This window comes from Mytilus californianus, unplaced genomic scaffold (assembly GCF_021869535.1).
Source record: "Mytilus californianus isolate M0D057914Y unplaced genomic scaffold, xbMytCali1.0.p SCAF_44, whole genome shotgun sequence".
Taxonomy (NCBI): domain Eukaryota; kingdom Metazoa; phylum Mollusca; class Bivalvia; order Mytilida; family Mytilidae; genus Mytilus; species Mytilus californianus.
The window spans coordinates 541049-613137 of NW_026262695.1; the positions used below are offsets into that span (position 1 = coordinate 541049).

Genomic DNA, 72089 nt, shown 5'->3' on the forward strand with positions numbered 1-72089 from the left:
AAATAACTACTCAGGATATTTATACAGATGAATTACTCCAAATACTTTGCATTTTTCTACCATAAGAGAAGCCTTAGCCGTATTTGATACAACATTTTTTGTGCATATTTTCGCTCTTTAAATCTCTTCAATGTTTTATTTGATATGCATTTCAATTTTTGTTATTCACTGGTGTATTTGATGAGTTTATATATATTTTCACTTCGATCTCGATTACTTCTAATGTGGAAAACGTTATTTTTTCAAATTTCTCAGAACGTTACAGTTGTCTTGCCCGTGTAATTTGTTTTTATATTTATCATTTAATTTATTAAAATTGAATTTAAATACTTTGTTAGTATCTCAGAAACTGTTCTTCATATCATAACCAAAGTTGCCTGGAAATTAAGGGAAACCGCTTACCTCTCTGCAACCAATCAAACGATATAAGCAAACCGATGAGGAAATTGAACTTATGGAAGCTACTATTTCAACAAATTATGAATCTTTAGAGTGTTTAATTTGTTTACACCAACGTTACAGATTAAAACAGGCGACAAGTATTTAAATAGCTAGACAACGTAATTTCTGTTGAGTGATTTAACTATATCAATGATGTTTATTGACCTTACCTTAGGTAATAAATCTAATATAAACACACACGTGAATCACAAATTAATAAATTCGGTATACTTACTTCAATAATAATCCGGGCTTTACGATAACCTTCGATCCATGATTTGGTCGGAAATTGGTTGTAATGGTTTTGATTCAGTTAACTTAAATACTTATCAGAAAATAAAAAATAAAGTTAAAAATCTGGTATTTCAATTATCTCGAAAACTACAAGTACATGGACATACTACAGGTATAATGAAATCATTCTTCTTCGAAGTAGAATGAATTAACAATCACCTAAAAAATAAACATTTACAATGGTCTACACGAACTACACATTAATGTATTGTTATATACTTCATTTCATTTAAAAAAATATTTTACCCTTTTTATCCATTTAAAATGACAGGTAAATGCTCGTATTTAAAAAGCTATATCCTAACGTTTTTTTCAATACGTATCAATTTATTATACATTCAGAATTGTAAATATACATCATTTTTGATACAGAAACTAATGCAATTTTGAAAGTCAGCGGCTAACATCTTTTGTTGGAACAAAATAGATGACCTGCTTATTTCACGCTATTGTTGTAAATAGACGCACTGCATTCGTGCAATTGAAAATATCGAACTTTTCACAAAATAAAAGGAGAATTTTGGTTTACAAGATATTTAGCTCAAGACAAAATAACACAAAAGGATATTTCGAAGGAAACATAAAGCGTCAACAATAGAAAAGTATCAAAACAATAATTCATCTAGCAATCGAATCTCTCGATCGCACAGAGTCGATAATAGTTGTAAATATTTTAAAATGAACAACCAAAGATCTGTTAGCAGCACGGAATTATCCAAATAACAAATAATTGTTTTTACCGATTCACAAATTGAGGTCATATATAGTCTTCTTATAAAAGTAGATGAACTTTTAAATGCTCTTTAAAAAATGCATTGGCACTCATACCACATCTTCTTATATCTATGAATAAAAATTACATGTAGATGCATGTGCTTACTTCAATGAGAAAACAACCAAACAACATAACAAAGTGTTCACGTACACGAATTACATCTGACAAAGAAACTTGTAATTCAAATCCTGTTTCCTGTTATCTAAAGTCTGTTGTGTGTATGCAAATAGTTATTTATAAGTTTGTGTGAACATTCGTTTCCGTACAAAACTTCCTTGTTTGGTGACGAAAGATTTAGTGATATCTTTGATATAACACAATGTCAGACATGGACAAAGTTTGGATATTCGCATGTGTGATTGTGGTTGTCTTAAAAAGTAAGTAAAACTTTCAAATATGACTGTTAATTCATTTCAAATTTTTTTACTTGATTATTATTAAAACAAAATACATATATATATATGAGTACTTATATATAATGTTATTAAAAGTTTGTCAAATAAATGTCAGTATCTACAATGTACCAATTATGAGGATCTTTAAATGTATTCACTCAATCTTAACTCCCATGCTTCCAAAAAAAATAATTATAGATGATAAAATGTTCTTTTCAATATCGGCCCCGGTATTATCCCGAGACTGCCATATAAGCACAATGCGCTAGCCGAGGGCTCATATGGGTAAAGGGAAAATTCCAGGGCCCATATGGAAAACAAACACGTCGTTATCTATTTATCACATATTATACAAATGCCCAAAAGAGTAGAAAGAATATTGTTATTCCGACTGTCAAGATAATACACTTTTTGTCCTCCATTGAAATAACTTTTATATTACGAAGCTCCAAAGCCGTTCGAAACTGTAGTCCTTGAATATTATAATGTCAATGTTAGTTTTTTTTTTAAGTATTAGTGTACTTTATTTCTACAAAAAATTATGCTGTCATTTTAATCGACGTTCCCCGTCCGTCATTGTTATTAGGAACGCTTATGACGTCATAACAGGACAGAATAACCGGTTATTTGCCCCGGACTGGAATATGACAAGAGTAAATCTGCGGTTATTGCATATGTAAATCCCAATTTTTTCGTAACAAATATGTGATCAGTTAAATTATCTTAACAGCTAATTTCCTTTAAACACATAATTAAAATTAACAAAAATCATGTTAACACAACCACATACATATACTACAATGAAAATAGCTTTGTACAATTGTCTCCATGGTGTGATCGTTGATCAACAGGGTGATGACCAGGTCAACTAACATATACAACGTCAAATCGGTCCATGAATGTAACTTTTCCGGGAAATAAATTATGTAGTAATCTATCGTAGACATAGAATGTAAATCAGACAATTGATTATTATTTAGTGAACAATCTTCCTTTTTGTTCAGTAAAACCAACCTTACAGGGGCACACTGTCAAATGCTGTAGACATGGTATTTCTATAACAGCATATAGTGCAATAAACTTGATTTTAGAAAAAAAAAAAAAATAAAAATTACTTACAAAGAAGATGATGATGAAAAACGTAGTTTTGTTCATTAGAATTCGCTGATAATGGTTTTGATGAAATAAATATAGGCAATATTTTCCGAAAAAAAAAATCATGTCATAAATCACTACTGCAAAGATAAGACTAAACTACACATGTCATTTCATTTACATAAATTTACATTTACATAAATCAAACCTATTGCATCCAACATTTTCAACCACTAGAGGGTATGAGACCTTTACCCTCAGGGATGGAAAATTTTAATCTCTCGCTTGCTCATGTGCATCGCCCAATGCAAATATAGCCCGTTGGTCATGATATAACTGGAGACCTTGACATAGTAAATTGTGAACATTTTTAAGATGATAGTTTTTAACCAAAGACCCGAAATATCGAGTTCCCAAGCTCATTAACTGGAAGAGGAACTTCAAGTTACTAATTTATGCAGTTTAGGACAATGCCAGAAAACGGGTAAAACCGCTAGCTAAATGAACCAATACTGGACACTTTATCTGAATGGATAAATCTGTTCGGTTATTCATTCAGAAGTGCACTTGAAATCTACCCTATCAAGACGATCCCACATTTACTTCAACATCATTCACGAACAAATAGATTTCAGAAAATAACAAATTCGTCCTTTTCTCCTTTGGCATGAACGTCAAAAGCACTATGTAATCTCTCATCTTCATACTGGACACAAAACCTCATAACAAAGCTTATAAAAACGATATATAATTGGGTCGATAAGATGTTCTTACCATTATTCTTTCTACGATAAATGATGAAAGTGTGATGAGGTATGTCCAATGAACGGTGTCAGTCAGATGTGGATTCTAACAAAATTCTATTGATCTGTTCTCAATTGTCAATCTCTTTACAATTTTATAGTTAGTTCCAAATCTTTGACTTTTCTACGATTTACACTATTATTTCTTATGCTTATCTGAATTATCAAATACGTCGTATTAAATAAGAAATATTATTTTGTGAAGACCCTTACTGATTCCCACAACACTTCAGAGATTATAACATCTCATATATCACAGTTAGTTCGTTACGCTCGAGCATGTTTACACTATAAGGACGTATTAACTGCTACAACAGAATTATGTGTAAGAAAGACTGATATCGACACTACACAGGTTTTATTGTCACCATCACGAATTGGTTGGCCGATACGATTTGTTGGTGTCTCAATTCACAAGCTACATATTTTCGCGGTTTCAGATAAATAGATACAAGTAATGATCACTAATTCTATCGATTTTGTCCTATTCCCAATTCGGACAGTTTGACTGGAAATGGATTCGCATAGCGGATGATGTAAGCCCGCTCTGGCTCCTTTTGGAGTTTATGAGATACCCTCAGTGTGTTTGTTACCTTGATTTGGCTCTTCTTAATCTATTAGTCCCCAATGGTGACTGTTGCAATAGAAATATGGTCACTTTGGCCTTCTGTCGACAAGCAGTAAAACTCGTGCAAAAGCGGAACGTCCGTTTGGCTAGCTGTGCGGGATGTACAAGTAGGTTGCCACTTCCAGTAAGAAAGGGGATGTTAAATCCGATGTCTCAAGAAGAGAGAGAGACACGCTCTCTGCACGTTTTAATCCTTGCAACAACTCTTTGAGGGGTCCGTTGTTGGCCTGTTGTAAAGCAAAAATTTCTTTCCCTATCCCATAAACACTCATTTTCCAGTGGCAGTCCAAATTTTTCCTACTTTCATGCGAGACGATGCAGGACCTTCCTTTTTTATGTATTGTTACCTCAGTCTCGTCCTTAACATGCATGGAATATTTTCCACTGGATGTTATACAAACATCAACGAATCAATCAATCTTAATCTAATACGAGATTTGATTGTCGGTAAATTACTGTTGCCATCATTTACAGAAAACTCTCAATTTCTGATTAAAAGGTTTTAATACTCATTCTGCTGAGGTCTTGCAAATGAGAATAATTCTTGACAAAAAAAAAAAAAAAAATAAAAGAACAAACAAACAAACCCAACGCATTCACCAGTTACCTTTCAGTTATTCAAAATTGCTGTTTATACTTAGTATAATGATTTGACATGTTTAAAGTTTTGGAGTTGAGTAGTAATGCTCGTTCCATAAGTATACCTAACATGCTTTTTGTCGCCAGTTTTATATGCAAGTCACATGTCCGTTTAAGCAACTTAATTTTTAATCACAGATGAGGGTTTCTGCTATCAGACAAAACCTGACTGAGATTTCCTTATTAAAAATAATTACACTACGTCGACAATTTCTAAATATTTAGAAAAGTGTATGTTTGTTTACAGGTTGTTTACCTTATAAGTGTAATAAAACAATTTGGATACCATATCGCCTTAGAATAAAAACATATTTTTGAACTAAGTTTCCTTCAAATTGAATATTTTTTGTAATGAAACAATATCACAAACAATTGATAAAAATATATAATATTGATAAGTTTATTTCTTTTTTATTAATTGGAGAGAAGCCGTTAACAATCGTAATGTGTGTCTAATTTATGTCTTCTGTTTATCCATATATTTTAGCATACCATTCAACTGATGTTAGGCATGACGAATTATTGTCTTGGTCAAAAGCGTCAGAAAGATGTGATAATGGTGGCTTAGAATTCAATGAAAGCATTTTAAAAGGATTTAATGTTCTTCAAAATAAAACCTTTTGGATTGGGAAGGCTATTTACAGGAAGACGTTAGACTGGGTAGAAATACTGGGTAATTCCCACTAAGAATAAAAAATATAGCTTCAGATATGATTAAAATCAAAGACAATAAAAGAAAGACCCCCAAACAAGAAAAAAAGAAAACAACAACAACAAATATCCCCCCCCCTTTCCCCCCAAAAAAAGAAAATAAAACATGAACAGATTATGCAGAAATAAATATTTCTATTTCGACAAATTCATTATCGTTCGGACTTTTGCTTATCCAACATTACAAAAGTCATCAGTAATATATTTCACTTGCTAACTAATGCCAGCGTTTGAAAAATTTGGGATTTTTTTTTCTTCTCCAAGACTTTATAAATTGCTGAATTCAAATGATACTAAGATGAAAACAAATGATTAAAACAATACATACGTTATCTTCATGTCGTTGCACGACGTAATTACAATGTCGAGATAAAAGGGATAATATTGATATATCTCATCCATATGTCAAGCGTTGTTTGTTGGCCAGTAACCCTATCAGTTGATTTATTATTTAAATTTAGATGTTTTGATTTACATACATTTTCAATACGTTGACGATATTCCACGAAAAAAACCTATGTAAACGTAGATGTAATGTAGATGTAACCACATTACGAATTGAAGTATGCAGAATGGTTGCTGTAATACATGATTTATACACATAGTAGACACATGATATAAAATATATCAAATAAATACAATTGAGAATGGAAATGGGGAATGTGTCAAAGAGACAACAACCCGACCATAGAACAGACAACAGAAGGTCACCAACAGGTCTTCAATGCAGCGAGAAATTCCCGCACCCGGAGGCGTCCTTCAGCTGGCCCCTAAACAAATATATATACTAGTTCAGTGATAATGAACGCCATACTAAACTCCAAATTGTACACAAGAAACTAAAATTAAAAATAATACAAGACTGACAAAGGCTAGAGGCTCCTGACTTGGGACAGGCGCAAAAATGCGGCGGGGTTAAACATTTTTATGAGATCTAAACCCTCCCCCTATACCTCTAGCCAATGTAGAAAAGTAAACGCATAACAATACGCACATTAAAATTCAGTTCAAGAGAAGTCCGAGTCTGATGTCAGAAGATGTAACCAAAGAAAATAAACAAAATGAAAATAATACATAAATACATAAATAACAACAGACTACTAGCAGTTAACTGACATGCCAGCTCCAGACTTCAATTAAACTGATTGAAAGATTATGTCTTCATCATATGAATATCAGGCACAATCCTTCCCGTTAGGGGTTTAGTATCATACCATCATAACATATATGAGAAGAACATAACTCGTGTCATGCCAACAACTGGTTTTTAAATAAATGTGTTTAGTGCCGATGCAAAGACCCTGTAAGTGAATCAATATTAACGCCAAAATATGCAATCTTTAATGACCTGACAACAGTATCGTAACTATATCCCTTCTTAATAAGTCTATTTAAAGGTTTTGTTATCTTCAGAGGTGAATACTGACATTTTTGTGCTTTATAAAGAATATTTCCATAAAAATTGGATGTGAAATACCTGAACGTTTAAGAAGTCTGCATATGGAGCTATATTTACGAATGAAACCATACAAAAAAATCCAAATCTAGTTAAGACGATTTTAGGCGTGGTGGGGTATAAAAACCTTAATTATCAAAGATAAAACAAAAACCAAACAGAACAAAATAAGAAAAACAAAACAACAAACAAACACAATAATTCATACTAAAAATATAAAGTATAGGGGTTTCAACAAATGAAAATACTATTATTTATACACTGCATTACATATTTCAACTTTTTACGAGCGTCATTAGAAATGTGCAATAATCATGAAACCAATGCAGCGAATTGTATGGTAAGCAACGTAGTGTAGTATGTATGTTTTAAATATGGAATGAAAATAACACTTGATGAAGTTCGTGCGTCCGAAGCGCGTTTCTTGATTAAACTTTATCGGGAACGATTTGAAAGATTAAAGAAGAAAAAGATTTTAAACTGCAAGGCATATTTCTTATCAATGCATTCATATTTTGCTTTAACTATGCAATATGTATAAACTAGTTTTTAGTGAAAAGTATTCTCATTTTCCTTTAATCGTTATTTTATAACTAATAGGTTGTTATGAAGTTAATGACCCTATAAGAATGACAGAATTGAGAGAAACCTTATCCGTTGCAGAATGCCAAATAAAGTGTAAATCCGTCATACCTGAATCACCATTATATTTTGGATACAACGTAAGTATTTAAAAAAAAATTAATTTACTAATTATGTTCGAAGATAAATATAATAATGGTTAATTTGATTAAGGTCACGATTGAAGTAACTGAAATTTCAATCACGATATTCCTAAGATATCTGTTGAAACTGAAACCAAAACAATAAAGTATTTAAAAAAAAAATAATTTACTAATTATGTTCGAAGATAAATATAATAATGGTTAATTTGATTAAGGTCACGATTGAAGTAACTGAAATTTCAATCACGATATTCCTAAGATATCTGTTGAAACAGAAACCAAAACAATAAAGTATAACATTTATCATATTATTATATTTTACGTCTTGATATTTGTTACTAACATATGCATATAGCGTGTCCAAATTCTGGATTCAAATCATATCAAATACAGCATAAATGGAAAACTAGCCTTTGATTCAGACATCTATAGATACAAATATATGATTTTCTTTTGTTTCCGCAAGCTAAAATCAAGGCAGATCAAGACACATTATAAATACAAATATTTCAAATCCTGATTAAGATAATTCTTATAATTTCATGGATAATTTGTGTCATGTAATTCACCAATTTACTTTCTAAAATGAAAAACAACAACAGATAGTGTGTTAACAGATATAAATGTAGATTAACCAGCAAGTTATACAAATAGTAAGAGCGAGGGATATAAATCACAGGAATGATATTAATTCAAGACAACAAAACCATCCAGTAGTCACTTTGGATATAAATACCACTAAATGTCATAATTGATTGCTAGGGAAATTGTTAAGGAGTGTTTTGATCTTCTTAAGTAAACCAGGGTTTCTCATTGTATTATTAGAATCTATGCAAATTCTGTGCACGCTGGTTATAAAGATAGGTACACATCTCTTTTCATGTAAGAGTTAAGATATATTGAGGTTATTTTGAATTAATAGTAATAATATAAGGATTACTCATATCTAATAAGAATTATGGAATATCGGCAAACTGTGATTTTTAAGCGATTGCATTGACCTCGACGTAATGGAATTAACACATCAAATGATTACCCTATTATTTTCCTTGCTATTTTAAATCCAATTTCAAATCATTTCCAAAACACGACGTTTGACTTAAATGTTTTTGAGTTCGACTAAATTTGCATTTGAAATATTTCCTTTGACATATAAATTTTGTTATCTTAGATTTTCATAAAATTTCTGTAAATATTGAAGAAATGTGGTATGATTTTTAATGAGTAGCAACCATGGTTTCCATATGGATTTCAACAATGAGCAAATCGCAAACCGCATATCACGCTATAAAAAGTCGCGAAATAACAAATGTAAAACAATTCAAACTAATTTATGTACAAAACAATAAACGAGAAAACTAACGTCCTGTTTGTTTATTGTTGTTATTCATCGTATTCTTCTTTGTTGTCGAAATTTGTATCTATGGCATGATTTACATTGTTTGGAATGATAAATCAAATAGATGACAAATATGATTTTTTAGTTCTATTCCTAATATCGAAATATAAAGAAAGTTTTACACCTGTTGCAATCGTCCAATATTAGATCCCTCATACTATATTTTACAAACGGATATTTCAGTCTCTCATTTCCAACCATTTGCAATATCCTTACTTCAACATGTTCAATTACCAGTTGATAACATTCTGTCAATCAATATGAACATTCATTAAAAGGTTTGTCCTTAAGCCTTAAGCAAATCTTACTCATTACTATTTAAATATTCGGTTTTGAACAGTTAGGGTTAGAGTTAGGATTAGGGTTAGGGTAAGGGTTAAGGGTTAGGGTTAAGGTTAGGGTTACGGTTATGAAAATATCTTTGATTAATTAAAAACGAGTAACCAAATTGCGTTACCGTAATGTTTTTCTTACTTCTTCTGATATTCTCTTTACCACGGAGTGACGTCGGGTAATAAAGCAACATACAATAATGGATTGATAGATGGTGCTTGCTTAATCTAATGACGTCATTAAATTCCTCAAATGTTGATAAATGTAAATGGTATGGTAGATCTTACCAATCAACTTTAACAAAAAAGAAAGTCTGAAATACCAAACGTTATGACAATAGATAGAATAGACATAACCGGTTAAAACATCGAGATCTTAATTAAGGGAGCACAAAACACAACACTAAAAAGCCACACAAAACCATTTCATACTATACTACGATGATACTCCGTTGCTCCATAGGTGTAAAAAAATTATAATAACACTTTACAAACTGCATTCGTCCGAAGCGCTTGCCTGGAATTACGTTCATCAGGAATGCTCAAAGCCAATTATTTGAAAGCCAATGATGTATAGGAACCGAAATAGTTGAAGCAGTTGAAATTAAACTGTATTTCAAATGTAGTGAGGTACAACCAATTAGGGCGGAAACAGGGTGGAACAATACGGCGATTAGTCATAATCAGCGCAAGGAAGAGAGGATATGTTAGATGTTTTTCTCATGTCAGTATGATTTTAAATTATTCCAATTGTAGGAAGAAACAAAAGTGTGTAGATGTGCTCGAAATATACCGACAGACATAGCAGCAATTCAAGACTGTGCAAACAAGACATTTTCAAATGCGTATTTCTTCTATCAAGGTTTGTGACATTCAACTGAGACTTATTTACAACATGATTTTTCATCTTTCACATTTTGCTTATTATTACAATAAGTTGATATTAACGAGCCTAGGCATGTTGCATAAGTGTTTTGTTTTCAATAATGATAATAGTATTGTTACTATCATTTTCATCAGTGTTGTTATTAGGTCTTTCCACTTTTTCGTGGAAATAACTATTGACTTTATTCTGATAATTAGGTCTTTTAATTTTTCCGTGGAAAAACCGTTTGATTTTGTTTTGATTATTTGTTCGCCTATTTTTGTTTTCTTGCGTGGTATAGTTGTTTCAAAATAGATTTTTGGTATATAATATCGAACAGTCTATATGTACGCTTTTGAAACTGACCCTGCTTTACCAAACACTTTACTTTGTAAGATTTATCTCCCCGAACAATATTTTTCCTGTGTGCACTTCTTCTTCGCAACCCTATAAGATTACGACAAAATCCTTTTACCTAATTGCTTGCTATATCTTCAGGTTGCCGAGAATAATTTTGATCGAAGATATCTAAAGATTCCATATGAGAGTTATTTCCCTTTATGTTTTCGACAAAAGTGATGTAATAGTAACTCATAAGCCATAAGTAATACAGACATAGGGTCTTTTGCTTTGAGTTCCTTGGTCCACTAAAAAGAAAATGGGATCAAAGTCATAGATAAAGGTCATGTCTTTTTTTTTTGCTTTTACTTGTGCATGCTACCCCTAAAAAACTGTAATATATATGGACATTCTTTATATTGACTTTGGTATAACTTGATGCATGATAAAGCCATAGAGTCTTTTTCATTTGGTAGGAAAACACATGACCTTGAACAGTCAAACGGAAGTGACCTTTCGTGAACCGGAAGTAGCCACATTTTGCATAAGTTAAATATGAAAGTATCTAGAACCATATTTTGTTGGAATCAATTTGGATCGAAGCGATTCGATGAAATTTTATAGGAGTTATCTACCTTTACCAAATAAATTTGTTTTTTTAACTCATAAACCGTTAACCGTATAACCATGGAATCTTTTTATTTGAGGTCCTAACTTAGAAAATGAGGTCAAGGTCAAAGGTCAAGGTCAAGTTCTTTATTTTGACTTTTCCTTGTTTTTGCATTTTGTCCAACACTTTTAAAGATATATATGACAGAACAAGTGCAAATTGTTTGCTTTATTGTAATGAAGATATGTTACATTTGGTTTGAATCAATCTGATGGCATCTTATAGGAGTTAGTGCCCCTGAAATGTCTAATTATAAGGTTAATTGATTATTACTTCAACTTGGTTCATTATAAAGCCATATGACCTTTTACAAAAGGTTGGTAGACATATGACCTTGAAAAATGACAACCGAAAGTGACCTTCAGAAAACCGGAAGTATCCATTTTGCACTTTCTTCATGGAAAAGTACTCGTAATCCATACATTTTGTAATTTTAATTCATTAACTTATCACTGAAGACTAGAAATGACTTTCGATAAATCGGAAGTGGCCAATAATCTCCTGGTTTACAGACAAAAGTATATAGAAACTGTATTTTTGGAATCAGTGTGAAAGAAACTATCATATGAGACCGTAAGTGACATTTACTTCACCGGAAGTAGCCAATTATCTCCCTTATTTCACTCAGAAGTATATAGAAACCACTTATTTATCGCATCAGTATGAAGAAACTGATAAGATGCCAATTTTAACTTTGAGTAAACAAGAACTAGCTTCTTTTCAATGAATTTGAAATTTGCTGTGGAAAGACCTTCAATTGTTCTCTGAACAATTGGTTTTTAATTATAATTTTTTTTTCTTTCGACATTTTTTTTCTTGCGATGTATAGTGGTTGCGCAAGATGTCGCATAGATGTTTTGGATATTATATCGAAAAGTTATTGCGCTTTTAAAACCATATTTAACAGAAGACATTTTATTGTAAGAGTTATCTCCCCAAACACTGTTTTCCTCCATAATCAAAAAAGGTAGCGACACAATTCTTTTTATTAATTGTTCGTTACAACCTCAGGAATTTGTGGCTGATTTGGAACTAACGATCCAGTGACATCTTATAGGAATTATCTACCTTTACCAATTAAATTTATCATTATGTTTTGTAATTCATAAAACGTAAGCCGTATAAACCTAGATTCTTTTCACTTGAGGTCCTTTGCTCTTTACTAAGAAAATGAGATCAATGTCAAAGGTCAAGGTCATGTTCTTAGTTTTTACATTCACTACATATCGAGTTATAGATATCAACAACAAACATGTTACCAAAATGTAAGTCACGACAAGAAAATTTTGTCAAAATAGTACACGTTATTTTCTTGGGTGTTCAATGTCCCTGAAATGGTGGAATCAACAAATTGACTAATCATAACTTCAAACTTTGCAGCTATCATGATGAACATGTATCTTATCTCAATAAATCAACCAATGTCCACAATCACCGCCCGCACCTAATTTATTTATGAGAAATCTTAATTGTATGACATGAAAATCGCCTTCAGTTCCGTAGATTTTACTTTAAAAAGTACAATCCGCCTTATGTACAAACTTCTGAAATAGAAATCCATCCCTGCAAAATTCTGCTCCAAATTTCTAAACATGCATTAGAATACAAATATGCGCTCATGCAAACATGTGTACGAAAAAAAATGTGCATGATCAAACATCAATTAACTGTAAAAAACAAATCAATTGTTATCGTGCTTCTCTGTCAATACACATGCATGGTCTGTTTAACCATCACCCTCAAAAAGGCTAAAAATAACTATAATTGAGATAATCTTAATAAGCATCTTGACGTCACAACCACCCACCACCACAAGTGCGGGCCTAAATTTAGAATAAAACATTCCACATTCAAATATAGAAAATGAAACTACAATACAAAATGTAAGTCAGTTTTCCTACAAATTCAAACAAAATGCACACACAACAAATAAATAAAACATGAAGTCCGAGGTTCTGTAGGAAATAGAGGAAATTTCTAGAAGAAGATGCAAGGATTATTCTTATTATGGCGTGCATGCCGTCCGTTTGGTTGTGCGGGTTGTGAAAATACGCATCCACGTTCGGCCAGAATGAGGACGTTAAAATCGTTGTCTCGGGTAGAGAGTGCAATGTTAAATTTTAATCAATGAAAAGGTCATTCAACCAATCAATCAATCAATCAATCAATCATGTTTCGGTCCCATATGTTTAATAGGGGGTCCAAGATATAATTTTTTTCTTTTTTGCTTTTTCCAAGAGACCCGGTCCCATGTGTTTAATCAACCAAACAACCAACCAACCAATCAATTAATCAATTAATTAATCATTCAATCAATCAATCATGTTTCGAAGGAGAGAGAGACCGTTTATAATTGTTTAAAAATAGATTTATATTTATTATTGTAATTATTATTAAAATTATTGTTATTATTATCAAAAGGTATGTCATAATTCACATATCTTGCGGAAAATTCATATATCACACATAGCATAGATAAAACAACTAATTTATAGCTTTCTATATTAAATTCTGCTCATTTAAGCATTTGTTGCTATTTCTTCTTAAGTTCAAATAAGGTGAGCAACAGTTCATGTAAAAACTATACCTTATCTAATTTGTGCTGCGAGAGTTCAACATACCTTTAATTGTATAATTCCATACTAGAGCGCACTGGTTCCCAGAAGTATAGTAGTAAAAAAACATGTACTTGTGATCTGATCAACACGGCCCTCCTATTTTAATATAATATATTTTTTTGACTATTCAAAAGAAAGTTTCAAAAAAGGTTTCACTGCGATCCCAAGTCCTTTAGGGCATGCGATACAGTTTTGATCCCACGGTGATTTTTTTTACGAATGTTTGCAAAAAAATGTTTCACCTAGTTACTTCAAATATGTAACACAAAATATACCTGTATGTGCTACTTTTAGAGAACAAAAGAACCGGAAATTTAGACATTTGCTTCACGTTTCGGTTTCTTAGAAATTTCTATGCTTTTGACAAACATACCAAACTGTTTTGTTTCAATAGATTAACACAAGCAGATTTTTGTAAAAACATTCGGAATATCTTCTTTACATAAGAATATTTAAATTTATGTCACAATTCTTTGGAAATAATTCATGTCATTTAAATTTTCATGATTTTAGAAAAAAAACATGTTTACTGTATATGTCCCTACCTAAATTAAAAAAATCATCAGTGATTTGTTCATACAAACTTCTTCAAATAATCTTTATACGTAATAAAACCAAATGTCATCTTAAAATAGGAGTCCATGAACTCGTGTTCAAACTAATGAAAAATACATCTTTTCCAGTATCTCACAGGTTTACGTCACGAAAAGAAAATTTACGTTAGCGACTGCATTACCTCCCCTGTATCGTATGCCCTTCAACTTTCATTTGATACCAAAATTATCCACATATTTTACTTATTGACAAAGTTACAGTATGCGAATAAACTATTTTGTTTAATATATGTACTATCTCCTCTGCCCTAATTTTTGGTTAAATTTTAAAAACTATACCTCTGGTATTTTTTTTTAATGTTGCAAATCATAATAAGATGTCTGAAAATGCAAAATTGTACAAAATTAACCAATTTAAAGCACACAATGTTACTTTTTATATGTATTGCATTCCAAAGCCTTGATTATGAAACTTGCTATTAGGGAATCAATTTCTAACAGTCAAAACAACAATACATTTAATTTTAGCCAAAATGTAACATGAAACCTTGCTAAAAATAATAATGTGATATATTCGCATAAAAATACAAAGCATTCAATACTTTGGCTTATACATACAGCGCAATCCTTCGGTAGCAAGGGTTAAGCAAATAGAGTACAAATATAAGCTTTAAGTCAAATTGTCTATTTTTTGTTACTAAGGAAAATAAAAAATAAAATTGACATGTATTGTCATTCTAAAACACTTTATTTTCTCAGAAATTGATTTAGAACCCAATCTTTATAGATTTATGGTATGAATAGTTTTAAATTATGCTTTTCTGATCGTTCCAAGTATGCCATAACGTAGTAATATACAGTTAGGGAAAAAATAAAAAATTACCCTAATAAATTTTACCATCCCCTTTTCCTTGCTTTCTTACAAATTAAGCTTAATGTTTGTGTCATATATGTGCATATGTATGTAACCAGTATCTCTTCTGAAAATTTGATTTCCAGTAGTTAAAATGGTTAAAAAAAATTCTTTTAGGTGTATCAATGGCAACAATCTGCATTTAATTGCTATAAAAAATTGCAAAAAAGGGGGTAAAGATGTCACATATTTCCCAAAAATTTGGCCAAGAGTAGAATTGCAATACTTTGGAGTGATATCTTTTCTGAAACTGTTTACATATATCTATCAATAAAAATCATATGTCTTTCGTCTCATTTTTTTGTAAAATTGCGTCAAAACGTTCTTGTGAAAAAAAAGTGTTTGTAAATATTACAATAATTTCTGGACCTATGGCCGGTCTGGCTATGACAATAAGGAGAGTCAAACATAAAATAGCCCATAAAACATGTAAAAAATAATCTTGATGTTCTTATGAACCCACTTTGAAGGCTAAATTAGTCATTAGCTGTCTAAAAATGAATTTTATTGCACAATAACTTTCATATTTGAAAAATCCACCATGGCCAAAATGCGAAACTACACTCCTAACTGTGTATTGCTACCTTAACTGTATTAGAGCAAAAAGACCTATATAAAAAGGCTGAAATATTTTCCTGGCTGTTATTTGAAACCGATATAAAAATTTTTGTAAAATATTTGATGCAGCACGACTTCTAAAAACAAATGTGATCAATTGTAATTGTAATGGGTATACTTTATGAATTTCACACATACTTTTCAGTTGTGAAATAAACCCCGTAATTCAAAGCCCATTCCTTTCAAAATCCTTTTAACAATGATTCTACAGTGACCCCAAGTCCGTAAGCTTTCATTTGATATCAAAATTACCCACATATATTGTACTTATTGACAAATTTACAGTTATGAGGATGAGGTATTTTATTTGAAATATATTCTACTTCCATAATTGTTCTTTCTATCTGGGTTCGAAGTAGTCATTTTATACAAATTTTCGCACAGCGGGAAAATTAGTGACGTTGTGATAGGTTTAATGCCGTCACGTGGTGATCCTTGTTTATTAATAGGGGTAGATATATTTCATAGAGGTTTCATGACGTCGCGTCTACTATTAATGGTGACGTCAATATTAATGTTATTGTATTTCATTGTTTATTTGAATTGACAATTTGGCAGGAAAAGTCCCGTATGCGATACATTTGTTATACGATTCTCTGCGGACCCTCTATGGATCCATACGGGGTCAATAGCAAACCGTATAGCTTATAATGTGCAACAGACTCACCTAAAAAGATATTTCACTTATAAAATCTTTTAATAGGACTTGTGGTTAAAATATGTTGTTGCAGTAATCTTATTAACAACTGGAAGTAGTTAAACTCAAGTTATATTTACAGTTATACAGATTTGAGAAAATACAGACTAATTTAAAAACGTATAACAAATAAAATCCATTTTATTTATAGTTTATTTCTTGTAGCTTTGCAAACTTATGTCTGGTAAATTCCCGAGAGATATTAATTGAAAGATTTATAATACAAATTCAAGGATCAAAACATAGTCCTTATAAATGTAAACCCCCTTCTTGTCTTAATCTGCTTTAGAAATTGAAATATAGATAATTTTGAAAGTATTAAAACTGCAAACCAAAATACTCAAAGGTTTGATTTATTATCCGTTAAATCGATGATTTAATTCACGTCCACAGATAAGGATTTCTATTCCGGTGTAAAATATTTGTTGTGTATAATTGTTGAAAAAGCATTATTACTAATTAAAGGCAACAGTAGATTATGAATATTCAAATCTCATAATATAAGAAAAAGAGATGTGGAATGACAACTATCCACAGAGAGCAGATGATTGAAATGTATAGATGTAAGCAACCTATTTAAAAGACAAAAATCATGGTTAAAACACATAAAATATGTTATGCATGCATCACCCGCCAATCGTATCAAAACTAAGTCAAAATATCACAGTTGCGTAATCGTACAAGTCAAAAAAACATCATGAATGCTACTGAGCTTACTATGTGTTTTAATGAACCATGGTTATATCAAAGAACGTCTCGTCCTTTTTCTAAAAAAGTTCATCGGAAGATACCAAGAACTTGTTGATAAATATTCCGTATCAACTTCACAAATAATACATGATGGTCTTGAAGTATAGGTTCTAGGTAATGACGTTGTTTATCATTTCAATTACGTGTTATTGTGTTTTTGTTGTTTGTCTTTGTATATTTTTAACCTTTATTGTTTAGTCCATTTTTTGTAATATCCTTTTGACGTTGATCGGTATTTATACATCCTGCCATTGTGTTACTGTGTTATGGTCATTTTTTGTATTTTTGTCTTTCATTTTTGCTTATGTGCTTTGACTAAAGAGTGTCTTTACGCCATTTTGTTTTTCTTTGTTTCCATATTTATTTGTTTTATAGTGATTAAGATTATGATAAAATGTTGACCTTTGTTTCCCAATTTTTGACATTTTTACCTTTGATATCTGTTTGTTTTGCTCATACATTGTTGTCAATATAATGGAATTCTATGCGACTGTCGTACAAATGAATGGAGGTTTAGTGAGCTATTTAATCAGGGTTAATCCACCATTTTCTACATAAGAAAATGCATGTACCAAGTCAGGAATTTGACAGTTGTTTTCCATTCGTTTCAAGTGTTTGAGCTTTTGATTTTGCAATTTGATAAAAAACTCCTTGGATTTCGGTTTTTTATTTTACTTTTTATCATTTATTAACATACACAAATAAAACAATGTAAGTAAGAAAAAGAAGAAAAAATATATATTTGACTGCAATAGCACACGAGGTCATTCGATAATACATCCACTTAACGTTAATCAACCAACAATCAAATCAATCAACCGTTAATACATAACTCCTTAACTAATTCTTATTTAGAGTGTGAACACGTCTTTCATATTGACTTATCTGCAATTAAAACATTTGTTCAATATTGATATCCACCAATTACAAATATGTTAAAGATTTTATACATCAAATAAATACATATACGTAGTGGAGTTTCTTGTGCGATAAAATTTGTCATAGGCAACGTTTAATTTCTTAATTAACTTAAAAGGAGCATCGACATAAAAATCCTTTTCATGAGTTTTGTCTTAAAGTTAATGGTTTGATATTATCTATAAATTTGAAAATTGTTATAAAATCGGCAAAAATTCCATTTACATTAGAATAGCGAGAACGCGTCAATATAAATTAAATGACACAACAACAAATCAATATAATAAGACCAAAAATATATTTGTGTCTAAGAAATAAAAACTCACCAATGATTCCAGATTTGAATTAAATCACATTTAAATGATAGAAGTGAAATAAACATTACGTATTTTGGCTTCGTACCACATCTTTGTATTGTTTATTGTTATATTTGTAAAATTTAATGTTTTATAGAGTATCTAGGACATGTATCAGCAGGACAAGGAGGACACTGTACAACCTTAAAATGCATGTCAGGAAAAAATAATCTGATAGCCCTTGACTGTTCATCAACAATTCCAGCGGGACGATGTGGTAAGTAACAAAATAAACTGCTTAAGTGTCCCAAATGTTATGATAGACTGTAACATATTTTTCAGTTGAAGAATATGAAATATTTTGCTCTTAAAACTCAGTTTCAAACTTTTTGAATTTATGTTCAGATTTTTTTTTTGATTGATCCGCTTGTTCTTGAAAGTCGGGTAAACATTATATTTTTTTTGTAAAGAAGCATTCGAACCTCATCTGCTTTGACCTGTGATTTAGAAATTGGACAGTTTTCATTTTATAAATATTATTAAGATGGATGAAATCGTTTTATTGATATCATTTTGACAAGTCGCTGGATTTGGGTTTACAACATTAAAGCACCATATGCTTATATCGACAAAAAATGTCTCTTTAGTGATGATCAATGCCAAAATATTTACAAATCCAAAACATAATACAAATTTTGAAGATCTGATAATCCAAAAACGACCTTACGTAAAGCTAAATCCGCACCTAACACGAATAAGACACCAAGGGCAAATTGAAAACCGTAAATTAGAAAAATAACCCCAACACAATGGCCTATAAGGAAAAGGATATAAACACAAACAGCAGTTCTCTCAACACACTATTGTGCATATGTTTCGATCACAATAACATAATGTACCAAATGACTAATAAGAAAATAAGCCTTTTTAACTAATTTGATGAGTAAAATCGATGAACCGTACATGTATAATCCTACCTATTGCTGGAATTCAAAGATATGATAGATGTGAATGATATAGGCATAACCCGTTTGTGCTGCAATTCAAAAGAACTCTTTAACAAATAAAATTATCTCCGTTTGATGGTTACAAGTTATGTCTGGGATTTATAGATGAGCGACATAAGGAGACGGTGAAGGTTAGTTTTGGTTCATTGATCCTGCAATCCTAATAGAAAATATCCAAATCAAGACCTCGGAATGGTGTGTCAACCGGATAAATTTTGTGTCCTCATAATACCAACACCGAAATATGCAACTGGTCGAAGTATGCTAGGTAAATTCACGATTAGCAGCAAGTAGCCGTCGTCATATACATTTCTGATGGAAATTAAGTCATGTTTGTTTTGTCTCTTTTTGTTGTGTTATATTTTTAAGGAGGTTGAGAAGGGGAAGGGGTGAAGAAGGGGTGCATCTAACGAAGAAAATATCAAATAAATTGTCAAATCAAACCAGGTAGGCAGGAAATAAAAACCACACACGAATATAAAAAAAAAGACCCATAAACTAACATGATGAATAGTTTAATGAAATATTAGCCAAACATCATTTCTTGTTTCTTATTTTGTAGCAAACTTCACATTCGTTGTTATTTCAAGCTAGAAAATGGATGAAAAAAAAAAACATAGTAACATTATAAATCCCCATAGAATTACAATTTTATGTATTTCTATAAGTTTTATAAAGTAAAAATGTGCGGTTTAAGTAAACGACACTTCAACCTAACGATTAAAATAACAAAGTGACATCTACCTGATCTTGAAGGCCATAAATATTCTTCAACAATAGACAGTCATAATCTATCCAATGTGTAAAGCTCAAAGTTGTCCCGACAAATTAAACCAAAACAATCTAAGATTATTTATTTACTGAAGAATAGTTATGTGGTTTTTGATACCTGAGACAACAAAAACGACGACTTCAGTAATTTTACCGTCCCTGCATGGAACAAAGAAGACGTGCTATTTTTCCTTGACTATATGTCGCAGCAGAGCCATTTTCTAAATGTTTTCAATCTTTTCTTCATTCCATATATTAGTATTACAGCACAATATGTGTACTTTAGGGTTCTGACATTTATATGGCTTATTTCTAAAAAGATTACCAAATTGTTAGTGCGTGAAAATAGTCCAATTCGCAATTTTGAAAAATGTTGACAATTTTAACCATTAATGAGAAATATTGAATAAATCCTTCTAAAGATGCGTTAATCAAACCATCTGCTGGAAATAAAGATAACTGTTGTATTTCTGATACAAAATAATAAGTTTTGGCAAGCGATGCTATTCGATTCAAAATTTGACAAAAACAGGTAAAATTAAAAAAAAATCGAATACTTTACGTTATTAAAAGTTATTACATTACTTTTGGATAACTGTCATAGTGCGGTGACAAACAGGCTAGAAGTCGTATAAGTATTGAGTTTAATCTCCCCAAATAACACATGGCTAGAACTTATCTTATATTAAACATAAATATGTCTACTTTTATTTCCTCCCTGTCGTAAGAAATTCGAATGGTCACAATTTTCCAAAAAAATCGTTTTCCGAATAGACTATTTATGTAACTTTGTCATCCACATATTTCAAAATGTTTATTTGAACTAATATGCCTGCATTTTCTCCAAGAGAATTAAATTTGTGTAATAACCATTATTCATAATTGTCAGTTTAGATTTTTATTGGCATCTTATGTATCAAATATACAACTTCAAGTTGTTTGGAAATATCGTAAAAATAAAGACATAAACTTCATTTGCTTGTCCCTAAATGAACACAATTGTATCTGATTGGGTAATTAACCTGTTAAACATCTTAAAGACTATTCCTGATAAAAATTTCTAAGAGCAAGTATAAAAAAATATAAAGTGTTGACAATAAAAATCAACATTTTATAAAGCTTAAAAAGTTTAACACGGAAATTGATCACTTCTCTCACGGTCATTAATTTTTAATTAGCACGCAAGTATTTATTAGTTTATAGTATTTTCGCTTTTTTGTGTAAAAGAAAATGGACTTTTTACATAAAAGTTAAATCAACGACGGACATTTCGAGTGAATTCCGCATTGCTTTGTCTAGCCCATTGAACACTTGTGATATTAAGCTTCATTGGGCGACCCCTTCGATTCTGCACATTATCCATGTCGATAGACAGTTTAGATATGTCCACTATTACGGATAGTAGTGGTTTAGAGTGGTCGCATTGACATTCATAGCACATCTCTTTACTTTCATATTAAATAATATCTTGACACGGACGTTTTAGTCTTTTTCTTTATCCATGAAACATTCACATGATCAGTGGTTTTAACCAGTAACTATTACTTTCACCAAGTACACAAAACATAACGAACTTAAACCCAAGCTATCTACTTTTGTGTGCCCCTAATAAGTTAATGTGTGTCTCTAGCACATGCAATTGACTTCTCACCAAAAACGTAACATGACGGCTTTCAAAGACCTTAAACAGATGACAGATTACCAAACAGTTATATTGATGCATATCTTCAATTTGCAAGAAAGCTAGTCGAAATATTGTTTGATCAAAAAGGTAAATTAAATAGCGTGTACAGTTGTCCGAAATATAGGGCGAATAAAACTTACTCCTTACTAAGACACGTTTCTGGGCAATACACTCCCGGATGAGTTCACGTTTCACACAATTTACCTCAGGCAAACACCCAAAATGATTGATTCACATCTATGTATACCACCTCCGGGATCTTCGCTAATATTTCGAGGGATTGAAGCCATTAATATTAGTATTTCTTACAAGTCTCAATTGTGTGTTCACGCTTTGCTTGGCTTAAACCGAAGCGTAGACAACGAATCTGCATTTTAATTAGATTGATAATATATGTTATTAGTATAAAATTACAAGTTAGCTATTTTAGAATAGAAACAAATAATGTAGAGTTCGTGTTGCTCAGTCTTTAGTTTTCTATGTTGCGTTTTGCGTACTTGTGTTTGTCTTTTAGTCGTTTTTCGTTTTTTGCAATGGCATTTTCAGTTTGGTATATTTTGTCTCTCTTTTATCTGTTAATATACCTATTTCTACGCAATCTTATATAAGACAGTGATTCTCATCCATTATTCTATTGAAATATCGTAAATAGAACTGTAAAATCACATATTTAAAATCGTAAAAGTTCTGACATCTGTCAACAATGAAAACCGGCATGATGCATTAAATTAGTTTTTTTCTTCGATTGTCTGCTGATTTTGAATACGTTCTGGTCTCTCGAATATACTGCCCATTTCCATTTGTCGCTTCTTTTCTTTATAAACATGTTAGAAGTAATGTATCTCTCTTGTTTCCATGAGTACTAGTATCATACCAACATTATTGGCAACCTTAGCTTACTTTCCGTAGTAAAAGAGAGGCGAAAGATACCAGAGGGACATTCAAACTCATAAGTCGAAAATAAACTGACAACGCCATGGCTAAAAAATAAAAAGACCAACAGACAAACAAGAGTACAAAAAACACAACATAGAAAACTAAAGATTGAGCAACACGAACCCCACCAAAAACTTGGGGTGATCTCAGGTGCTCCGGAAGGGTAAGCCGATCCTGCTCCACATGTAGTACCCGTCGTGTTTCTCAAGTTAGTACAAACCCGGTTAAAAGTCTAATTCAGTAGGCCACATTTGGGAAAAGGGGGAAGGGACGCACGTTCTGAACAAAATTCTTTTCAACTTAGGGGTTGTTTTATTTCTCTGTTTAAAGTTAGTGGTCATGATGTTGGTAGCGGGACTATTTAGTTTTCCTTTCAATTGCGTATTTTACTGTAACCATGATATATAAAGACAAAGGTGGAGGTTTGTGCACACGTAACCCATTCAAACCTCCTTCAGCACCACACACACACACACACACACACACACACACACACACACAAGCAGGATGTACCTGTACTAGGTCAGACTATTGACCCCATGTTTATCACTGAAGTGTGAATTCCATTTTTTCCTGAGGAGTAGGGAGTTCGTGGATGGTGTTGTATCTCTTAATTTTCTATTCTGTTGGTACTTACTATCATCGTTCTAATGTATTATTGTAATACTCAAATATTGCTTTGAGCAGAATCCGTCATGTGCATACTTTTGTTCATGCCATGTAGACCTAAGTGAAATATGTTGTAGCATGAAAACAAGTCTTGTAATAAATGACGAAAATGTGTAGTATTCTGCAAAAAGAAAGGGATAGGGCTCCTATAAAATCAATATAAGTATATATGACTTTCTAAAAGACATTTAATTCATTTAAATTCCTAATTGAAAACAGTTTTATGGATAAAGCCAAACAAATACAACAAAATCAGTAAAATGTTATATTTAATCTTACTGTTTTTGAACTGATACATCGTACACAATAGTAGCTGAAAAATAATTTTGTAGTCTTGTCTTTCATGACAAATGATATATAACGTAAAATTGACATTATTTGTTAGGTCAAAGTCATTTAGACTTTATATGGTTGTAAACTTTATATTTTGAATTTTGTAAATACAAAAGTCGTTTTGAGAAATTGTTTGCGAACAAATATCTAAAATTAAGTTTTTATACGAAATCTACTATTAATGAAGCCGAATCTGTATAAGTTTGTTATTTGACAGAAAATATCAGAGGAAAACAAATAAAAAATTGAAATCCATCAATATTTTTTTTAAATTGTGAAGTTGACTTTTAACTTTAGAGTAAAAAAAAAATTGGAACATATCTGATCCCTACGACATGCTTATTCTTATAGTACTAAGTTTCCTCTTTCAAATGATACATAATTTAGCTGTGTATTCGGTGGCGATATTAAATCCCAAAAAAGTCTGTCCTTGGTCACCGCACTATCAATTACATGCTCCAAATTGAAAAAAAAAATAAGTAAAAAAAGTTAAACTCAAATATGCTGCTCAACGTATTTACTGTGGCAATTTAGAACTTTACAAATGCATTGTTTCCTTTAATCAAACAGTTGTTTTATAGAGAAAAGCTCATAGCAAGCACCCAAATTGATATAACATTCTTGAAATATGGATGATATAACAAAAACGACTGGTGATAAAGTTCCTGAATTATTTACTAGCGTACTGACTACAATTTTATTTTTTTTTCAAACTAATTTTTGACAGGTGTATTTGTATTTTTAGATGATAATGTTCATACAGTAAAATGTTTTTATTAGTATTAATTTAAAAGATGGTTAATAATTTTTCTAGCTGGTTTGGTAGATGGATACTTCAAATCAATTAAATGCATGGATTTATTTTATTGTCTGGATACCCTCCTTCACTCGGGTTAAAAATATGTCAATGGAATACAATTTATATCCTAGGGCAATATAACAGACACAATTGAAATCACAACAAAGTCTGCTTCTAATTGATCAGAGGCCTTTGTTCATCTGATCGGTTCTGTGCATGTAGTACTATTTTCCTATTTTTCACATAAAAAGTAATATAACAAAAATACATAACCCCAAGGAAAATTCAAATAGGAAAGGCCCTTGTCAAACGGCACAATCAAAAGCTCAAACACATCAAGCGAATGGAAAACAACAGTCATATTTCTGACTTGGTACGGGCATTATCTTGTGTATAAAATGTTAGTTTAAACCTGGTTTTATAGCTAGCTAAACCTCTCACTTGTATGACAGTCGCATACAATTCCATTATATTGACAACAATGTGTGAACAAAACAAACAGACATAATAGGTAAAAATGTCAAAAATTGGGGTACAGTAAGTCAACATGGTGTTATAATATTAATCACTATAAAACAAACAAATATGTGAACAAAGAAAAACAAAATGGTATATAGACAAAGCACATAAGCAAAAATGAAAGACATGAATGCAAAAAATGACCACAGCACAACAACCAGGGTTTCCGCTGGCGGTCGGAAAAATAAAAATTGTGGCGATTTAAATTCATTATTGGCAAAAGAATTTTGCGAAAGAAATATATGTAACGACTCGATGTCATCCATCTTGTTTTTTATCGGGTTTCACGGGCTTTACCCGATCAGACAATACTGGGAATTCACCTCGAACTCGTTACGATTTTGACAGAATATCAATAATCAGCTGATTGCATTTTATAACTGTAGGCAATAATGGACTAATTAGCAAAGGTGTTCATTGTATTGTTTGTATTGTTTTACGTATCCTCTTCTTCTTTAAACGATGGTACGGAAAGGAAAACTGTTGTTATGACGAAAAATATCAAAAGCAAGAAAAATCTCCGACTTCAAACTTTATCCTTTAACTTTGATTTAGATAATTAATTTAGAGAGAGGGTACTTTACAATCGTTTTGGCGACGCACGTGATTCAAGCAAAGTTTTACGTCTGGACTTTTTCATTTACGATGGTCCGAAAAGGAAAACTGTCGTTATGAAGAAATATATTCAAAAGTAAGAAAAATCTCTGACTTTAGTCTTTATCCTTCAACTAGAAAGGGAATATATGTCCGATAAACTTACTAAAGATGAATCTCGTGTACCCAGAGGTCAACAATTTCATGATCTATATTGCAAATGTTACAGTATCCTTTAAAAAGTAAATGTTTAGTGTTTAATTATTACAATTTAGATTTAAAAACAAGATTAAGAGAATACTCATAGACAACAATGGGGCAAACTCATTTTGTTTTGGTTAGATAGAAGTAAAAGTTTTATAGCTGTAGGCAACAATGGACTAATTTATAAAAGTGTTCATTGTATTGTTTGACGAAATAATGAGGCTAAATGGCGTCCGTCACATGTCACATAAAGGACTTATAAACAACTTTTCGACGCACGTGTTTGAAGCATAGTTTTACGTATCCTCTTCTTTTTTTAACGATGTTTCGGAAAGGAAAACTGTTGTTATGACGAAAAATATATGTATGTTCCTGGAGAAAAAAAAATCAAAATGGCGAAAAAGATATTGTTTTGGCGAAAGAGGTGGCGAAAAAAATATTTGGCCCAGGGGAACCCTGACAAAAACACATTGGCGGGATGCATAAGTACTGAGCCACACCAAAAGAATATTACCATAAATGGACTAAACAGTAAAGGTTAATACTTACTTTAAAAGACAAATAAAAGAATACTATAACACGTAGTTAAGATGATAAACACCGTCAGTACCTAGAATCTATACTTCAAGACTATCATGTATTATTTGTGAAGTTGATACGGAATATTTATAAACAAGGTATTGGTATCTTCCGATGAACATTTTTTTTTAGAAAAAGGACGAGACGTTGTTTGACATTACCCTGGTTCATCAACTTTCTGCTCAGACACTGGTGACATTTTACAAAGTCTTGGTAGCAGCTGTAAGCTTTTTAAAAGGTCTCAAACTATTTGTAGCTATTGAAAGTCATTTGTTTAGAAAAAGCTGGAATAAGGTAAACTTTGAGATTTAAATTCTAAAAGAAGTCTACAATTATTATGGAAATACATGTACTATTGTTTGATTTTCTCTGACTTATAGTCTTTTATATCTTCCTGGTATCTTCTATATGTTTTCCTATACTATTTTCAAACATCACTATTGAACGTGTTTGTCAACGAATAATCAGTATTCCCATGAAAACCATCTGTGCTTTTTTCTTATGGACTTTATCCTTAATTCATTTATGCAGACTTCATCCTGGAGCTTCACAGGAAAAATAAAAAAGGCCAGTATTCTCCTTTAATTTCACGTTCCGTTATATAGTTGATGTCCTTTCACTAAATAATTTTAGGTATGATGATTATGTTGAACGCATCTATATAATTGAAGTAATAGATACCTAAGGTACATTTTAGTCGGTATCTTATCTTGACTAACATCTAAAAAATGACAACTTGCCTGACGGAGTTGGAATCTAAATATGATATTTATTCAATGTGTTAATAAAAACGTTAAAATTGAGAATGGAAATGGGGAATGTGTCAAAGAGACAACAACCCGACCATAGAGCAGACAACAGCCGAAGGCCTACAATGGGTCTTCAATGCAGCGAGAAACTCCCGCACCCGGAGGCGTCCTTCAGCTGGCCCCTAAACACATACGTATACTAGTTCAGTGATAATGGACGTTATACTAAACTCCAAATTATACACAAGAAACTAAAATTAAAAATGATACAAGACTAACAAAAGCCAGAGGCGGTGGATTAAACATGCTTTTTTGAGATCTCAACCCTCCCCCTATACCTCTAGCCAATGTAGAAAAAACAAACGCACAACAGTATGCACAGTAAAACTCAGTTTAAGAGAAGTCCGAGTCCGATTTCAGAATAGGAAACAAAAGAAAATAAACAAAATGACAATAATAAATAAATAACAACAAATTACTAGCAGATACTGACATGCCAGCTCCAGACCTCAATTAAACTGATTGAAAGATTATGTCTTCATCATATGAATATCAGGCACAATCCCTCCTGTTAGGGGTTTAGTATTATACCATCATAAAATATATGAGAAGAACATAACCCGTGTCATGCTTTTAAGCAGTAAGCCATGTTCATTTAAATATCTAGAATTAACGTGAATTTCCATGTTTGAATTTATGAAGTGGACCAAAATTATATAGCAAATCATTGTGTGTTCAAAAAAAATAAAACGCAAACATTAAGCAAACGGAAATTCATAGCAAAGATATTTTTCGAAATTAAATAATGTTTAAAACTGTTTATTTTGAATTAAACAATACTTTTATCATCTTAACTTAGATAGCAGACCTTTTTTAAAGATCGATGTAGACATATTATTGAATATTTGTATGTCAGAAATAAATACGCTTGAATGTTGTCTTCTTTATTTGTATTAGCTCTTCAAATTATACTTCGTGTGTTTATGTGTTGAGTGTTTAATTGCAAACATTGCCAAAGTAGCCTTATTTTTATAATTTTATATATATAAATTTAGATATGACCCTAGTCTTACACCAACATGATTTTTACATGATTTGTATGTTTTAAGACATCGGTTTGGGTACGTCCTTGGATCCTATATATTACACCCACAAACTATGCGTGAAAACTCATCAAAGATATCAGGCATATTATTTTTAGTACGCCATACTTTATCCACACAAGACTCAAGAGTGGAACTCGAATCTTTAAAGTTGTAAACCCACTAGAAATGAGGTCATGTGTGTTACATTTTATCACAATGCCATCTTATGTCAACTTGCTGTACCATCCAGTTTATATCAACTTGTAAATTTGTCAATACAATTCACTTTATGGTCGAATAAGCTCATTATTTTTGCATTCTTATGGGTTAAATAAGGGATCTCCTTCTTTAGTGAATCTAAGATAATATGCATTTATAACGATGTTCAGTAAAACACAACAATATACAAACACCAAATCATTCCAATATTTGACATACAGTTATACCTTCTACTGAATTTACAAAAGGTAATTGAGTAATCGGATAAACGAACAGTCAGGTATGTGAACCCTACAAAAAAAAAACAGACGACTTTTTTCAGGTATGATCAAAGCAGTTAAGGTTACACGATACTAAATGACGTTACACCACGAGTTATCGTTCCTGCTGTTGTCGAAATCCATGAAATTGACGGCAAACGTAAAACCTGATGTTTTATAATAACTAAGAACGAATTAAACAAACAGTTTGCCTCAGTCTAGTTTAAAATAGTTGAAAGATAAATGTTTCTTTATTTCAAATTTGCATATATATATATATATATATATATATGATTATATATTAAAAATACCTTCATTTTAGCGTCCTTTTTGTATTACGTATCAAAGTCAATCACAAAACAAAAGCTGTACATAGATGCGATTCAAATGAAAAAAAACAAAAATGAGAAAACAAATCACACTTAGGTGAAATTTAAATAAAAAACAAATACTTATAAATAATCTTTGTATTACATGATCGTGTAAAATGTTCGAAATATTAAAACTTTCAGGATTCATAATATTCTAAATACGGACATTTTATATCGTTTATAATCATATCAGACTTAGGAAATAAAACTGCAAATTTGCGGGAATATGCATGCGTTGAATTTTGACGTACAATACAAATTCCGTTAGACGTTTCATTCCTGCATTTGAACATGGCGGAGAAGCGACGCATGCTTTTTAAGAAGGGCAAGTTCACTTGGAAAAAAAAAGAAAAGTAGATGATAACATTCCAGTAAAAACCAGTACTTTGGAAACGCAAACTGCTTAAGACTTTATTTTGTGGAATGAGGGCAGAATAATTTTAGAGCTTGGGTATTTAGCACGTTGATGCGGACAAATAATTTTGTAATACGAGTCAGTTTGAGGTATGAGCACTACTGAAATATGTTTACAATTCAATATTTTGAATAAAAGGAGGACATACTGGCACTCTAAATTGATGAGAACAACATTTTTTAGTCATTATACATGTACTGTAAATTCTGAAATTATTGCGATGTTTTTATTATTGCGAATAATGCGACAGGGTTATAATCGCAATAATTTAAACTCGCATTTTGAAATTTTTATATGAATTAAACAGGATTTTTTTCAATATCGCAAAAATTAAAAACGCATTTTAGTCTAAAATGACAAAATCGCAATAATAAATGCACGCAATAATTTCTGAATTTACAGTAATCCAATATTGCTATTATTTGTGTATTCAATCAATCCTTACATGAAAATATAACTCATTTACCATGCAGCTATACAGATTTTCATAATAAAGTGCAAATATGGTCAGTTTTGGTTGATGCGGACAAATAATTTTGTTATATGAGTCAGTTTGAGGTATGCAAACTACTGAAATTTGTTTACGATTCAATATTTTGAATAAAAAGAGGGCATGCTAGCAATCTTAATTGATGAGAACAAATTTTTTTAGTCATAACGTTCCAATATTGCTATCATTTGTTTTATACAATCCATCCTTACATGAAAATATAACTCATTTACATTGCGGCTATAAAGATTTACATAATAAAGTGCAAATATGGTCAGTTTCGGTTGAAATGGACAAATAATTTTGTTATACAAGTCAGTCTGAGGTATGAAAACTACTGATATTTGTTTACAACTCAATATTTTGAATAAAAAGAGGACATGCTGGAACTCTCAATTGATGCGAACATTTTTTTTAGTCATTATGTGCCAATATTGCTATTACTTTGGAAACGCAAACTGCTTAAGACTTTATTTTGTGGAATGAGGGCAGAATAATTTTAGAGCTTGGGTATTTAGCGGATCAGTTATCTTGTTGTAAAAAATGTAAAAAGTCACAACTCAACATTTTTAATAGTAACTTTGAATAGATGCAGAGTGCCGAGAGATTTGATGCAATACGTTATTTGACATTGATTGCTTCGTCGTTTTCCTTCTATTTTTCTTCTCATTCTTTACATTTAAAAATACTTTTTAAATGCTCTGTTTTTTTGATAAGTTAGCATTTGTCCGATTTATCTATATGTATTCTTGTGCATAACAAACTGAGCTTTTTATTCTGGGTTGATCAGGTTTTTTTTCGGTAATTCAAGAATTGTACACGCGAGAGAGCTTACAAGACCGGACGGGTAAACGAATGGTCGGAAGGACGAACACCCGGTATATCTATGTCCCCCACAACGCGTCACGCGGGCGACAAAAAAAAAAAAACAACGAGATCTTTAAATCATTTTGATTTTAGATTCATATTAATTTGCACTTTGGTCTTCGGGGATTGGTGTGTTTTTGGCGTTTTTATTGTTTTTGATGAGTTGGACATGATGTACAGGTACAGTTGATGAAAAACGCACCTTTTAACAAAGTGGGGAGACGAAACGACTCACAGACGATAAACAAAGGTGCCTTTTTTAGGGACGGACATATTGCTCACATAGGAGTCGGGAAAAACCCCGAGAGCATTCGCAGTCTTATAAATAGTTTTTACAACAAGTATACAAGTGTGTATGTAAATTAAAAGGGTTTTTATTTCTTTGTGTTCATATAAAGAAATTGGGGATTTACAATAAAACAGCAACTGGCCAATCAACGACACACAAAACCAAAGACATCCAGACAACATGTGACTAATGCAGGATTGACGAGTATTTTGTTCTGCTAATTTGTAGTTTTAGTAAAGATAAGTTGGTCCTTGAATTAGAAAGTCAATGAATATATTCAGTATAGCAAGTATTAAATCTATAAAATTATAACATCACATTTGCACAACAAAAGTCAGATTTTAACTATAACAGCAACATATTTCAGTCTCCTAGTACGTATTTGTTAGTCTTTAAACTTCTTGTATTTCAGGATAAAACTCAAACCATTATTAAATAAGGAGATGTTGGATAATTGCTAATGAGACAACTTTCCATCAAAGACCATATGATGTAAATGTTAGCTTGCTTACATTGCTACATTTGAGATCTCCCAATTACAATTCCACTTTGAACTGCTTATTCAAAAATATATTTTGTCACCAAATGCCTTATAAAATAGAACATCATCATATATGCTAATATATATTCTGCTCCCTCGACAACATGCTGGGAGCATATCGTTTAACCCGTGCCCGTTCGACAGTCCGTACCGCACTTGATATATAGGATTTACACGGCTGATTTCTTAGGACTACAGTTTTTTAAGCTTAAACTTTCAAATTATGTACCTGGTGTTAGTACATATACTAAAGATGCGCATCTTGTCAGATGTTTATTTTGTTTTAATGACATGTACAGGTTGCTAAATTTCGCATTTTGATGATATATTGCGCCGATTTTTTTTTTACCTATATTGAGGGTGCATATAATCTCAGGATTTAAAAAAAAAATATTTTCCACGAACGACAGAATGTTGAACTTTGTCCATTAAAGTGAAATTTTGCATACCGATTTCAAGGTTTTTTCGACTTACTACGCACACAACCCACACGTTTACACCATACAGAGTACACTATATTTAGCATGTGTATTGTATCAAGATGTTGATTTTTCTTGATAATTTTCACAACTACAAATGTAGCAGAATGTTTAACCTTTTTTGACGGCTGCATAAAAGGTGTCTTTTAGACACAACTATTTCAAATTGTATTATATCGTCCTGAAAATACATGAAATATTTGCCACTGAACGTTAAGCAACCATCAATCAATTAGTTCAAATTGTATTTTATTAATGACATCACCTTTGTCTAATTTGGTAGAGTTAAGTTAAAAATACACCCAGTTAGGACGAAATAAAATTAACTCAGTAGAATGTTATATAGAATTAAAAACCAATAGAGAACAATTGAAGTTCTTTCCACCAGAAACGATATATTTTGATATGAAAATATAAAAATCCGGTTTTAAATGTTATTTCCAGTGTCAATTGATAACTAATTGTACACTGATTTCTAAAATATGGTTTCTATTTATTTTTGTTTGAAATGAGGGAGATAATTTGTTACTTCTGGTTTGAAAAATGTTACTTTCGGTTTTATTTGATAGTTAACTTAACACTGATTCCAAAAATGTATGGTTCTATATACTTTTACATTAAATAAGTACAAAAAATAGCTACTTCCGGTTTACACATGGTCACTTCCGATTGGCTTTTTCAAGGTCTTATGGCTTGCAATCTAATGCACAGAGTTCCATGTCTTTATCATGTATACACATGAAGTTAAAGCAAAAGTCAAAATCTAGAACGTCAAATTTACTTATGACCTTGACCTCAATTTCAAGGTCATCAAGCAATGACCTCATATCAAAAGACCTTAGGTCTCTACTATGTATTGTTAATAAGTTATATAACAATACATCTTACTTTTAACATTCAAGGGGAGAAAACTCCTAGTGAATGTTACCGCTTCGCTTCAAATAAAAATTTCCTATTTCGACAGACTACAACTAACAATTAAGTGAAATTTTTTGTCGATATCTTTTACAGTTTCTTAGGAGAAGCATGCACAAGCAAAAGCAAAAAAATTAAAACATGACTTTGACCTCTGAACTTGACCTTATTTTCTTTTGATGGACCCAGGACCTCAAAATAGAAGACCCTAGGGCTCTATCACTAAAGATTTATGAGTTTCTATTACTTTTCTCTTATGTCAAATACATAAGGGGAAATAACTCTCACATGGAATGTTCAGATCTCTTCGATCAAAATTATTCTTGACAACCTGAGAATGTAACGAGTAATTTGGTAAATTAAATTTGTCGTAATCTTTTACGGTTGCGAAGGAGTAGTACGCACAAGTAAAACAGTGTTCGGGGAGATAACTCTTACATGAAAAAGTGTTCGGTTAAGCGGTGTCAGTTTCAAAAGCGTACAAACTGTTAGATATCATTTGCAAAATATTTCAGCGACATCTTTTGAAATAACAATACAGCGCATGAAAAAAATTAGGCGGAAGAAAAAAAAAAACAAAGAAAAACCTAAAGGAAAGACCTAATTAATAGAACATTTATGACAGGGGGAATGAAAACAGAATAACGAACACGATTTAGACCCGTTACATATTTTTTGTATACCTCTGAATAAGATAACGTTATTCTGTATTCAGTAACGTCACACGTTTTCTGTCAGCTTTGAAGCAATGTATCTAAGCACAAGAATGGTGACACAATGTGTTTCTATATATGCATGGATTCAGTATACAATCCTGGTTATTATGTTAATTTTTAGTCTTTCTCCGTATAAAAAAACATAGCCATCTATTAAAAAATCTAAAAAAAAAAAAAGGTAAAAAAAAAGGCATTTTCCCTATATACCTATGTAAATTTGTCGCCAAAATTGACGTTTTCTTATAAAAATTACAAAAAAAACAGAAACTCGAAATTGGTGTATAATGTGTTGCGTGTGTTTTTTTTTATATTTGTTTTTATGTGATTAAACACTAACTAAGTAATGAGATAGGCTTGATTTATATTAAAAAAAATGTTTCTTAATCATGTTAACGCTATTAGACGTGTTACGAAATAGTATATACTCGACGCTGAGGTTGGCAAATTAGACTTTAAATGCGGGTATTGTATCAAAACACAAAAGTGATGTAAAGATTTAAATTACCCGTGTATCAATTGAATTTTGTGTTTATACTGCATAGTACTGATGTCCACGTATATTTGTTCCTTATAATAGACGTCCCTTTGATCTCTTTATTATGGACATTTCATTTTAAATATTTGTAATGGAATAAAAAGTCCATAACAATAATTTATTTAGGAATTAAAATAATGAATCCGATGATATGTCTTCCTTTTGGAACACTGACAGGAGGCAAGAGTATTGCAGAAAGGATATAAAATCCAGAAGAAAAAAGAGAAGGAAAGCTGAGAAAAAGAAGAAATAGATGAGAGAAACAACCCCTAACCCCGCCCCCACCAATCCTTATAAATAAAATAAATATTTACTTGCTATTTGAATTTTTTGAGTTTTCGAAATCAGCAGCGACGGACCATTTAACTTAAAGGGGGGGGGGGGGGGGGGGTTTACCCGAGGTCAGAACTTTTGGGCGTGTTACAAATAATGCAGAACCGACTTATCTTATCTTCGAGCGGGAGAAGAGGATACCCGTTTTGAGTATTAAACTCCTAACCTAGGAGCTTCTAAACTTTGTACAATGCTGCGGTATCTATATACATAGAAAATGTGCAATTCCTTTATGGATTCATTTTGGATATAGTTTGCCTTTTTTCAGAGTTTGAACCTTTGTTAATTTTTGGCAATTGTATATCATGCATATGACCAACATGACACCTCTATAGATCTTTAAAATGATTTAAAATATAATAATTTGTTTAAGTCTACTCAGGAAAAGCTTAGTTTCCCTTATATAATTTTTATGTAAAATGTTACTGGTTCGACCCAACGAAATGAGAATCTTTAGAACAAGACATCCTATATATATTCATGCACTGATGAGTCTAATGTAGACGAAACGCGCGTCTGGCGTATTAAATTATAATCCTGGTACCTTTGATAACTATTAAAACATTTCGAAGTGTAGTTTTGAGGTCTAAAATTGTATTACCCGTTTGACAAGCCGTTCAAACAGTCCAAAAAGTCTAAGGCATGTTGTTTCTTTGTTTATTTCTTTAACTTTAACTTTAACTAAGTCTTAGGGAAAAAAAAGTTTAAACTGAAATTGTAATTCCTCTTGTATGGGTACTATGTCAAATGTGACTCGTTTTTCGCTCGTTTGTTTGACATCCTAAATACATATTTCAGTATATTTCTCTTTGAGGTTTCTGTTCATGCTTCAAGTGCACAAATACATGCTTAGATGCCATTTCTTTGTGAAATCTATACACTGATTACTTCTCAGTCGACCGTAGAAAAATTGCTATAACTACGTGGCTGGTACCATAAACTGCCAACATCGTTAGGGGCAATTGACAGCAATTGTCATGCCATTTACAGACCACACACGGAGCTTCGGGCACAGTTTTATTCCACATACCGGCATTGCATACATATGCATGTATTTGTGGACAATATATAGGAATCATGTGCATTATATTTTTAAAATTCACACGCAGTAGTTTCATAGGACAACAGGATGATGCTCAACAGTTTAATTTACTGCTTTCAATTGACCAGGTATGGAATTAGATTTCCCCGAGGATTTTGTCATTTTATGTAATAAATATACCGCATGTCGTTCTCCGTTAGTTATCTTCTATAAGCGTCGTAAACTTAGAGATACATGTAGACCAAGTGCAGAAAAAAAGTTATCGTTGGGGATTTCGAATATATGTTGAACATGCTATTAGCCGCGTAAAAACTTTCAAACTCAAAATCAACCAGAGCAGACTGTGGAGCTTTGTTCGGGTTTAGTAGAGGTCGATTAAATGTTGTCTGTTATAAGACCAGTGACAAATATTTCATGCATTTTTAGGACGAGGTTAAGTAGTGGAGTATCAGATTGATAATTATGCTTGAAGAACAGTAATTATTATAAAAAAAATCAAACTGTCTTATTATGTGATTTTTTTTTCAAATCTAGAAGTGCATACTTGAATTACCATCAACCCCTTCCTACGAACACGTTACACCTTTCCCGTCCTTTAATCATAAGCAACGATATAAGAAAATAATCTTTCTAAATTAATATAATTTCGAATGAACGAAAGAAGTGTATAGGATACCTGGTTAACATCACGCAAATTGAATTTTACCTGTTTTAATCGTTAATCAATGTTTTGACACAGTCCCCACATTTAAAGTCTAACTTGTCAACCTCAGCGTCGAGTATATAACTTTTCGTAACACGTCTATTATTATTCTTATTGAAGAATTTTCTACATGTTACTGTTCGCCTTTTTAGATTGAATTATTGCTATTTCTCAGCAGTAACATAGCCACTGCCTCATAGAGTGGTGTTAACATACTACTATTAAAACTTTATGTTCGAACATGCTCACACTTTTTGGGTTTTATTAATAGGGTTGCGGTCAACATCACAAATTGGTTGACTGATAAGAAGTGTTTATGCCTGAAATGACTAGCAGCATGTTTTAGCCGTCTTAGTTCTCAACATACCGGAATAAACCTGATATATATTTACTCACTGTGGCTTATTCTCGATTGTGTCGTTTTGAAATTGGAATTGTTGGTCAAGTGATGCATATATAGTAGGGGACGTTTACACTCCCAATCTCGCTCTATTCAGAGTTTACGAGATTTCAATATGTTGTACTTGTTACCTTGATATGATGATATATATCTTCTTAATCGATTTATGAGATTTGAACACTGGTAAACTGCTTTTACCTACATTTACGTAAAAGCCATTTTATTACAAACATTGCAGGAATTATGTAACTAAAGTCTCATAAAACATTATAAACTAATTTCGATTGCAAGTAGAGAAAAGATAAAAGGGGCAACCAAAACGATAAGTTGACAAAAACAGACAATATCATGAAAAAAAAGAAAAAAAAACTACAGAGAAAACTAGTGACTAAGGAACATGAACCCAACTAAAAATCGGGGGTTACGCATTGGCAGTTCCTCCTGTATTCGCACCATCATCGTACCATTTTTCCAAACCAATTTGTAAGCAACATTTGACATCAACACGCATTAATAAATCGGGTGTATCATCTTCTAAATGTATACAAAGGCGACACTACACGGCCAAATCTTTAGACAACCTGATCCGATATTTTGATACCTGGGATTAAAACAAGGTATATATGATATCCCAGAACAAATAATGGAAAAGCATATTTTCAGAATTTAACAATTATAATATGATTCAGATATCATTTTGTTTTTATTAGGCTTATTCTTAAGCAGTCAGAGCAAATTGTTTAATTCTCTTGGTTATTTATTACATATACTGTGGTCAACAATGGCATCGTTATGCGTTGTTCTAAGGGAAAGATGTATTTTTGTAATAGCCTCAAACAACATTTCAAATTTGTTTTTGTACATTTAATTTTGTCTTGCAATTTCTGTATTTCTTTTTTTCTATTATATTCTTGTTTTTTATCGACATTCGTTTTTTGGTAAAAGTCTTATACAGAACAAGTCAGCGGCAATATAGTCAGGATATTTATGTTAAAACTGTTAGGTAGTTATTGGGCAACTCTTTAACTTACCTTTATGAATAGAATATTTCATACATTTGTTCACAATATATGACACCGACTTTCGTGTGTCCAATAGTGGTTTCTTGAATAATCGACATTATATTCACCAGATGCCAGTACCACAGCACTTACTTCCGGGATGATAGTACCCAAGAAGACAGATATTTCCCCCTAAAAAAATATCTGAAATATCAAAACCAGGATGTCTAGACTTGAATAAAGCAATGTATGGCAAGAAAAAAAAATATACGGTTTTCAATTAGTATATAAATATGGCTTACACTTGGTATTATAGGGCACTAAGTTTTACTGAAATTACCTCAAAACATAACACCTTGTAACCTTCTATAAGGATATTTGTTGATTTTGATAACTTATGACGGCCATCTTGGAAAAAGCCGCCATATTAAAATTTCAATTTAAGTCCATAGCTAATATTTTTCGAAACACCTAGCACTACTATCATGCCAGATTTGACCTTGAATGTGACCTTATATAAGTGATATATGCTGATTTTATCATTTTATGGTGGTCATCTTGGAAATAGCCGCCATTTTTAAATTTCAAGGTGGGTTCATGGCTAATATTGTTTGAAACACCCAGAACTACTACCATGTCAAATTTGGTGTTTTTTATCCCCAAACCCACAATTTTGTAACCGGTTTGCAGGACTTATAGTCTTGAACATGTTGCGTCTTTGTTTATTTTTTGTGTGTTTTGGTATTGTGCTTCATGTTGATTCATTAATTCGCAATGGCGATAAAAAGCGAATACTACATTACAATGAAAGAAGAAAAGTGTATATATTATTTGTAATCTTCTTTAATATATTTAGGAAATGAAGAGATTGTATGGACAAAGCCGTATTTAAAAAGCTGTAATTATTGCATCAAGGACCAAAACTCATTGTTATTAGAACCTTCAACATACTGTTCGAAAAATTGGGACCAAGGAACTATATCTTGGACAAACGTTTTCCGTAATGTCTGTCATTGTCAGCTTTCGAAAGGTATATATATGTATATATTTATGAAAAAAACAAAATAAAGTGAGTTTAAAACATTGTCAGTTTGACATTGACATTTCCCTTCAAAAGTCCCTTCAGAAGGATGAAAGCCTCTAGACAACCGACAATATTTTAACTCACTTTCTATTGTTTTTTTCATAGATATATAATTCTGTGCATGTGAACTTTTTTTCTTTCCAATATGTATATATATATATATATATATATATACATTTAGTTGAACTTTTGTTTTACGCAAATACAAAATGCAGACACGTGGAAATAGGAAATCAAAAGCAACTATATTTGTTCATTACTGTTACAATTGCTACTACCACTTTAGTACCACTACAACACATTTAAACAACATATGACTTGCCGCTTTATGTTAACGGCAATACCTAATTATCTATCAAGTGAAAAATCTAACTCAATGTGTGCATGATAATTTATCGACATAATCGACCTATGATACCGAATTGAAATGTGCATTGCTTTTTGAATAATATCATGATTATACCATTGACGATTCCGAGTGCGAAACAAGCAACGATTGTATCAATTGAAAAGTTTAATAGCCGGGATCATATTTTTGCACGTCCAAAGGAACGCTAGGAGACAAGAAATACTCCCTACATGAGATAAATTGATTTGAAAAACAAACCACACAGTACAATGTCACTATCAACCAACTAGCAAATTGCCATTCAATTAAACACGTCCTTTGGTGGAATCCCGCGCAATTCAGTGTAATAAGTTTTCTAATTGCAACATAAATGTTTACATGTTTCAAAAGCGTGAAATTAATTGCTAATAAACTATTGTTCAGTTGAGACCCAAACTTTACAACAAAAGAAATGATATTAACTTCCCAATTGTGAACTTTCTATATCTATGTAACAACATTTCAGCAGCGCATGCATATGAAGTATATCTATTCCCGGTTAATACAATATTCCAAGGCTAGCGTTTCCTATCATGATTTCCTTGATAGAGGATTGCTTCTCACAAGGAAGCTATTAAACCAACAGTTCCAAGTGGTTAAGTTAAGATCATATCTCGAAAATTTTACGGGCGACATCACGAGTTGGTTGACCGTTATGAACTATCTTTTTCACAGATGACGACAGCAATGTTCCAATCATCGTAACCACAATCCCTTCCTCCTTTTCCCCTAATTTGGCTTACCGTTTTAGATTTATCACCGGGTTTGTACTTACAAGAGCAACACGACGGGTGCCACATGTTGAACAGGATCTGTTTACCCATTCGGACCTGTGATCATCCCCGGTTTTTGATGGTGTTCGTGTTACTCAGTCCTTAGCTTTCTGTAATGTTTTTTTTTGTATAGTGTTGTTTGTCATTCGATCTTTTCTTTTTTGCCATTGCGATGTCAGTTTATTTTTGACTCATGAGTCAGAAGGTCCCTCTGGTATCTTTTGCCAAAATAATAGTATTCGTTCATTTGTACCATTTAAAAAAAAAATACTTCCTTACGACAATTTGTCCTTAAGCTATCATACTCAGTCTAATTGTTTGTCATCTAGTAATGTGTAGTTTACCATATAACACTAGCATTTTGATTCATTGTTTTTTTAAGTTAAGTATTTAACTTTATTTGCCTTAAGTTTTATCGAAGCATAATGATGTTTCGAGAACTCAAAATCTTTTAACGTTTTGTAAAAAAGGTTAATATTCTTAGAAGTGATATTATGCAGTATATGTAGTAAACGACCTGAGTATCATTTTTTTCATTTGTAATGTTACCATTGATATTTTTGATTCGGTCCCGAGAGTATTAGATCATCAATGCAGAAGACAGCAGTCCTTTGATAACATTATACACCCTTGACATGCTTGATGTGGTCATGTTGTGTTAATTCAGTTTCATAAGATGTTAAAATCATTTTAATAAAATTTGCTCTTAGTTTGTTCTACCCCATACATAAATAGCCTTAGTCACATAAATTTGTAGAATTCATTAATTTGGAAATTATTTGAAGTTCCACCTGTTTTTGTAAGAGGGTCATGTTAAAATCGTGATTATACAAAAAGCGAGTCTTGTATCTTTGATGGGATTTTTACTTTATGTAGCATAGCAACACTGAACGAATGCGTTTTTTCTGGGACCTTTAACCATTTCTTCAAGGTCGCCAAGGAACAGGATTAAATGGGCTACATTTTGTAGGTCACGTTTTTTTGTTAACATTTTGCATTTGAACCATGGCACGTTTGAGCTCTAACTGATCAAACAAATTTAACTGTAAATGGTTTTCTTTTGAAACTTGTACAATCAAAGTGTTTTCTTGAGACAATCATGCTGCATCCTTCCAATGCGACGTGGAACATGCCTCAATTGCGTAGCTATCTTATTTATTCTCTTAATTGGTGTGAACTAAGACATTCTAAGATAATAATATATTCCAGCGGAAGTTGGGAACGAAATTCCACTGCAATGTTTAGCAGGTCAATTAGTGAATCATGATGGTGAATGGAAGCTGAACGAAACTAAAAGGGATTGTTCTAAAGGATTACATTGGTATTTGTGTAAGAATGGTAAGTTTGAACCAGTAATGTATTTATATAAAAAAGACAAATCTAATATAAGCAATTGTTTACATATTAACATAAGTTATAAATAGTTTTGAAACGTTTATCTGGGCATCAGTTTACCATGACGTTTACTGTAATGAAACTTTGAGCGTTGGAGAGGTTGTTTTCGGTTTTGTCCCAGATATCACCGAGTTTTTTTGGGGGGTTCGTGTTAATTAGTCTTTACTAGTACACATTTTTGTTAAGGGGCCAGCTGAAGCTCGCCTCCTGGTGCGGGATTTCTTTGCTGCGTGAAGCCCAAGTGGTGGCCATGGGCTGTTTTCTGCTCTTTGGTCGGGTTGGTGTCTCTTTGACACATTTCCCGTTTTCATTCTCAATTTTTTTTCGTTTTTAATATTGTGTTGTTTTTTTTTCGTTTTTTGTCAAAACGTCATCTAAGGGCACTAACGCCTTAAGGAGACATCAATGGTTATAATTGCATTGTCATTTTTGTATATCATTTATTGCTTTTTTATCATAAATTGAAGTCATTTAACCATTAACAGCTACATCTCAATCTACCACTTCAACGAGCACTGAATATGTTTCATCCAAATCCATGATGACATATAATAAAACAGTTGATACAACCTTATCACCAGGTAAGTGTTTTTTTTTTATATATAACAGATAGTAAATCTGATTGCAAAAGTTTATCGTTTAATGTCAACAAGACATTTAAAAAGACTTTTGTAAGTGGTGAATTAACTCATCGATTCCGAATAGCCTTGTTAAATTGTGATTAATTCCGGAATTAAATACATATAGCCCGAAAAAATGAAATAGTTCAAATACATTTTTGATATATTAAATGGTTTACTAGACTCAATGGACCAACCCGACTGAAATCTAAATCTGCAAGAAAATAAGAACCTAGTCAGTCTGAAAAACTTATACCTAGACATAACAATGTTCAAAAAGTGAAGACAAGAGGGTTTTAATAAAAAGCTATCTGTATCCACAATATAAAACAAGCATGATTTGTATTCAGATGGCATTATAGAATTCATTTTAAAAATATGTGAATATTATAAGGTATCCACTTTTTCAATTTTTTAATGTTTTCTTTTTGTTATCTATAACAAGCAGAACACAAACAAACCAGTAAATAACATACAGTTTTAACACATTTAAGTCTGGGTAGTTCTAATTTGTCAGTTGCTACACCTTAAGCTGATGGTGTCACAAAATCCCCGCCCCAACGTAGGCGCACAAAAGATTAATAAGAGTAATTCATAAAACAGCGTTTAATGTGAATAATATTTCTCCTTGCGAACAACAAAGAATTTAACAACATCCGTGTTCGAATGCCAGTACTTTAGTATTGGCGACTGGGTTGGTGATTTCCTCGAGGAACATCATCCCACTAGCAAAAGCATAAACTCGACTCATTTGACATTATGGCATTAACAGTTCAAGTGCCACTGCAAAATCTACTAAGCATTTTAGACTGAGACGCATGACATCTGTATTGCTGCAAAGGATGTCCTAAAATAAACCTGGAGGAGAATTAAATATACGATTTCCTTCTTCGGAAGGTCCATAAATTGTAGGCCAATATTAACGTGTTCCGTGTTAAAAATGACCTATCTGGAAGAGGTAAATGTTGTTGACCGGGCAAATTATATTACTCTAAATAACTCTTTGTATTATTTCTGTAATATTGAGAAATTTTCCTTCTTTTGTGTTCAATCCCATCCCCCTTTTCATATGCGATTGCCGTTATCATTTTACTACATGAAAATAAGGAGATGTGGTATGATGGCCAATGAGACAACTATCCACCAAAGTTCAAATGAAGTTGAAGTAAGCACCCATACGGCCTTCGACAATGAGAAAAACAATTCAATTGAGAAAACTTACGGCCTAATTTATATCAAAACAATTCAAGCAAACAAATATGACAGACATGAACCAACAACAACAACTGAACTATAGGCTCCTGACTTGAGACAGGCACATACAGAATGTTGCGGGGTTAAACATGTTTGAAGACGCTAACCCCTCTTCCATAACCTAGGACAGTGGTGTAACAGTACAACATAAGAAAAAAACTATAAAAATCATTTGAAAAGGGCACAAATCATTAGAGTTGAACATTTCCACAATTTATGTATGTTCGATGAACAGATTTGCAAAAAAAGAAACAAAAAACCCAGATAATAACCAAAAGACTAAAAGACAAATAGAAACAATACATACAAGCAAAAAAAAACAACACTTGCCTAATCAAACGCTACGAATACACACCTATGTTTCGGATTTGTCAATGGGCTGCTTCACAGTAATATTCATGCACTATTGCTGACACGTGAACTTTTATTGACTAGTTGCATTCGCTACAGGGAATGTGGATAATGTGCATGAACTATTTCTTTATCAAATATAATAAACTATACTGTTAGGTAAAATAATTGAGGTATGAAGTCGCAGGATTTTAGATGATTTAACATAGCAACTAATGCCATTGTTTACCCTTTTTAAAACATGATACGTAACCACATATCGAATCAAAGCGATATATTTTTTACGACGGAACCAACAGAGGAATAACATCAGGAAATAGGAAAAATAATAAAAGATAAACGTTATATTGAAAAGCATTCAGATCTATTTCACAAAAGGGGAACAATGCATACACCAAATGTGAATATCTACCCTGACCCGTCCTTATCTATATACAAAACTGAACATTGGTGTACTAACTCAAGATAGACATTAACTAAGTTTATAACAAAATATAAGGTTATAACTTAAATAGAAACAGGATATCTCTTCAATGTAAATACTGCTATCTGGACATATGTGCTTCATTTGGTAATACAATAAGCAATTGCAAAGTCCATGCTTTCGTAAGGAAAAACCTAAACACTCTTCAGACCAAAAGACAAAATAGGCGGTGGACAAAGGCATTATCCATGTCATATGGAAAATTTCCTTAGAAAGAAATATGAAGGGGTTTAGGATATATGGATAGACACTTTAAAGAGACTTTTAAAAACTAGGGACAAGTTAACACAGAATCAAACAATATCAATGAACAAAAATAAATTAAAGTTAAAGGTAAGAAAATGCAGTGCGCTAATGTAAAATTAAGTATGAAATAATCGTGTATATACATAGAATAAACTTAAAAAGAAATAAAAAGAAATCGAGGATACTAAGTAAGCATTTATTCGTGTGGACTGTTTATACCTTCTCCAATAGGAATGAGAAACCGTTCTAACATATTACAAACTATTTGTCTTATCATAATCAAGTGTTGTGAATATGTCCTGCTAATATTAGCCACTTGATGTTGAGCAGTCCTTAATCAACCAATTTACATATCAGATAGCATGACCCTTGTGGACTCTTAGGTTAAGGTTTTTTACTACTGAGGAAACGTTTATTTTATAATGTAATTATCGATACCAGTTTTATTTTATCGAATGCGCATTTCAACTTTCAGAGAATATGCTTTGTAGTATTTGCTGCTGAATGTTGAACATATTCATGAATCAACCACTGTATATATCGAATATATGACTGTTGCATGTGTTGCGAACTCTAATTTAATATTTGCGACTGCCATAAACATGTAGTTGTTATTTTTATGATATAAGCGAACCGTGTAGCATTACGACCAACTCGAAAAGGTGTATAATACTCCAGGATATGGGATGTTTTTAATTTATCAAATTGACAATATATTCCATTTTATGAGGTATGATAAATCCAGTTTAACAGACAAGCAATTGGCATTGAAATGTAAATTGAATATATTATTATTATTTCTATACCAACATACAGTCTTTTAAGCTTATCGGCTCAAATCGTTCGCAATCAATTTCCTGTTCTATCAGCTTAAAATGGCTTATGAGCAGGTTCTAATTTTGCTGCATTACTAAATTTCGGTGATTTCTGACATAGCAGAAGTAATACTTTGTTTTAAGCATCAGCATAGTTAGCATTTAGAGTCAGTTAAGGACTGAATTGGATTTCGGGATAAATAATGATCGGAGATAAGCGCTCTTAGGGGATAGCAGTATAATATACGTACTTTAAAATTCGACTTTCCGTTGAACGATTTAGGTGAACCTTATTTGCAGCAACAAATAAGCAATAAAAAGATTGGGCATAATCCATATTATACTGTGACAATTTAAAACATGAATGATCATCAAATAACAAATAAAATACTTCTTACATATACTTTATATATACAAATGCAATATCAAGAAGTATGGGGAAAAGTACATGCACTATTTCGTGGTGTTCGTGTCCAAATACCGTATAACATCCTCATTCACTCTTTTTTTACATTATAGGACGTATTTCGTCTTCCATGCATTCCACTGCTTCACCAGGAGGCACTAAAAGTAGTGAACAACCACAACAGAAAATAAATGATAGCAAACAAGGAAGTAACTCAAAAATTATCGGTGAGTAGAGAATGTATTTGAATAATTTGTTTTTTAAAACATATCTATGTTTTACTTTCTGCTTGTTTTTCAATCCCAATAATCTTACGTTTTATGCAATATATGAATCAGAGTAAAACGTTGAATACATACTACATTGTAAAAAATGTAAGCTAAATCATATGTCGACAACACAATGGCAAACAATAATCAGATAAATCAACAGTCCTTAAAAACTAAACAGAAATCGAAGAATTAAACAAAACAAATCCTATAAAAAAACTAGATTTGACCCAAGATTTCTATAATTGTAAACAGTTCTTGTTTCATAAGTGGCACCAATCTTATTACCAGTCCTTTTATAAGAAGCATCAACTGTAAGTCCTCAATTACGATAAAGAGCAATAGATAGTCATTTCTGATTTTGTAGCAGTAATCCAATTCAGTTACTTATTTAGTTTTAATCTAATTCATAAGGATGATTTAGTTGAGTTACTTTCCTATAGTAACAAGTCCTCTTAGAGAAAAGTCAATTGGGAAACACAAGAACATTAACAATTGTATGAACGAGGACATATATATCCAATATGTAGACGCGACTTAAATGCTGCTTCATAAAGACGGAAAGTTCGTAATATAAAAAAAAGCAACTGTTAATTTATTACAAAGAGACAATAGAATACGGATCAGACGTCTATTCTGGTATCTAGAGATTGAAGACCGTGAAAACATAACGCTATCGAGTTTGGACACAGACACATCGTATTTGTCAATCAATTCGTGATGGTGATTATGAAACTTATACAATGTCTATTTCCGCCAGCTTCCATGTAGCCCATTTCGAAGAGTTTTTGCATCAGGAGCACACTCCTATTTAGACTTGTCCGCTCTATACAAACTGTTGCTTATTGCAATGGTTATTAAAAGGTGTACACTTTTAACTGAAAATTGCCTACTCATTGTTTCATCCTAACAGTAAGTAATAAAAGTGAAAAGGTTTTGTAAAAGTTTCGTTATCATTTAAATGTTGTTATAACTGTGTCCTTAAAAGTAATAATAATCTTTTTTTTTTGCGTTTACAAAGTTTGAGGAACTTTCATTTCTGCTATAGATACATTAAGTTATTACCTACAGTCCCACGATAAGTAAATATCTAAAATGTAAAAACAAATGATATAAATGAAAATAGAATACAATTGGCTGTTGTTAAATAAAAACAGCTTATTGAACTCACCGTGGGAATTATTTGTATTGATGAACGTGTGCTGATTAATGAATATCTTATCTGTTCATGATTTAAGCACGCATTCTGAGGGGTGCGTATTGGTTTTTGGTCTCTTGCATCAAAATAAATAGATATAAAATATTGAAAACTTCTCATTAGGATCTGGTCCTATTATTTTGTTAACATTTCCGTCAATAGTCAACGACAAGTGTTTCAACTTTTTACCACTTGATTATTATTGCCCATAACACTACATGCCCACTACAAGAGCTGATACGTTTGATAAACATATGAAACGATATTTGTAATTGGCTTGATATTCATGTTTATCGGTCATTTATATATATATAATTTTTAATTATGTAAAATTCATAGGTGCAGTAATTGGTGGACTACTAGGAGCTTGTTCTGTAGTTGCTTTGTTAGCTGTACTGATAGTATGTAAAGTAAGGTGAGCAAGGTTTTTTGCAGAGCGCAATGCTTGACATAATCTATTTAAGAATGAAAGGATATTGCTTGTGTTATTCTGCATTTCATAAAAGACATGTCTGCGTCTGTCCCAAGTCAGGAGCCTCTGTCCTTTGTTAGTCTTGTATGATTTTTAATTTTATATATAAAAAAGAAGATGTGGTATGATTGCCAATGAGACAACTCTCCACAAAAGACCAAATGACACAGAAATTAACAATTTTAGGTCACCGTATGGCCTATAACAATGAACAAAGCCCATACCGCACAGTCAGCTATAAAAGGCCCCGAAATGACAATGTAAAACAATTCAAACGAGAAAACTAACGGCCTAATTTATGTACAAAAAATGAACGAAAAACAAATAAGTAACACATAAACAAACGACAACCACTGATTTACAGGCTCCTGACTTGGGACAGGCACATACATACAGAATGTGGCGGGGTTAAACATGTTAGCGGGATCTCAACCCTCCCCTAACCTAGGACAGTGGTGTAACAGTACAACATAAGAACGAACTATAAAAATCAGTTGAAAGAGGCTTAACTCATCAGACGGATACAAATACAAATACTACAAATACAAGTGGACTAGGCCGAGTACTTGTATATCCAAACAACAAAAAGACACTTAGTTCAGATCTGAGAGTACTCGCAGATACTGACTAGTTCAAAGCCACTAACAACTTATAAAAAAAATCATGCATCTAAGACTAAATTATCAATCCGTACACATCCAACATCCAATGGATTTAGTGTAAAGACGTCATAAACAGTCAGAGAAAAACATGACATTGTGCAATGCCAAGATACAAGTATCGACAGATTGTAGATCCATGTATGTGTATATGTATATAACAATAATATTTAGTTTGCTTTTAATTTACTGATAACAAAATCAATATCAGTACCAATTTGTAATGATCTAATTACAGTGTTGAATTGATAACCTTTTAGAATAAGATTATTTTAAGGATCAATAAGTTTACCAGGATCGTTTTTAAATTTCCGGGCACGGTAAACAATATTGCCGTAAAAATGAGGATGTTTTTCATTACCGTTTGAAATAGGTTTTCTACAGGTAAAACCAAACTTCAAAACCAAATCTTTATATCTGTGGAAGAATTTAGTAAAGGTTTTAAGTAATTTGTGGTAACGTAATCCCTGGCTTAATAATTTACCAGTAAAACATAGATTACGTTTGTTAAAATCAAAAACGTCACAACATACACGGGCATAGTTCATTTATATGTTTAAGAGTTTAGTATGACGTCCATTTTCACTGAACTAGTACACATGTTTGTTTAGGGGCCAGCTGAAGCCCGCCTCCGGATGCGGGATTTTCTCGCTGTGTTGAAAACCCATTGGTGGCCTTGTGCTGTTTTCTGCTCTTTGGTCGGGTTGTTGTCTCTTTGACACATTCCCCATTTCCATTCTCAATTTTATTTGTGACGCAAACATATACACCTTATATTTTAAGAGACACAAATGCAAATCTTATATTTGCAACAGTTTTTAAACGTCTTAATAAATTTGCAACTGTTATATGATCACGTGGAAAGAAAGAACTTTTGTTAGAACAAGAGAACACTTACATAAATTATAAATCCGCCATTATATATAACAATTGGGGAAATTTAAAAAAGCAATCTGTAGGAAATTTCAATAACCGTTATACTGATGAAAGATACAGATATTCATAAAGGTATTTGTCTTCATAGTTTTTCATATTCTATACATATAACCATATGTTAATGTTACTTTGGATTTCAGGTCAATTGGAGTTTTTAAAGAAACATCGAAACAAAATAAACAAGAAACTAGTAAGATGCAATTTTCAAAAATAGCATATCAAGATTCAAATAATACAACAGATAAAACAAGTACAACGTCAACATCAAACGAGACTCACGGACTTGCAGAAAACAGTACAGCAGTATATGCCGTAGTAAATAAGATAAAGACACCGGGAAATATAAACGATACCTACACTGATGCAGGATATGGAGAATATGATCATTTACATGATATACAAAATCGAAGAATTAGTCCACAAGAACATTTGTATCATAGTCATGGTGCACCTCGAAATGAGGATGACCAAACATATGATAGTTCCGACTTCGGGAAAGGAAAATGCAATGATGGAAACGGTTTATATGATCAGTCGTTTTCAGTGATTGAAGAGGAGTATTCATATTCGACAAATAAAAACCATGACAACAGCAATTCCATCGGCATATACGACAAGGCATCTTAACTACTTGTTTGTTTTTAAATAACATTTAACTTTTATACAACAAATACATTCTTTCAACATATTTTTGGTAAACACTCAGCTTACAAAAACATTATCAATCGAATATTATATGTGTTGTGGAACGTCTCTAACAAGTCCTATCTGTTATATCACCCTGATTAGATGTCCGAGTTACAAATAGATTACACTTACAAAATTCCATCATTAATTAACGTCGTATTTAAACAAAATCAAGGCCCGTTTAAGATAAGATACTAGTAGGTACTTACTAGTAATTAACAAAGGACGATAAATCATTAAGAAAAATATAATTTCAGTAAAAAATTATGATAATGGTCTAGTTAATGTCAATCGATATTTTGTTCTTTGAATTATATATATTCAGAAAATTATGATCATTTTATCAAAATATATACTTATTTACACACTGTTGTCCTTTTCTCTAAACTTACAGTTTTAAAAATTATTCGAAACCCTTAGGTTTTCTACCCACAAAAATTATATATAGCTCTAGCATTATTTCTTCTTTAAGTTTCTAGCGATCCTTCAATTATTGAAGATTATTCGCCGATTATTTGTCACAACTTTTTTTAAATATTTTGTTTTTTATGTTCCTTAACTTCGAATTTTAATTGAAATATTACTTCCAACTGTTTTTTATACGCGCGAGGATCAACTGCGTTCCACTGCGTTCCAACTTATTTTTTTTCAATTTATTTTTCGGTCTTTACTTTAACGTGAGTACTTATGAACATATTATTGGTTTCAAGTTGTTTATATGATATCAGGAGTAAACATGTTGCTCAGAACAGGCGAGTGTTGAGTGGGATGAATGCATCGAAAACACATTAAATCGTTGATTATTTTATTAGAGCTGATATATTGTATGCTTGTTGTTACCAAGTGTTTGTGACCCGAAGTTGTCATTCGAGTTTTTGTTCCCTATTTTGTTCTCTCTTCTATCCACAGTATACCACCAATTGCATCCATGTCACTAACTATGAACTATTAGTCATCAATAAAAAGTCATATCTAATATTTAAATATCTTCGATATCAATCTTTTCAAATCAAAGCTAATACCTACATTACACAAATGAAACAGGAAAAATCACCATTCGAAGAAAAGTGACATTCAACAGCAAGGACAAAGCAACAAACAACAATCTGTGCATGCAGTAAAAAATTTCTCTACATATTAGTTATGTTATTTTTAGATATTTCACTTAATAGATATAAGAAGATGTGATATGAGTGCAAATGAGACAACTCTCCATCCAAGTCAAAATTTATAAAAGTAAACCATTATAGGTCAAAGTACGGTCTTCAACACGGAGTTTTGGCACACACCGAACAGCAAGCTATAAAGGGCCCCAAAAATTACTAGTAGTTAACTTCACTCCACTCTTAACAAGCATTCCACGTTTTCACCTTATGGATATATATTTTTTCAATGTTTTTGAAGTTGTTTTCTGAAAAATAATGGACTATGTCAATAGGAATATCCCTTTTTGAAAGAAAACCGCTAGTTTATTTCTTAAGATTGCTGCTTCAGCGACATTTGCATTAAAATATTAATTCCTCTTTATTCAAATTTGTTTTTGTAACTATGAAAATTGGCTTAAAATGTATAAAATGTTTTTCCTGGATGTGCTTGGATTTGACACATGACATTTTTGCATTGTATTAAAATTGTACATCTTTAACACAATATTTTAAAAAGAAATGCTCTGTGAATATATTTTCAAAAAAAATTATCCTACATGTATGCCATCGTTGACAATCTTAAACAAAAATGGTTTAGTATCACTGCATATCCAAGTGCGTGTCCGGAAACCTCAGTAATTGACTAATGTCATATCATAACATAGAGGCCTTAGTGGTCGAGTGGTCTAAGAAGTTGAACTACTGTATCACTAGCCTGTCTATACACTGATGTTGCGTGTTCGAATCTCGCATGTAGCAAGTGTGCTCTATTTGACTAGGATTGTCAGTTTTCCAACTAAAGGTCGGTTGTTCTTTCCAGGCACAGAAAATAAAAACTGAACGCCACGAAATAGCACAATAGTGCTGAAAGTGGCGTTAAACACCAATCAATCAAACAATCATATCTTAAATTTTGTGATAGAGAGTGTGGTGTTGATGTCAGATCTTTGATAGTCTGAGTTGAAATTTTCTTTCTTCAACGCTTTTGACTTGCGCCAGTTTGTGGCTTATGGAAAATATTGTTGAAGACAGTATGTTGATCTCTCTGTGTATTGGGTTGCCCTTATTGGTGTGCACACCATACTTCTTTTCGTCACATAAAAGACCACAGAACACTATGTCTACAAATAATGAGTGACGAACAAGAGCTGCATACAATTCATGTGCTCTGGAAATGGTGAGCAGTCCATCCTCCCGTTTTGATGATCCTTTGTGTAAACAGTGGTTCCTAGATGAAACGAAAATGTCAAAATAAATTAACAAAGAATAAAAACAGTTTCCCTATTGATAAAAAAGTAATATTACAAATATCGAACTCGAAGATTAAAAAGGGGGGGAAATCCATAAAATATGACAAAATCGAACGTTTGATTTAATCAACCGACGGATAGAAGGATATGTATATATACTCTGGACGTGTAATATAAAATAAAATCTTGAAAAATAAAAATTCTGAAAACAATAGGATTACAAATCAGAGCTCTAGTTTCGGATAATTTCGGTGAAGACACTTTCCTTTTTTTTTATAACTTCACCATGATAACTTTCTATAATATTCTATTGATAATAAGGTATATACTCTGCAAACAATATTAATTGCATCCTGCAAGTATGCCGGTCCATTGATCTCGAAACTTGGCACTCTTTCCTTATTTTGTCACTCCACTAATGTTTGGGTACCAGAAAATAGAAAGTATTCTTGAAATTAAATTTAAATCCAGAAAACTTGCAATCAACACCAAATTTCTTATAATATAAACATGTCAATATCTGCGTTTAGGTCTTGATATTTGTCTGATAAAGGTATTCAAACACAGTTTGTACTCATTGATATCATAAAACACTGTGTTTTCATATTCCACAATTCCGGATAGACTTATGATAATGTGACAGTCTCGAGTATTGAGACCCCTAATTAAAAAAAAAAAAACCTTTCGGACAAATAGTTAACCATTACATATTTTGAAGGTAAGTTAATTGATTATTTAACTATCCGCAGTCAATATTCTAAATTGCGAAGGTTTTCCTCGAATGTGACCTACTGAATCAGGCTTATTATCGGTTTGTACTTACATGAACAACACGACGGGTGTCACATGTAGTGCATGATATGCTTACATTTCTACATCACATGAAATCACCTCCTGTTGTGTTTTGTGTAATGTTGTTTTTTCTTACGTTTTTTTTTTGATTTTTGCCATTGCATTGTTATCGACTTATTTGTTTGCATATCCCTTTTTTCGCCATCCTTTGCGACAGTCTTATTGAAATGTATCAAGATTGAACAAGATAACTAACAATATTCTTCTGTTATCTATATATGTAGAATTGCTATGAGTGAAATAGAAAAACACGGAAAAAAGTACATTAACAATTTTGCAGAAAATAAGGTATCTCTATAACTTCTATGTTAGCGTGTGTGTAATGATGATTAAATAAATATTTATATAATTTTGTTATAGGTATTTAATTTTTCATTTGAATTTACTTTGAAATAAAGATGATCTGATTCCTAACATATTTGTGTTATCATTTTCTAATAGATTAATTCCAGATTGTGATTAATTATGAGTTGTACCATTTGTGTTTTATATTCACAGACTTTGACGAATGAATAGTTTCGTCCTGATTGTTACTCATTTCTTCTATTTTGATGGTCAATGTTTTTACGCTTGATTTGGTCGTAGACTTTCTATTATATCATTGGTCATATATCTTTTGTCTGTTTATTTCTATTGACGTCTATAGTTAATTCTGGATTGATGTTCAAACCGAGCACACGTATCATATATTTTCTTTCAGGCATTTGCTGTTTCATATTTTATATATTTGTACTGGAGGAATTCAATCATTATTTCAGGTCAGTGTGCATACTTTTTTCTAGATATTCTGTCTATATCTTTTTCCCATCGTAATTTTGCTACCGGATTAATCAGTATTTCACACACTAGTAACTTTCAATTTTAGCATGACTCCGTAGTAAAAATGTGTATCGTGTGATTGTTGAATGAATGTTGTAAATTATTTAAAAGGATAGCGTAACTTTTAACACAGGCACATGATTATTTTACTTTGAATTACATAATTTAAGCCTTAAATAAACAAGTGTAAAAGTACGTAACGAATGGCGAATATTTGAGCAGAATAAGTTCGAGAGTAAATGAGTAATATGTTAACTTGATAAATACTTTTCTGAGTCTTTATTACATTTTTGTCTCAGATTGATGGATTTTAAGTACTATATAAGTATGTGCATAGTAACAATATGTTAGCATTTGTTATACAGGTATTATGACATAGTTATGCATATGATGTAGATATACGTTGAGGCATAACCTTTGTAACTGATACGAGGTAAGAATTAGTGTTCATTTGTAGTTGCTTGTTATTTTATTTGCTTAGTAATTTTGCTTTGTTTAGCTTTCTTACTTATCTGCGTCTCGCTATTGGCTTTAGTAATCATGGTAATGTAATATTTCTTAAACTTTTTGTTTATAGTTTTAACGGCTTTTTCGTATATAATAATGTTATTGCTAAATGAGCAACTATATTTCTACTTTGTTTCAAACGTCACATGAAGTAATATTTTGATAAGAGAAGGTTGAATTGTACCTTTTGTTTATTTCCTAAACTGTGACGTATTTTACAGTTACTTGGTTAATAACGTAAACTTATCAGATTGATATAATACATGTTTTAAAAGAATTATTTTATATGTTGTTATTAAATGTGATATTATATTACAGGGTTTTGTTTGATGCTTCAGTGATAAAACTATTTAGAATCCTACATGGTCAACTATTTATTTATGTCCTAGATAGTTCGACTACAATTCGGTGGTAAAAACACCAAAAAATACTCAATTCCGTATCGAATATAGGCAACAGAAGTTAACCGATGTTCAAATCTCATGAAAAAATTAAACAGGCAAATCAAGGTAAGTTACCCTAAACTAACAGACAGAAGTTAAATATATTGATGTGCAGTGACAACTTAATTTCCACATATGCTTTTATTTCTGATTGGTATTGTTACATTAATTATACTTATATGTAAATGATGTTTAAAACAAAATTTACACAATCCCTTGTAAACGAAAAAAGTGAGGACGATACAAACGTGTAAAAGCATCCTTTAATTTTTTTCCTTCTTGTATATTGATGCTTTCCGTTGGTTTCATAATTCTGTTTCATTAAGTTCCTGCAGCTCGTATAATTAAGCGAACTTATATTTACATGGTTGGACAAGAGACATCAACTTCTTCTGCATAATGTTTGTTTTAAATTGCTACTTATGGACATTTCATAAATTAGAAAACACGACAAACGGGATGTTTGCTATCTTATTGTCACAAACTTATGATAGTTATTTACATTTAGCGAAATTGTTATCAAATTGAGACTGGCCATAAATTTTTAATTGTACGTGTATAATGTGAAAATTCACAATATGGTCTCTGTTTATACTAAGTAATATTTTCGTCAATTGTTATTTAGTTAATCGTAAAACTCTTTTGTATATAAACGTTTTTTTTTCATAGGTTATCATTATTATGATTGAAAATACGTACGCTGATAAATTGTTTACGTTACAGATATATAACATTGTAAAAATGAGAAAACGCTTTTTAACTCTCTATTGCAGGAATTCGAATTAACCAAACTAACAGCTGTTGCTATATTGTTGTGCTCATGTCGATGTGTGCTAGTTTAGTTATATGTCTTTGCTGCCTTTTCAGAGGTCAAATAATCGAAAAGTAAATAACAAAACCATATCTCTGGTCATGTCAATTACAGTGCAAAACATTTGTGAAGTTTTAGTAGATTTAGTTTAATCTAGTTATTGTGGTACTTGAATCCCAAAATGGTTGAATTTCTACTTCATTTAAAGATCTAAATGCTGATTAAAAAACGATGTACAGTCGACTCTCGTTATCTCGAAGTCAGTCGGACCAGATAAATATTTCGAGATACCCGTAGTTCGACTCAAACGAATACCGGAAGTATGACAGACCAAGGGACACAACTCTTGCTTAGCTGGGTAAGGCTAAAATAAATCCCGGTGGATATGTGTCGGGGATCGATATTCTGGTCTGAGATCGATGTATCTTTATGTAATGTTTTTTTATGATTATAATAAAATTGTGTTTTTTAGTTTGTCTCTCTTTTTTCTTTGTACAATAACTCATTTTCTTGTGGTTTCCAGCCGACAGTATAATATTCTACATTGTTTCATAATAAAAATACGATTTGTATTCCATAATTTAATAAGTATCATCACATCAGCACTAACAATAGAAACAATTTTACAATAATACATAAATATCTCTAATTAAACACAAAAAGTTTTGAAAACATTAAATGTCTTTCAATCCTGTTTTGACGACTCAGCTTTCTGAAAGAAGATAGATATGTCACTTTGCTTTACACACAAACTGTGGAGTTGGTGTTTCATCACAAAAGAGTTAACAAAGTTCAAGTGAGACATTTTGCTGTTTGAATTCTGAACGGTCTCGAGATGAGCATTTAATGTGTTAAGAGCAGCAAAAACGGAAAACATTGACGGTCTTGGAGGAGGCACTGGTTCATCTTCCTGGTCACTCTGATCGTCGGTTGCGGATCTGGATGAGATGATATCTTCTATGATATCTGTGTCTGTCATCTCGGCGGACGTTGTCAAATTGTCGTCGACGCTAGTATAGTCCTCTATACTGGTACCGGTTGGTAATCCGATCCTGCAGAGGAAAGCCAAGGGAATGTCGTCCTCTGCATCGTCGTCGATATCGTCACTGGGTGCGATGATGGGTGATTCGAAATCTGCATGGTGATAACAGTTGGCTATTGTTGTTTGAATAACTTTACTCCAGGCATGATTTAGCATACGAATTCCGTCAAGGACGGTTATTGCAAATTCAGTTTTAGTGTCAATGGCAGCGATTTGCTTTTGGATGACTAGTTTGCGATAGTGAAGTTTTAAATTTCTGAATACACCTTGGTCCATTGGTTGAGTTACACTAGTAGTGTTTGGTGGTAAAAATACCAATTTAATTGACTTTAAACCAGGAACATGAGGATGAGCTGGACAATTGTCCACTATCATGACTATACGTCTCTTTCTTTTAGTCATTTGTTTATCAACTTGATGAAGCCAATTAATGAAAAATTCTGAAGTCATCCAAGCCTTTTTGTTGGCGACATACTCAGTAGGTAATGATTTAATATTTTTGAAACAACGAGGATTTTTAGATTTGCCAATGACTAGAATAGGCAATTTATCATTCCCAGACATATTTGCACAAACTAAAGCAGTCCTTACTTTGTTTGCCACCACTACATTTTACATCTTTAAATTCTAGAGTCTTATCAGGTAATAATCGAAAAAATAAACCAGTTTCATCTGCATTATAAATTTGATCAGGCGAGTAGTCATTAAGAAGATTGGATAATTTATTTTTCCATTCATTCATTTCATCTGAATTTTCTTGAACAGATTTTGACTCCCCACAGATTTTTTTGAAAGCAATATTGTGTCGACCATTGAATCGTTCTAACCAACCAGAAGAGCATTCAAATGCATTTTCTGCAATGCCTAAATTTGTAGCAAAAAATTTAGCTTTTTCTCTCATCAACTCCCCTGATATAGCAACAGTTTGTTCCCTAGCATTTTTGAACCATCTTAAAAGAGCATCTTCTATCTCTGGAAATTTAGCAGTTCTATATTTTTTTCTTTGTGAACCCATTTCTCCCGAAAGATATTTTTGCTTAATTTCTTCACTTATTTTTATCCAAGTTTACAAAGTAGACATAGGAATGCCAAAATCTAAAGCAATTTGTATTTTGGTTTTACCACCTCTCTCTACTGCCATAATAGCATCATATATTGTCTCGTATGATTTAGCATCTAATTTACGTTTTATGCCTTTGCCTGTTACTGCCGAGCTAGTTATCCCCCCAGTTTTTAGGCTGGGTCCTTCACTAGCTTGATCAACATTTGTAAATCTGGCTATCCCCCCGAGACAAAGCTCGGGTCCTTCACCAAATTCACGTGTAACAGTTTCATCAGAAGACATTCTGAAAGGCATGTTGGATAAAAACAACGGAACCTTTTTATAACATCAGTAAATATTTTCTTAAATTTGAGAAATTTAGACTTCTTTTCATTTTCTTTTATTTCTTTGTATTTCCGCGAGAGAAAACAAAAGATTAAAGACGCCGATTGAAAAGTATTGAGTTGCTCACTCACTCCTCATTTATGAACAACCAAGCGCCAATTAGTGTATTATTAGGGCTAATTGATTATAAACCTTCTAAATAACTTTTGATAATCTATAACAATGCAGAGCAAATTATTCATTATTGACATCAAAGATAATCATAGGTAAATACTCTGTCACAATACAGTGTTCAATGACCGAAAATTTAATTACAAGTGTACTGTCGGATTAACTTGTCATGAAATCTATTTAAATCCCCGAGGTTACGTTTTGAAAAATGTGTATTACTTAGACATAAAGAATGAAACTTAAATGCTTTTGTTAGCCTTGGGACTGTAAATTTAATTCGAGACATCCGAAATTTCGACTCATCCAATTTCGACTCATCAGGAGTAGAAATACATGTATCTATATGGAACAAAGTTCGGGACCACAGATAGTATATCTAGTATAAGATATAGTCTACTCTTGTTATCGTAAAGCTGAATAGTCCGATATATAAAAGTTGAGATAACAAATGTTGAGATGTCAGGTTTAAATGTAACGTATTATAAATTATTCTAAATAATAAGGATGTTCTTGTCCCAGGCAGAAAACCCTGGCCGTGTTAGGCGCAACTTTTTGGAAGTTTTGGTCCTCGGTGCTCTTCGACTTTGTACTTGTTTTGGCTTTCAAGCTTTTTTTCATCTGAGCGTCACTGGATGGTCTTGTGTGGACGAGACGCACGTCTGGCGTATTGAATTTTAAGCCTAGTACCTTTTGTTACCTATTATTCGTGTGTTTCTTTGTCCTATATGTTCTCCCATTTATTTGTATTGTGGTCCTGTCATGTGGTGTTGTCGTTTTGGTGTTGTGTTTGACGTTGCCATTAAAGCGGGAGGTTTGGCATGCCACAAAACCAGGTTCAACCCACCATTTTTCTCAAAATGTCCTGTACCAAGTCAGGAAAATGGCAATTGTTATATTATAGTTCGTTTCTGTGTGTGTTACATTTTAATGTTGTGTTTTTGTTGTGTCGTTGTTCTCCTCTTATATTTGATGCGTTTCCCTCAGTTTTAGTTTGTAACCCGGATTAGTTTTTATCTCTATCGATTTATGAGTTTCGAACAGACATTTTACGTTTTTAAAACAACTGGAATTTTTGGTTTAATCAACCCAAAAGAAGTGTACCGAGACTCTTATTTCTTAAATCGATCATGACACAAATCAATGTAACAAAAAAAAAACCTGAAAGAATCGCATGAACTGCGAAATAAGCGATACAAGGCACTACCACATGGTAAGCCTGTCCTGGCATTTATGCATCACCCGTATTGTCAATCGACATTAGGAAGGCGTCACAGTTAAAAAATTAAATAGACTTTCAAGACATCATAATTATTTGAACTTATCAATATCTGAAAGTAAATATGTCCCCTTTTCGATTTTTATACACTGTACTAAGGCAACGGTGTCAATGTGATAATGCTGATTCTATTGCATCATGTATACCAAATGGTGTAGTATAAAACTGATACGTTTATAAGTCAGTCTGTAAATATTTCATTATAACAACATGCAGAAAGGAGTAAGTTATCGAGGTAAAGTACATAGCTGAATAGATTTATGAATTATTTGCTATTTAGAAGGTTTGAAATATTAAGTGTAACACTTGCACATTCAACAGCCATATAAATCAAACATGGATTTCCAAAATATGTAATACAATAGTCCTTATGACTAGTTTAAATACAGGTGCTCTTCTTAAATTTCCTATAATATCGATTGATATTGACCAGCATTCTAATTGAAATCAAATGGGATATACATATAAGCTGTATACGTGTCTAATAGACCAGAAAAAAAAAAGAACATGAAATATGCAAAGGGAAATTATCTTTTTTTAAATACAAGTCAGTCGGGTTTATTTTTTTTCTGCGAAAACAAAATTTCATTATCTGTTTGAGATATGAATTTATATTGTTTTTATTGAATGCCGAATGGTAAATACACGTTTTGGCTATAATAAACAATATTTGCAAAATGTAATTTTTATACTTTTTTTGTAACTAAATCGAAGTTGTAATTATTTCCTCGCTTTCAAACTTGATTAATAAATTGATATGTTTTTGATGCTCAAACATATATCATTTAAAAAATTCCTCGAATATATTACTTGCGTGAAGACTCAATATGATAAATTATGTCACTATTGTATTACATTAAATCACGATAAAATATGAATACCCAAGGAAGTTTTTGTTTAAACGATAACAAAAGTTATTATCTTCCTGCATTCAAATAATAACATCAAAGAAATGTTTGAAATATACAACATATGTACAATGTAATGATATTGTATAAAATTTATCAACTATTCATTGTCTGATTTTAATATGTATTCTAGTAGAAGTTTGTACTCAATGAATGATTATTTAAAGATATCAAGACTTCACAGTAAAAAGCGTTCATGTATAGTGGTTTTATATATGCCCATGATAAATTGAAAGATCTATTACATTGTCTCATTTTTGGGGGTTGGTGGTTTTTTTTGGGACACACATTCAGTATTCGAAGGTTTTGAATTGTGCACCACTACTGGCCGATTCAGTTGTGTACTCATATAAAGCAGGATGGATACAGAACCATTTCAAAGACAAACGCAAACAGTATCTTGTAAAATTCTTTAATTTCAATTTCAGATCTTTTGATGATGAACAGTCATTAAAAAATCCACATTTAAATGACTGCTTGCATCTTATATGTCCCGGTCACCTTAATATCAAGGATACAACCGTAAGTAGAAGGTCTGTTTCATATTTTGTTAATATCAAGTAAAAAAAGTAAGCTACTGTTGTATAGTTAACTTCTACTTTCATAAGAATCATCAATATTAAGTTCATCGGGATGTGTGAGATGTACTCATTTAAATGCGGGTTATAGAGTGACAGGACATCATCAATATATCTGAAAGTGCAATTAAAATGAATAACTTTAAACTAGAAGCTATGACAAACGTGATGATATCAACTTTTTTTTCAAGTTTCAATTTTCTCATTTGTCAGCAGTAGCTTACCCCTTCTCCGTCGTATAGTGTTTACATATCTTATATAATATGTTACGCTATTGCATTTTCACACTATGCAGAGGTCGTTTACATGGACGCGCTTCTGTCACAAAAACTGCCCCAACATCATTATATGTAAGAACGAATACAATTAAACTACGCCACAATTACAAATTGATTGACCGATACCATGTGTCGATGTCTCAGCTCACTAGCGACATGTGTTCGTGGTCTTTGATATTTAGATTCAAGTAAGTAGTATGATCTGTAAGTTTACTGGTCTTGAATTTTCACTAAATGTTGATGTGAATTGCGGTTGCTGCATGCGTACATTTGTAGCTAGATACGCTTGCCTTGTCAACGCATTGAACTTGCACCTTTTTGAGTTTATGCGATTCTCTCAGTTTTGTTTGTTACTTTGATTTGTGTTTTCATAATCGAATTAATGTCGCCTTAATATATAGGACATAATAAAACACATTTTCCCATTTTCGACAAAAAAAGTGACGAAAAGAATGTTTGTATATTTAAAAGCTCCATCGACTCAAATAATTAGTTTATTATTATGTCTCTTTAAATGTTATTTCATGGAAGACAGTAATCATATCTTATATTTAAAAAAAAAAAAAAAAAAAAAAAATTGGTGACACAAAGTTCCAAGGTAGACTTTACATAACTACACAGAACGGTGCTCCAATTTCTGCTACGGATCTCAAAGTAACAATGAGTCCTTCAACACATTGACATTGCCACTTACTCCTTGAAAGATAGGAATGTTTGCCCTGTTAATCATTGTAACATAAACTCATCATAGATACCGGCTTGAAATTCATACGTCAGACGCGTGTTTCGTCTAAAAAAGATTCATCAGTGATGCTCGAATTAAGTTGAAAAGTTCCAAAAGTTTACAAAAGATAACGAGATTTATGCTGATTCATCATACGGGAAATATGTTCAACTAAATGATATACAAAAACGTAAAGGCAGATTGGAAGAAAATATGTACGACAATCACGAAGGAATGCGAGATCAAAATGACCTTACACGTGATATATCAGGGTTTAGTAGAAGTCACACTACACAAACTACACAAGTGATTAAATAAAATTGAAATGAAGTACAAGACATTTTTATCATAAACATGGAACGAATGAAATGACGATGAAAACTGAAACCTAGACACATTAATAAATTGTAAAGCATATTAATTTATGTTCCAGTATATACTTTTTTATTTATTTAATTTTTTTAAATTGTATGTTATGGTATTTTTATAGGATTTTTTCAAAAAGAAATTTATCAAATACCATGGATCCTCTGTTAATTAAATACTGCAATATCGATAAAACACATGACATTAAAAGGAAAATATAACATGGGGAAACAGAAATCCAATAAAAACATACAATACAATAGCTAAAAAGGAAAACGACGAACACACAGACAAAAGTCCACAAACAAATAAGCAAACAACTAAAGATTAAGCAACACGAACACCACCAAAAATTGATGATTGAATCAGATGCTCAGGAACGAATAGCAGTACTTGCCCCACTGGCAATACTCGTGTTTTACTAATTGTATTGATACGTCGCGTTCTGGAAAAAAGAATTGATTATACCATAACGGTAAACCAAATCATGATGTCGTCTGTAAAACTTTCGTAGGGATTACTTTAAATTTGGAACCCTTGGTTCAACAAATTCTTTGTAAGCAGCGCCCTTTTATCACGAGACGCTAAAGCCGTGGAATATATTAGAAATATTTTCTCAATATCCTGGCCTTACTTGGATTTTTCTATATCTCTTCATATGGAACGGAATGAGGATTCATAGATGTATTTTATAGCCTCAATTTTCAATGTATAATTCCCATACTAGTTTCACAAATATATGATAAATAAACGCCTTATTTTATTTTAATACAAAATGTCTTCATGGGATCATCATGGCAAATCGATAACAAATCAATAGAATTTATATTATTTTACGTAAGATACATTGAGAAAGCACATCACAGTCGTAATAAAAGAAAAAGACGAATAAAAATAAACACACAATATTGCGAAGTTTTAATAGTTAATGACCACAAATGCCTCCTTTACCTTTACGTGGCTTACGCACATTTAAACTTCACTTACTTGTAGTTTAATAAATATAATATTAATAAGTATTATATTGTTACTAAGATAAATGGCGGTAATCCTTCAAATAAAAACTTTCCTATTTATCATAAAGGGGACGTTACCAATGTATACTAGTATATGCAACCTAATCTTTACCAAGTACTTTCTTTACTTCCTTGTATTTAAATAAAATATTATCGAATATTTTCACTTGCAATGATATCTAGATATACATGTTTTTGGAGTTTCATTTTCCTTTTTGTTCTAGGTAAGTCAGGATTAGATATAATTGAACAAAGGATATAGTGTATTAATTCATGACAAACGTTCCAAGTCTCCGTTGATTTTTTGTTTATCTAAACTTAAAAAATATCCTGTTCAAGTTTGAACAAATATCAATTCAAGAAAGTAGTATTGCTATGTATGAACATTGTATATGAATCGAAGTTGGTGTAGGGTATACGCAATAACATAATGAAAAAACCAGGGAAGATATCATGACGTTAACGCGCAAAAATCTTTTCGTATTGCCGCAGATAAAAAAATAAGAATACAAGGTTTATTATTTGGTACGCCAGACGCGTGTTTCGTCTACCTCATATTCATTAATTATGTTAGCATTCAAAACCAAAATTTCTAAAATTTTGCAAAATACGGCTGATGCAATCTATGCCTGAAGGTAGATTTTCGAATAATTAATAATTTTCAAGCAGAAATAATTACAAAAATATATCCAAGATATTGTATGTAAACATAGAAGTGCTTACTATAAGACCGGTAATACCCTCGGGGACGAATAGTCTACAAGTAAAGGCATCGAACGAGTGGTTGTAAAAACTCATCAAAATATATGGTACGTCAGACGCACGTTTCATCCACTAACAATTTGAATAATAAAATAATAAATTTAGATCTGAAGATATCTCCAAACCCCAACTAATTCCGATTTCTTTAGCTATCAATGTTCAAATGGTGGGGGTTTTGATTGATCTATTAGACTGTACATATTGTATTTCGTAATATCTTTTAACATACAAGGAAATTCTGAAATAAGCTTTATCTCGAAGTTCAATGAAAAATGCATAAGAATATAACTTCAGTGAGATAAAGTATACATGCAGGTCATTAGGTACTTAAACTCTATATGTGTTAGTCCCAAATCAGGAGTCAGTAGTTCAGTGGTTGTCTTTGGTTGCTATCTGCCATTTTTTGTTTTTCGTTAACTGTTTGAATTTTATTTTTTTTTATACTTTGTAATATTTGGCCTTTTACGGGTTTTTTCTCATTGCTACAGGCCGTATGGTGACCTATAAACGCTTAAATGATAAATCCTCTTTATGTTGGATAGTTGTGTCATTGGATATCATACTACATTTCCTTGTCTTATAGTGAACAAATGTGTCTCCGTAAACCCTGTCTGAAATCATATTTATATAAATCAGTTCGTTAGTTTTAAGAAGGCGTATCGATTCACATTTGAGAGTAAACAGGTGAAGCTCTATGTCCTTATCTTAATATAAATTTAGCTTTGTAACAACTTCCTGAATTATATCTACAACTAGGCAGATAATTATAAACCTTTTATAGATATTATATGTATAATCTTGTGCATACAATGGTATTGTTATCAAATCGATCAGCAATGTTATCTTTAAGGTCGTCATATATTAAGTGCATTTTGTTCAGTAGACATGAATAAATATATTAACATAACATTTCTTTAGAACATTAAATTTCCATTATAATATAGCATTCAAGCGAAGCAGTTGGTTATCATACTACATTTCCTTGTCTTATAGTGAAAAAAACCCCAATTTTTTAAAATGTAACAACATAATCAAGGATGCACCCAATCGTATTGATAAATGTTAACTTAAATTTGAATTAAGCTCTTTTATGCAATCGCCTAGTGTGATACGCATTCCATGACATTATGACTTATTTTAAATGCCTGATGTTTACCCCATTTATTATCTAACAAGTATCAATTGATATTCGTACTTTTGTTGTTGCGAGGGAAAAATATGAAAAAATCATGAAGCAACGAAATAAGAAATTCCAGAAATTACATTTTCACTCCAACAAATTATACATAACTAGTAAATGTGTTTACAAAAATCAATTGAAAAAGAGAGGCGAAAGAAGTACAGAAGACTGATATATCGAAGTTTAGATCAAATCCGTATGGCCATGTACCAACAGGAGACTTGAATATCGTTCAAGACCAAAACGTAATGAAATTTATGAAAAAAGAACCTACATATCGTCCGCCATCGAAAATTAATTTGAAAGAGTGTCGTATGGACATTAGAGATTCTTTTTCATTCGATTGTAAAAAATGGTGTAAACTGTTTTCAAATGTACCAGGCTTATAATTTTATACGCCAGACGCGCGTTTTGTCTACATAAGACTCATCAGTGACGCTCAGATCAAAATAGTTAGAAAGCCAAAACAAGTACAAAGTTAAAGAGCATTGAGGACCAACAATTCCAAAAAGTTGTGCCAAATACGATAAACGATAGAAACTCTACAAAAAGTCACCTGATTCCTATCTAAATAAATGTCTGAATATTGTGGATATTCCATTTTAAAACACTATTCAAGTTCCTGCAAAAGCAATTGTGTTCGTTTTGGCCGACAAAGCAGTCAATAATTTGGAAATGGTATAATGTTAATACTACACAAAAGTTCTTAAGAATGAACAGGATATGCGTACCCTTCCAGAGCACCTGTGATCAACCAGGATATGTGTGTGGATTGTGCTGCTCAGTCTTCCGCATTTATAAAGTGCTTGTAGGCTGCTAATTTTTTTCGGGTTTTTTTTTCCGTTTGTTTGTCATAATTTTACCTTTACTTGTGTGTGTTGTTTCTACCTTTAGTGTCTTCTGCTTAAACGAATTGTTTGATTTTGTCCCGGTTTGTCAATTCACTAGGGCCCTTTTCGCTCCATACATTTCTCATATTAAACTGACATTCATATTATTATTTCGAGTTCCTGGCTCTCCATCCTTTTTTTCCAATCGTTACAGATAAGTGTCCTTTAGATGAACTTGCGTAAAAAATATATGCCTGCTATTGTCGATGTTTAGACACTTAGTTAAAACTTTTGACTTTGGGATCGTTTTAAGGTTATGTATGTATAGCAAGTTACTCAATCAAAGTAATAAAGTCATATGAAACTTCAAGTTAAATATAAAAGTTGAATATGTTTTATATACTGTTTTAGTATAAAACAAGTGTACGTGAACATTCGTCTAAAAGAAAATCCTTTATATTTTCAAAATCTCGATAAATGTACTGCTGTTGAATTATTATCTTCCCGTTATCCCAAATTGTTTCCGTATGCAGTGAACGTGACTACGAGACATCTCGTTAAAACTTCGGCCACTGTACAGCGCTAGTGCGAGTAGAAAACCGTGATGAAATAGTAATAGTTGATTCTTATAGAAGTTGAATACATCAAATCATTTAAAAACTGTCAAATTCATATGAAACGATTCTCTTGTATTAATGTTATCAAAATTATTGAACCAATGCATGCATATATTATACTACACAAATCCTGTATGCACGTAATATTTCATATATTGACTTTTTATCGCAAGCTAATTAACTTTCGAGTAAAATCCGGTATATTTCGGCAACACAAGTTAATCAACTTGCAATCAAGTGACAATGAATAAAATATTACTTGTCGATAATAAGTTATTGATTTGTAATAAATGTAAAACACGTGCATACAACACTTAGTTTAGTAATTTATAACTTTATATTTCAAGAAACTCGTTTCATATGACTTAAAATTTTAAGCCTCCAAATACCTAATATTATATTAATTTTGTCGTATAAAATCATATAGAATAATATCCCCGTCCAATAGTATCATTTTAGGAGTAGAAAATAAAGAAACCCGACAAAAATTATTCATTTAAAAATATAAAATCAAATGATTTTGTTTGGTTAATTCATCTTACAGATAAAACTGGACAATGTCAAGATGTTCAAAATTACAATATCAGCTTAACATGGATGAATGCAACTTCAAAATGTGGTGCAGACGGACTTGAACATGATGCAACGATTCTTTCTAAACTGTCTGTATTACGTCAGAAACAGTTTTGGATAGGTATAGGTATTTACCAAAAAGTTACTTCTTGGATGGAAGTGTTGGGTATGTATGCATTTAATATATCTTTATACTGATTGCAAATGCCTATATAATTTGTCAATTTGGTCAAACATGTCAGATATGTTGAGTTCCTTTTGATAGTAGATATTGTATAAACTTTACCTTGCTGAAATCTTTTACCATTATACCAAAAACGCAAAAGATATTTCATGAAAAAAGGTAAATTGCAACAAAAAATATTTTTTTGGAATACTTCGAATGATGATTGTCCCTATGGCGAAGAAAATTCGTCGTACATAAGGACATACTATAGTAAGGGCTGGTGGTAACTTATCTTAGTTTAGGGTCTTGTTTTGCCACGTTGCTAATAATATGCATTCGCATTTTATGGGAAACACAAAGACGTTATCAAATCAATTGCATGAATTTAAAAGTAGTTACAAAGGATCACGGAGATGCTGTACATGGAAGCACGTTTAGTGTACTGTTCGATATAAAGCTCTATTTGAATAAAAGTTGGTTACTTTTTCATCAAAATATTAAATAAACGATACATCACGTTGTAGTCTACAGAGAGAATGCTTGCATTTACCGACGATGGAACATTTATAAAAATAGATGTGACGTTATTATGCACACACACGCTGTATAAACAGAGAAAATAATAATAAAAAAAACCCCGAATATATGGACCCTATTTTATTCTTTTAGTGTACTGCTTCGATAACTTGTTGTCATAACGGCCATAAAAAACGACGGTAGATTTTTTACTGCATGTCTTTGTGATAAGAAAACAAGCTGCCTGCAGCTTTATGAGATCGAAAACTGCATAATTTCACAAACAATTTAACTTAGTTTTCTTTCAACTCCCTTAAAAGCCCATAATCTTAAGATTATCTCTTTATGTTTCAAAGCTTTGCTATGTTATTGGCGTACAGACATAACCAAATTTGTGTTTCACCTGTTTTTCCTGTTGTTAGATTTCAAAAGTTAATATGATGATATAATACAGAGGTCGATTTATATCATTTCGAAAGTTTGTTAAAAACAATTCACTATATTTCATGATATCTTAAAAAGTTATCAATCTTCCATATGCCAGATGTATGTTACCAATTTAATACTGACGTTATTATAGAGGGTATTAAATAATATACTTTAAACAGTATACTGTTATGTTGGTCGCAACAGGTTTATTTTTTGCTAATTCACGATTCAAAGAAAGCTGAGAAAATATTTTCCCATATTACTTAACCCTTATGGAATATAAGAGTTAAACTAAAACCGGCAAACATTCAAACTCGCGAACAGATATGGCTTTATAAAGACACAAAATTTGTTTAACGGTAACTTGCTTGAAAAGTTTGGAATAATAAAGATATTTTCAACATATCATATGTTTGTGAAAATTTGACTATACGATACCAATTTTACTTCTTCGTGTACGCATTTAGACACTTTATATATCTTCATTTTTTGCTGAAGGCCATATAATTTAATAATGTAAAAATCTAAATCAGACTTCCAAAAGCTGATCGAACAGTACATCAAATACATTTGTTAAATTAATTTCCTTGGGTTTTAACAGCAATTTCAATATACCAATATCCGTATTGACATACCAGTACTGACGTACTGAACTTATGTGTAAGTTGTACACTCGGGGAGTAAGAATATATCATCATAGGCACTGACCCACTGATTGTTATAACATTGAAAGGTATAAACCGAATTGGACCAACAATGATAGCCAAGTGGACTAGAATTCAAAGCTATATAAAAATAAGGAGGTGTGGTATGATTGCCAATGAGACAACTCTCTACAAGAGACCAAATGACACAGCAATGAACAACTTTAGGTCACCGTACCTCCAATGAGAAAAGCCCTTACTGCATAGTAAGCTATAAAGTGCCCCGAAATGACAAATGTAAAACAAATGAAACGAGAAAACTAACTAACGGCTTTGCATCAGTGAGATACGTTACTTATTTGTTAATGATTTTTTATTACATATGATTTAAAAGCCATTTTTGAAAATCTAGCTTTTCATAGTATTTGAAAAAAGGTTCCAATGTTAAATAAATGAAAAATCTAGTGAGAATCATTTTCCTCTAAATTTTCAATGGACTATATCTCAAAAACAAGGACACAGATTTTTTTGCTTTTTTAGGTCGGTATTTTATATTCTGTCAATTTATATCAGTCTTTCAAAAAGCTTGATAACAGATAAGCGAACAACCTTAAGCAATTAATAGAAAAGTGTTTCTTAAACTTCATCAACGTAGTGTTCCTAAAAAATATAGAGTAATGCTAGATCATATGAGACAGTAACTCAACAACGTATAGAAACCGGTAAGATGCAATGACAACTCCATGAGTAGAACTAATATAATCGTTGTAATGTTCATTTTATTAAAATCATCTTATTGTAGGATGTTACCAGTTGCAAGAGCAAAGAGACATATTTTTGGAGTCATCAACCGGATTATGCTTATGGAAATGTAATAATACGAAATATTTTAGCTATAAGGTAAAGCAAGTAATTTTATTGTTTTCAAGATCATTTAAATTAAGAAAAGTATCTCCTTTATGCATACCTCGGATTTTTCGTTAGGATTTGGACTTAAGTTTGGTCCTTTTTGGTTGTATTTGACCTCTAACATTAGTATTAGGTGGTTGACCTTGATCATCACTCAAGATACATGATTATGTGTCGAAATGTGCATTTGCTGCAATAGAATTGGTACTGTAAATGTCTTTAAACAATATATATTCCTTTTGCATACAACAGAATCATTTGTTTTAGCAAATTGGTGAGGTAAATTATGAAATGTATGATCATTTTAAAGATACAATACACATCATTGTTATTTGCAGCGAAAATGCAAAAGAAAATGTATTATCCGCCAGCAAATGACTTGTTTATGTTAGCACTTACAAAGTATTTTACGGAAAATATCTGCTTTGGAGTATTCTATTCAATTGATATATGCTATTGTATTGTTTTAGAAACATCTGCAAGAATGCATGTGTCTAAAACATGTTAAAGAGGACATTTACTTTAGATCGAAGCTAAGTTTAGATAAGTGCAAAAAATACAACAAATCTGAAGCAGTATTAGTTCATAAGGGTAAGTACCTGCCTTTATTAAAATTAACTGAAATCAGGTTAGATAAAACATATGAAACTACGTATTTGTGATTGTGATATTAAACGATCGTATTGTGTTTGAGCATAATGTGTCATTATCGTTATGTACTGATTATGAAGGATGAACAGTTGTTGGTTCGTTCTTTTTGAATGCTAAATATTCTGACTGTTCAGAGATCAATTTTAAAAACATGTAAACCCGATAATATATACGTATATTAGAGCTCGTCATGCACATCGTAATGTAAACGATTTTGTATCAATTCATGAAACAGAATTACAATATGCACATGAAAATACCAAAATCATAATACAGAACTATATACTCTGTTCGTCATTTCCAAGTTACAATGATACCTTCAATTTAATTTGGAGCACACATTATCAGCTTATCGCAAGTTCTAGACGTTTTGACCTGACTTTTTTGCTAGATATCAATCTCGCAACATTTATGAATCAAAGAACACAGCTGTAGGGTAATATACAAAAATCATAAATATGCTCTTGCAAAGCATGCAAAAAAAAAACCTTCAAATTCTGACGTACATTGCCCAACAAATAAATTTTAAAGTAAACATGGCAAAGAAACATTAACATCAATATGACAACCACGGGGTAAATCAAGATATATAATATATACAAGACAACATATGATCTATGAAAAGGGCCTATAATTCAAACGGACTGCATATCCATTCACATAAGAACCTGTCAGAAAGCGGTAAAATAAAGTAGCATACATAATAGAAGGTACATCAAGAATAGTAGCTAGTAGCTGATATTATATTAGAGCATATTTCTCAATC

General features: G+C 31.8%; 2 protein-coding genes and 1 long non-coding RNA gene across 3 annotated transcripts in view; all 3 read left to right on the forward strand.

The window, feature by feature from the left end:
• Positions 1–10455: 10455 nt before the first annotated feature.
• Positions 10456–42017, forward strand: LOC127699916 (uncharacterized). The gene is made up of 4 exons (XR_007981292.1): positions 10456–10555; positions 19089–19208; positions 39293–39466; positions 41891–42017. It is a non-coding gene; the product is annotated as an uncharacterized LOC127699916 (long non-coding RNA).
• Positions 42018–42572: 555 nt separating this feature from the next.
• On the forward strand, positions 42573–50711 carry LOC127699910 (uncharacterized). Its single transcript, XM_052203300.1, has 4 exons — positions 42573–42657; positions 46366–46479; positions 48059–48134; positions 49927–50711. Exons 1-4 carry the CDS (start codon positions 42615–42617, stop codon positions 50411–50413), a joined length of 720 nt encoding a protein of 239 aa, XP_052059260.1. The 5' UTR covers positions 42573–42614; the 3' UTR covers positions 50414–50711.
• A 17274-nt stretch (positions 50712–67985) lies between these two features.
• Positions 67986–72089, forward strand: part of LOC127699931 (uncharacterized) — an 18609-nt gene continuing 14505 nt past the window's right edge. The window contains exons 1-3 of the mRNA XM_052203309.1: positions 67986–68174; positions 70566–70663; positions 71143–71263. Coding sequence (XP_052059269.1) covers positions 68033–68174; positions 70566–70663; positions 71143–71263 — 361 coding nt within the window. The 5' untranslated portion in view covers positions 67986–68032. The remainder of the gene's footprint in view (positions 68175–70565; positions 70664–71142; positions 71264–72089) is intronic.

Bases quoted from the DNA above. Each gene is read 5' to 3' on its own strand.
- LOC127699910 (XM_052203300.1), top strand. From the start codon at position 42,615: ATGATGACATATAATAAAACAGTTGATACAACCTTATCACCAG. The intron at 42,658-46,365 runs GTAAGTGTTTTT...TTTACATTATAG, and splicing joins TGATACAACCTTATCACCAG to GACGTATTTCGTCTTCCATG. The intron at 48,135-49,926 runs GTGAGCAAGGTT...TTTGGATTTCAG, and splicing joins CTGATAGTATGTAAAGTAAG to GTCAATTGGAGTTTTTAAAG.